Raw genomic sequence first — 72089 nt, 5'->3', positions numbered from 1 at the left:
AGCTATAACGCTTAAATTTGGAAAACTTGAAAGTTTGAATACCAATCCTATAACAAGTGAATTGATAAATTGGAGAATACAATATTGTCAAATTTGGTGACAATGTATGATCTTTGAATTCTTTACGCAATCATGCTTAAATCCAAATTTAACAAGATATACAATCTTGAGTTTGGATTTCTAAGTTTTAATGCTTATAATTCGAAAAGCTATGATTATCCAAAAAAGTGGGGGAAACGATTGAATTTACAAAATAAATTTTCAATTTAAACTACATAAGAAAATAGATAAGATCCCTTATGAATTGTGGAAAGGCCACAAGCCTACCTAAAAATATCTAAAATTGTGGGGGTGATTGGCTAAGGTGAAATCCTAAGCCGCAACAAGTGAAAATTGGACCAAAGACAATCGATTGAATTTTATTGGTTATGCCAATAATAGTACCGTATATCGATTTTTGGTGTAAAATGCAGACATTCCTGATATCCACAAAGGGGCTACTATTGAATCACAGAATGCTGTGTTTTTTGAGAAAATTTTTCCTTACAAAGAAGAAAAAATTGTATCTTGTCCCGACGCATGTCGGGACATGTATCAAGACAAGAATGAGACAGAGTATCGTCGCGACAAATCTGTGGACGAAAATATCAGTGAAACTCATCCTAATGGAAATATGGATGATACTGGACTACTTCTTGTTGAAAATGACAAATCTATTACTACTGAAAAGAATTGTAGCAACAAAAGTGAAAGAGTTGATGCCCCGCTAGCCAAGTTGTGGCTAAGGGCTTTGAGAGTCTCTTATTGTAAATAATCTTTGTTTAATATAATTTACATTCATTAATGACATTTTCTTTATCTTTCTTCATAATGTTATATTGTGATATACTATTGTTATTTTGATAAAGACCTTGAATATACTATAATGTAAGTAAGATGAGATAGTGAATAAAAAGAGATCACTATCATGAAACACATCTTATAGTCACTGTATATTCTAAACAGTTCCTAGTCAAATGAGCCGTCCGCAAATAAGGATAAGGATTGCTCGAGATCGAGACTAGCATTTGCGATGCCAAGTACCAAGTTTCATTGGTATGGAACATAGAGATGTTCAAAGCATGCAAATGGATATTCATATGATGAATGATCGAACTACCCTATTCAGACTTTCCAAGTGGTTATTATTAATTGAGTGGATAAGTCCGCGGTTTTGGTTGTACACCATTAGTCCTTACTACTTGAAACATCATGGAGACACTATATGCTAGTACTATACTTTGACTCGTTTACCGACCCTATAAGGGTCATCAGGTGTCGGGATTGGGTACAGTTACGACACATATAGGAGTCGATGCTTTGTTGTCAAGGATTCACCACACGCTTGCGAGTGTGGATATCCTATGCGATCTGAGGAGATATTAGTGTGACAAATCTTTGGCCAGAGTACTCGATGTGATTTAGGTTACATGGTTTCCTAGTAGCACATGCGATGTCACTATTTGATCTTCAAGATGCATTTTATAGTTATCGAATCTCGATGTACCAACGGTTGTTGATTCGATCGGGATATATGGATGAAGGGACCGTACTATACGCTAACCAAAACCCACTGGTTCTTGCAGGCACTATCAGTGATACCTAGGGAATCATGGGGCGATGTTGCTAGACGCTCTTACCATGATTCGATGGGTAAGTCGGAAATTGTTGTTCCGAGTCACAAGGAGTTGTGAGCCCACGGCTATCTGTATCCCTGAACCATTTAGGGTCACACAAATAATGGATTACTAATCCTCGTTGAGATAGATAAATTTAAAGAGTTAAATTTAGCGAAAGAGAAGTTGGAATTCTTAACTAAAGGGAGTGGAATTTCCTAAAATGACATAGAGATGGACATTTTTGGAAATCACTTAATTCGGATTCAGAAAAATTATCTTGACTTTAAAAGGTGCATAAATGGTTTCTATGCACATTGGTAAAATCAGTTTATCAATCGGAGTCATGATGAATTTTATATTAATTTCTATAATAACAGGCTAGGCTTGTTGAGCTTAAGTCATGGATTATGGGCCCTAAGGAGTTAGTGTCCTAATAGACATATAACTTAATCCAGTCTAGAAAATATATATATATATATATGTGTAATTTTCGAAAAACATGATTATTCCAACCTTGCAATTTTCAAAAATCACAATATATTTTCTAAGGGGATTTTTGAAATTCCCTTCTCTTTTTTGAGAGAATTCAGTCTGTGATTTTTCTGAAAAATTACATTCTGAATTGACAGATCAAATCTGTTTAATCTCTTCGATAAACATCTGATTGATTTCTAGTGCAATCAATCAGAGGGTTTCTGTTTTCTGTTCGTGGACCTAATTCAGGAGTTGATCGAGCGAGTCATCAGTTCCTGGGATTTACAACAAGAGCAAAAAATTCTGTTGGTGTCCATAATCAAGCCATAGCTTGAAGAGGTAAAATTTTAATTGTTATTATTATTTTACATGTTGATTTTAATTTACGATTTTATACCCATGATATGAAATCGTTCCATATAAGAAAATAAAAATTTTTAAACTTTCGCTGCACCGGGTATATCATCTTTGATCCGAGAATGCGTGTTCCAACAGTGGCGTCAGAGACAGGTTGTTCTCAGATCAAACGATTAAAATTAATCGATTTTACAAAATTTTTAGCCTTGGTTTTTTGAAACAAAACAAAATTTTAAATTAAAATTTTTTGAAGGGCAACACGGGCAGCGATTTGATCGCTGCCCAGCTCCACGTGGGCAGCCCTGTCCCACGTGGAGGCGGGGCTGCCCGGGAACGTCCCGGGCAGCCCGAAAAATTAAAATTTTATTTTTTAAAAGAATTTTAGATTTTTGAAATTTTAGTTTTTGGTCCGATCGAAAATTATGAAAGAGTGGGTGCCCGGTGAGCCAACTTGTGGCTAAGGGCTTTGATGACTCTTTGTATAAACAATCTTTTGTTTAATATTATTTACACATTTATTAATGGCAATGACTTTATCTTTCTTCATATTGTTATATTGTGATATACTATTGTTGTTTTGATAAAGACCTTGAATATACTATAGTGTATGTAAGATGTGGTAGAACATGGGGATGTCTATCATGAAACACATCTTATAGTCACTGTATATTCTAAACTGTTCCTAGTCGATTGAGCCGTCCGATAATAAGGATAAGGATCGCTCGAGTTTGAGACTAGCATTTGCGATGCGGAGTACCACGTTTCATTGGTAAGGAACATAGAGATGTTCGAAGCATGCAAATGCATATTCATATGATGAATGATCGAACTACCCTATCCGGACTTTCCAAGTGGTTATCACTTATCGAGTGGATATAGTCCGCGATTTTGGTTGTACACCATTAGTCCTTACTACTTGAAACATCATTGAGACTCTATATGCTAGTACTGTGCTTTGACTCGTTTACCGACTCTATTGGGGTCATCAGGTATCGGGATTGGGTACAGTTACAACACATATAGGAGTCGATGCTTTGTTGTCAAGGATTCACCACATACTTGCGAGTGTGGATATCCTATGCGATCTGAGGAGATATTAGTGTGACGAATCTCTGGCCAGAGTACATGATGTGATTTAAAAAATGGTTTCTTAGTAGCACATGCGATGTCACTATTTGATCTTCAAGATGTATTGCATAGTTATCGAATCTCGAGCGACTCTCGATATACCAATGGTTGTTGATTCGATCGGGATATATGGATGAAGGGACCGTACTGTACGCTAACCAAAATCTATTGGTTCTTGTAGGCACTATCAGTGATACCTAGGGAATCATGGGGCGATGTTGCTAGACGCTCTTACCATGATTCGATGGGCAAGTCGGAAATTGTTGTTCCGAGTCACAAGGAGTTGTGAGCCCACGGCTAGCTGTATCCCTGAACCATTGAGGGTCACACAGTGTAATGGATTTTTAATCCCCGTTGAGATATTTAAATTTAAAGAGTTAAATTTAATGAACGAAGAAGTTGGACTTCTTATTTAAGAGTAGAGGAGTAAGATTTTCTAAAATGACATAGGGATGACCATTTTTGGAAATCACTGAATTCGGATTCAGAAAAATTTATCTTGACTTTAAAAGGTGCAGAAATGGTTTCTGTGCACATTGGTGAAATCGGTTTATCAATCGGAGTCACGATGAATTTTATATTAATTTCTGAACATGCGGGCTTTGCTTGTCGGGCTTGAACTTATGACTAATGGGCCCTAAGCTGTTAGTGGCCTACATTATAAATAAGTTATTGCAGTACAAAAATTACACACAACAGGTCACAATTTTCAAAAACCTAAGTATTTTCTAACAAGAGTGGCCGCCCCCCTCCCTGTCTACTCGCGAAAAATCCAGCCTGTGATTTTGAATTACAGTCTGGTTTAACGGATCAAATTCGTTAATCTCTTCGTAGAAACTTCTGATAGATTTTCTAGTGCAATCTATCAGAGGGATTAAATATCCATTCGTGGACCTGATTGAAGAACAGTTCGTCCATCAGTTCCAGGGATATACAACAAGAGCAGAGAAATCTGTTGGTGTCCAAAATCTCGATTCAAGATTAAAGGTAAAAATTTTATAATTGTTATTTAATTTTTACACACACAATTTAATCGTAAGGTTGATACCTATTATGGAATCGTTCCATACAAAAATTTTTAAACTTCCGCTGCACCGGGTATCAATCCTAATTGATCTGATCGCCGCGTTCTCCAACAGTGGTATCAGAGACAGGTTGCTCAGATCAAGCGATTAAATTAATCGATTGTACAAAAAATTTTTAGGCCTCGGTTTTTGAAACAAAATAAATATTTTGAAATAAAAATATTTTTTCGGGCAAAAACCCGGGCAGCGATTGGATCGCTGCCCGGGGCAGGGGCAGCGATCGTCGCTGCCCTAGGGGCAGCCGGGCTGCCCGGCCTGAGCCCTACGGGGCGCGGGCAGCCCGCGGAAAAATTAATTTTTAATTTTTAAATTAAATTTTAATATGTTAAAATTCTATTTTTGGTCCGATCGAAAATTGTTTTGATTGGTCCACGAGGCGTCGGATCGAATTGTTCGAGTCCGAAAATTTTAAAATTGATTTTTGGATAAATTTGAATTTTTGGAAAATTTTAATATTTTATCCTTTAATTGAATTTTGAAATTAATTATTTTTGGTACAATTGATGATAAGATATGATCTTATGGATATATTGAGTAAAATATGATTTTATGTATAAAATTGGATTTTATAGATAAAATATGATTTTATTTGATAAAAAGATAAAATATGATTTTGTATGTAAAATAAGATTTTATGTATGAAATATGATTTTATCCTTTTAAATTTAAATTGCCATTGCATGTTATCCAATAAATTAATTTTGAATTAAATGTTATTGGATAAGAATGATCGATTGCCATGACCAATTTTGTAGGTGTATGTTAGGAATTTACATTTGTTTTTATTGTTGTTGGTTTTATTAATGGGCCTGGTTTATGGCCTAATATGAATGTCATATGTAATAAAAGTGGGCTTGGTTTATGGCCCGTTCCCACCCCTTAAAAATGTATCCCCTACTTGTCATTGTTATTTATTGTAAATACATTAGATTTAGTGGAAGATCAAGATTTGAAGATGGAGGTGGGCCCAGCAGACAATAAAGACAGAAGAAATGTAAATTGGAAGCAAATGTAATAGGATTGCATTGCATACTGCATATTACCTAGGATTGGACTAAGACTCGTGATTGGCAACCACGGGTCGATTAGAAATGGAATCGATCATCCTATATAATATGTGATATTATAGTTGTATGCATGTTTTAGACATAATTGTGTGAATCCGGCAAGCATACAAAAATTTTAAAAATGATGAGACAAATTTTTATAATTAAAAATCCCTCATTTTAAATATGATTTAAAATTGATATCAAGATAAATAAAGGAAATTTAAATTTGTTTAAATGTTCCTACCTTCCATCAACGATCAATGTATGAGATGCTACCCGCGGATATGGTCCGGCTCATATTATTGGGGGGGCCCGTTCGTCGAAAAGTTGTACATTGGATCGACACATGTTGTAAGTTGGGTGGAACTCCCATGGGATCGGCTCATATTATTGGGGGATCCACATGGCGACCGTCCATCACAACTTAATATTGATGGGTCATCTTGACATGTCACAATAAACGGCGTCATATTATTGGGCCCTTATTGGACATGAGGTAAAAACATGGAGGTTGCTTTGGAAGCAATTGGGCTCTACCTTTTGAAAATTATGGTTGGCTGATATTATTCGGGACCATAAGTTTGTCAATTGGACTCCATGTTCTCACTAAGAAAAATAGTTTCCCGTTTTCACTAGAGGGTAGTGAAATCGTTAAAATAGTGGGAGTGAGATTCATAAAATAAATTTCGCCTATTTTATGTCTTAGTAAATTGCTTAAACAATCACTGATATTTGTCTGTTTCTTTTCAGTATTTCATAAGATGAATTCGCGTAATCCAATTTTCTCGATCCTCGAACAAAATAAGTTGACTGGCGCAAACTATACGGAATGGTTCCGTAAGTTGAAGATTGTCTTGACTTCGGAGAAGATGCTCTACGTGTTAGAAAAATCTCCTCCGAAGGAAGCACCAGCTGACGTAAGTCCGGAGGAGTTAGCCAAACTTGATACATGGTGGGACCATGATATCAAGACCAAATGCTATATGCAAGCCTTGATGTCTGATGAACTCCAGAGGCGATTTGAGGACACCGTGAATGCTACTGACATTCACGTTCAACTCAAGGAACTTTTTGGGGCTCAATCGAGGGCTGAAAGGTTCGCTACTGTAAAGGAGCTAATGACGTGTCGCATGCGTGAAGGGACTTCGGTCCGTGATCATGGGGTACGAGTGATTTGGCTCATACAGAAGTTGGTAACCCTTGATTTGGTGTTGGAGCATGAACTCAACGTGGACTTACTACTTCTGTCTCTTCCTTCTTCGTTTGACGGATTTGTGGTAAATTTCAATATGAACAAGATAGAGGCCTCCCTTGAAGAGATGGTCAATATGCTTGTGACATATGAATCCACATTAAAGAAGGATAAACCGGCTTTCTTGGTGGGCTCCTCTTCTTCTGCTAAGAAGGGGCCAAGTAAAAAGGGTAAGAAACGTTCTGCCCCACCCAAGAAAATCGAACCCGAGAAGAAGTACAAGACAAAGGCTTCAAACATGGAAAAATCCAAGGATGTTTGCCATTACTGTAAGAAGCCCGGTCATTGGAAGCGTAACTGCAAGGAATATCTAGAGCAGTTGCGAACTGCAAAGGGTATGTTCTATATTGAAATAAATGTTTCACTTAATACTACTTCTTGGGTATTGGATACCGGATGTGGATCTCACATTTGCAATGATTTGCAGGTGATGACAAGAAGTCGCAGGCTTAGGATGGGTGAGACCCAGCTGAGGCTCGGAAATGGTTCCAGAGTTGAAGCAAAAGCCGTGGGAGATGTTTATTTAATTTTGCAGAACGGTTTTAAGTTACTTTTAAGAGATGTTTTATTTGTTCCGGATTTGATTAAAAACATTATTTCTGTTTCTATGCTTGATAGAGATGGTTATTCTTGCAATTTTGTGAATGAGATTTGCAATATTTACAAGAATGAATGTTTGATTGGAAATGAACAACTTGAAAACGATCTATACAACTTAAAACTGAAAGACGTTCCAATAAATTATGTTGATAAACCGGCAACAACAAACAAAAGGAAAATCGATAGCCAAAACCCGGCAAACCTTTGGCACGCTAGGCTAGGTCATATTTCCTCAAGGAGGATGAACAAGCTAGTGGGAGAGGGCATGTTTGATATATCTGATATTAACTCTCTACCTACTTGTGAATCCTGCCTAAAAGGAAAAATGACTAAATCTCCTTTTAAGGGGAAACCTGAGCGTAGTCAAAATCTGTTGGATTTGATCCATACAGATGTTTGTGGTCCATTTAGAGTTGGGACTCAATATGGCCACACCTACTTCATTACCTTTACTGATGATTATTCAAGGTATGGGTATTTATATTTAATGAAATATAAGTCTGAAGCATTTGAAAAGTTCAAAGAATTCAAGGCTGAAGTAGAAAACAAGCTAGGTAAAAGTATTAAAGCACTTCGATCGGATCGAGGTGGAGAATACTTGAGTACCGAGTTTTTGGACTATCTAAAAGAGAATGGGATTCTCTCTCAGTGGACTCCTCCTATGACACCACAACTTAATGGTGTATCGGAGCGTCGTAATCGAACTTTGTTGGACATGGTTCGGTCCATGATGAGCTTCACTGAGCTTCCACCTTCGTTTTGGGGCTATGCGCTTGAAACAGCGGTATTGTTGTTGAACAACGTCCACACTAAAGCAGTGGACAAAACACCATACGAGTTATGGAATGGCAAAGCTCCTAAGTATTCGTACTTGAGGATTTGGGGATGTCCTGCTTACGTGAAGCGGACAGTGGGAGATAAGTTGGATAGTCGATCCAGCTTATGTTATTTTGTAGGGTATCCGAAGAATTCAATCGGATATTATTTCTATTATCCTGCTGAAACAAAGGTGTTTGTTTCGAGGAATTCCACCTTCTTGGAGAAGGAGTTCTTATTGGATAAGAAAGGCGAAATGATGGAACTCGAAGAAATTCGAGAAGAACCCAAAATACAAAATAACAATCCTATACCTCAGGAACCATTGCTGGACACGCCTATACCTAGAAGATCCGAGAGGACTTCTAGACCTCCTATTCGATATGGTCTTCTTCTTGAAGGGGATCAAGATGAACCCGATGTTGGATGTGATCCAAGAAACTTCAAGGAAGCAATTTCTGATGCGGATTCAAATTTATGGCTTGAAGCTATGCAGTCGGAAATAGATTCGATGCATACAAACCAAGTTTGGTCTTTAGTAGATCCTCCCGATGGAATTGTTCCAATAGGGTGTAAATGGATCTACAAAAGAAAACTTGGGCCTGATGGTAAGGTATTGACCTACAAGGCGCGATTGGTGGCAAAAGGTTATACTCAAAGACAAGGAGTTGACTATGATGAAACCTTTTCACCAGTTGCAATGTTCAAGTCCATAAGAATCCTTATTGCCATAGCTGCATGGTATGACTATGAGATATGGCAAATGGATGTGAAGACTGCTTTTCTTAATGGAGACATTAAGGAAGAAATCTAAATGAAGCAGCCTGAGGGGTACACATCCATGGGAAGCGAGCATAAGGTATGCAAGCTTCAGAGATCAATTTATGGTCTAAAACAAGCATCAAGAAGTTGGAACCAGAAATTTGATGAAACAATAAAAGATTTTGGTTTCATCAAGAACCCGGAGGAACCATGCATGTACAAGAAAGTAGTTAAGGATGCTGTGACATTCTTAGTACTTTATGTTGATGACATCCTACTCATTGGGAATGATGTAGGGATGTTGCAGTCAACGAAGATATGGTTATCAGGTAGATTCTCGATGAAGGATTTGGGTGAGGCATCCTATATTCTTGGGATACAGATCTATAGAGATAGATCTAAGAGAATGATAGGACTCACTCAATCAACCTACATCGACACCATATTGAAACGGTTTTCAATGGATGGGTCCAAGAGAGGACATCTACCCATGTGTCATGGAGTTTCTCTATCCAAGTCTATGTGTCCCAAGACTGATGAAGAGATAGAGAAAATGACACATGTACCATATGCGTCAGCCATAGGTAGTATCATGTATGGGATGATATCTACCAGACCGGATGTAGCATTTGCTCTGAGTGTCACGAGCAGATATCAAGCTAATCCCGGTCAAATGCATTGGAAAGCCGTGAAGGACATTCTTAAGTACTTACGAAGGACTAAGAATATGTTCATGGTATATGGAGGAAGAGAACTAAAATTGGAAGGCTATACCGACTCTAGCTTCCAAAGTGACGTGGATGACTCGAAGTCAACCTCTGGATTTGTGTTCATGCTCAATGGCGGTGCTGTCTCTTGGAAGAGTTCCAAGCAGGACACCACAGCGGATTCCACCACTGAAGAAGAATACATTGCAGCATCAGCTGCTGCTAAAGAGGCCGTTTGGATGAGGAATTTCGTCCAAGAGTTGGGCGTCATTCCTGAAGTTGTTGGTCCAGTCCCGGTGTACTGTGACAACACGGGTGCCGTTGCTCAGGCAAAGGAACCAAGGTCTCATCAAAGATCCAAACACGTACTGAGGAAATACCACATCATCCGGGAGATTGTGGAAAGAGGAGACATCACTGTCGAAAGAGTGGCCTCTGCAGACAATATCGCTGATCCACTTACTAAGCCCTTGCCAGGACCATTATTTGACAAACATCGCGAAGCAATGGGTCTACGTAGTATGACTAGTTGGCTTTAGGGCAAGTGGGAGATTGAAAGAGTGGGTGCCCGGTGAGCCAACTTGTGGCTAAGGGCTTTGATGACTCTTTGTATAAATAATCTTTTGTTTAATATTATTTACACATTTATTAATGGCAATGACTTTATCTTTCTTCATATTGTTATATTGTGATATACTATTGTTGTTTTGATAAAGACCTTGAATATACTATAGTGTATGTAAGATGTGGTAGAACATGGGGATGTCTATCATGAAACACATCTTATAGTCACTGTATATTCTAAACTGTTCCTAGTCGATTGAGCCGTCCGATAATAAGGATAAGGATCGCTCGAGTTTGAGACTAGCATTTGCGATGCGGAGTACCACGTTTCATTGGTAAGGAACATAGAGATGTTCGAAGCATGCAAATGGATATTCATATGAATGATCGAACTACCCTATCCGGACTTTCCAAGTGGTTATCACTTATCGAGTGGATATAGTTCGCGGTTTTGGTTGTACACCATTAGTCCTTACTACTTGAAACATCATTGAGACTCTATATGCTAGTACTGTGCTTTGACTCGTTTACCGACTCTATTGGGGTCATCAGGTGTCGGGATTGGGTACAGTTACAACACATATAGGATTCGATGCTTTGTTGTCAAGGATTCACCACATACTTGCGAGTGTGGATATCCTATGCGATCTGAGGAGATATTAGTGTGACGAATCTCTGGCCAGAGTACATGATGTGATTTAAGAAATGGTTTCTTAGTAGCACATGCGATGTCACTATTTGATCTTCAAGATGTATTGCATAGTTATCGAATCTCGAGCGACTCTCGATATACCAATGATTGTTGATTCGATCGGGATATATGGATGAAGGGACCGTACTGTACGCTAACCAAAATCTATTGGTTCTTGTAGGCACTATCAGTGATACCTAGGGAATCATGGGGCGATGTTGCTAGACGCTCTTACCATGATTCGATGGGCACGTCGGAAATTGTTGTTCCGAGTCACAAGGAGTTGTGAGCCCACGGCTAGCTGTATCCCTGAACCATTGAGGGTCACACAGTGTAATGGATTTTTAATCCCCGTTGAGATAGTTAAATTTAAAGAGTTAAATTTAATGAACGAAGAAGTTGGACTTCTTATTTAAGAGTAGAGGGGTAAGATTTCCTAAAATGACATAGGGATGACCATTTTTGGAAATCACTGAATTCGGATTCAGAAAAATTTATCTTGACTTTAAAAGGTGCAGAAATGATTTCTGTGCACATTGGTGAAATCGGTTTATCAATCGGAGTCACGATGAATTTTATATTAATTTCTGAACATGCGGGCTTTGCTTGTCGGGCTTGAACTTATGACTAATGGGCCCTAAGCTGTTAGTGGCCTACATTATAAATAAGTTATTGCAGTACAGAAATTACACACAACAGGTCATAATTTTCGAAAACCTAAGTATTTTCTAACAAGAGTGGCCGCCCCCTCCCTGTCTACTCGAGAAAAATCCAGCCTGTGATTTTGAATTACAGTCTGGTTTAACGGATCAAATTCGTTAATCTCTTCGTAGAAACTTCTGATAGATTTTCTAGTGCAATCTATCAGAGGGATTAAATATCCATTCGTGGACCTGATTGAAGAACAGTTCGTCCATCAGTTCCAGGGATATACAACAAGAGCAGAGAAATCTGTTGGTGTCCAAAATCTCGATTCGAGATTAAAGGTAAAAATTTTATAATTGTTATTTAATTTTTACACACACAATTTAATCGTAAGGTTGATACCTATTATGGAATCGTTCCATACAAAAATTTTTAAACTTCCGCTGCACCGGGTATCAATCCTAATTGATCTGATCGCTGCGTTCTCCAACAAATTATTTTTGATTGGTCCACCAGGCATCGGGTCAAATTGTTTGAGTCCGAAATTTTTAAAATTGATTTTTGGATAAATTTGAATTTTTGGAAAATTTATAAATTTTATCCGTTAAATTAGATTTTATACAATTAATTATTTTGGTACAATTGATGATAAGATATGATCTTATGAATATATTAGATAAAATTTGATTTTATCTTTTTAATTAAATTGTCATTGCATGTTATCCAATGATTTAATTATTAAATTAAATATTGGATAAAAGGATGATCGATTGCCATGACCAATTTTATAGGTATATGTTAGGTTGTTTACATTTGGTTTTATTGTTGTTGGGTTTTATTAATGGGCTTGGTTTATGGCCCAATTTGAATTGTCATTTGTAATAAAAAGTGTGTCTGGTTTATTGCCCGTTCCCACCCTTAAATATGTATCCCCTACTTGTCATAGAAATTTATTGTAAATTTATTAGACATAGTGAGAGATAAGGATTTGAAGACAATGGTGGGCCCAACAGACAGTAAAGACCGAAAAATATAAATTGGAAGCTCAATGTAATAGGATTGCATTGCATACTTGCATATTACCTAGGATTGGACATAGACTTGTGATTGACAACCAAGGGTCAATTAGATCTAGGCATTGATCATCCTTAAAATAATATATGATATTATTGTTGTATGCATGTTTAGACTAAATTGCATGAATCCCGCAAGCATACAAATATTGCATGATGAGACAGTTTTCAAAATTAAAATCCCTCATTTTAAATATGATTTAAAATTGATATCAAGATAAACAAAAGGAAATTTAAATATTGTTTAAATGTTCCTACCTTCCATCAACGATCAATGTATGAGATGCTACCCGCGTGCACGGTCCGACTCATATTATTGGGGGGGGCCGTTCATCGAAAAGCTGTACATTAGATCGACACATGTTGTAAGTTGGATGAAACTCCCATGGGATTGGCTCATATTATTGGGGATCCACATGGCGACCGTTCATCACAACTTAATATTGATGGGTCATCTTGACATGTCACAATAAACGACGTCATATTATTGGGCCCTTATTGGACATGAGATAAAAACATGGGGGTTGCTTTGGAAGCAATTGGGCTCTACTTTTTGAAAATTATGGTTGGCTGATATTATTCGGGACTATGATTTGTCAATTGGACTCCATGTTTCTACTAAGAAAACCAGTTTCTCGTTTTCACTAGAGGGTAGTGAAATCGTTAAAATAGTGGGAGTAAAATTCATAAAATAAATCTCGCCATATTTTATGTCTTTGTAAATTAATTAAGCAATCACCAATAATTATCTGCTTTCATCTCAGTATATCATTATGATGAATCTTCGTAATCCACATGTCTCAATTCTCGAACAAAACAAACTGACTGGCGCAAACTATACGGAATGGTTCCGTAAGTTAAAAGATTGTCCTGAGTTCGGAGAAGATTTTCTACGTGCTAGAAAAGGCTCCTCCGAAAACAGCCCCGGCTGATGTAACTTCGGAAAGGTTGTCCGAACTAGAGAAATGGTAGGATCATGATCTCAAGGCCAAATGTTACATGCAAAGATGGACAATTCTAAATACGTTTGCCATCACTGCAAGAAACCCGGTTACTGGAAGCGCAACTGCAAAGAATATATATATCGAGTAGTTACGAACTGCTAAGGATATATTTTATAATGAAATAAATGTTTCACCTAATACTACTTCTTGGGTATTGGATACCAGATGTAGATCTCACATTTGCAATGAGTTTCAGATGATGACCATTAGTAATAAGCTAAGGATGGGTGAGACCCAGTTAAGGCTCGGGAATGATTCCAGAGTTGAATCCAAAGCTATGGGAAACATTTGTTTGATTTTGCAAAACAATTTTAAGCTATATTTTGAGAGAGATGTTTTTTATTTGTGCCAAGATTTCATTAAAACATTATTTCTATTTCTATTCTTGATAGAGAAGATTTTTCTTGCAATTTTGCGAATGGGATTTGCAATATTTACAAGAATGAATGTTTGATTTGAAATGGACAATTTAAAAACGATCTATATAACTTAAAATTAAAAGACGTTCCAATTAATTATGTTGATAAATCGGTAACAACAAATAAAAGGAAAAACGATAGTCAAAACCGGGCAAATCTTTGGCATGCTAGGCTAGGTCATATTTCCTCAAGGAGGATGAACAAGCTAGTGGGAGAGGGCATGTTTGATATGTCTGATATTAACTCTCTACCAACTTGTGAGTCCTGCCTAAAAGGAAAAATGACTAAAACTCCTTTCAAAGGAAAACCTGAGCGTAGTCAAAATCTGTTGGATTTGATCCATACAGATGTTTGCGGCCCATTTAGTATTGGTACTAAATTTGGTCACACCTACTTCATTACCTTTACTGATGATTATTCTAGATATGAGTATTTATATTTAATGAAATATAAGTCTGAATCATTTGAAAAGTTCAAAGAATTCAAGGCTGAAGTAGAAAACAAACTAGGTAAGAGTATTAAAGCACTTCGATCGGATCGAGGTGGATAATACCTAAGTACCGAGTTTTTGAGCTATCTAAAAGAGAATGGGATTCTCTCTCAGTGGACACCTCCTATGAAACCTCAGCTAAATGGTGTTTCGGAGCGTCGCAATCGAACATTGTTGGACATGGTTCGATCTATGATGAGCTTCACTGAGCTTCCACCTTCGTTTTGGGGCTATGCGCTTGAAACGATGATATTGTTGTTGAACAATGTCCACACTAAAGTAGTGAACAAAACTCCATATGAATTCTGGACTGGCAAAACTCCTAAGTATTCGTACTTGAGGATTTGAGGATGTCCTGCTTATGTGAAGCAGACAGTGGGAGATAAGTTGGATAGTCGATCCACCTTATGTTATTTTGTAGGGTATCCGAAGAATTCAATCGGATATTATTTCTATCATCCTACTGAAACAAAAGTGTTTGTTTCGAGGAATACCACCTTCATGGAGAAGGAGTTCTTACTTGATAAGAAAGGCAAGATGATGGAACTTGAAGAAATTCGAGAAGAACCCGAGATACAAAATAACGATCCCACACCTCAGGAACCATTAAACGACACGCCTCTTTCTAGAAGATCCGAGAGGACTTCTAGACCTCCTATTCGATATGGTTTACTTCTTGAAGGGGATCAAAGTGAACCCGACATTGGATGTGATCCAAGAAACTTCAAGGAAGCAATTTTCTGATGCAGATTCGAATTTATGGCTTGAAGCTATGCAGTCGGAAATAGACTCTATGCATACAAACCAAGTTTAGTCTTTAGTAGATCCTCCCGATGGAATTGTTCCAATAGGGTGTAAATGGATATACAAGAGAAAACTTGGGCCTGATGGTAAGGTATTGACCTACAAGACACGATTGGTGGCAAAAGGTTATACTCAAAGACAAGGTGTTGATTATGATGAAACCTTTTCACCAGTCGCAATGTTCAAGTCCACAAGAATCCTTATTGCCATAGCAGCTTGGTATGACTATGATATGACAAATGGATGTGAAGACTGCATTTCTTAATGGAAACATTAAGGAAGAGATCTATATGATGCAGCCCAAAAGATTCACATCCATGGGAAGCGAGCATAAGGTATGCAAGCTTCAGAGATCAATTTATGGTCTCAAACAGACATCAAGAAGTTGGAACCAGAAATTTGATGAAACAATAAAGGATTTTTGGTTTCATCAAGAACCCGGAGGAACCATGCATGTACAAGAAAGTAGTTAAGGATGCTGTGACATTCTTAGTACTTTATGTTGATGACATCCTACTCATTGGGAATGATATAGGGATGTTGCAGTCAACAAAGATTTGGTTATCAGGTAGATTCTCGATGAAGGATTTGGGTGAGGCGTCCTATATTCTAGGAATACAGATCTATAGAGATAGATCTAAGAGAATGATAGGACTCACTCAAGCAACCTACATCGACACCATTGAGGCGGTGCTGTCTTTTGGAAAAGTTCCAAGCAGGACACCACAGCGGATTCCACCACTAAGGCAGAATACATTGCAGCATCAGCTGCTGCTAAAGAGGCCGTTTGGATGAGGAATTTCGTCCAAGAGTTGGGAGTAATTCCTGAAGCTGTTGGTCCAGTCCCGGTGTACTGTGACAACACTGGTGCCATTGCTCAGGCAAAGGAACCAAGGTCTCATCAAAGATCCAAACACATACTGAGGAAATACCACATCATCCGGGAGATCGTGGAAAGAGGAGACATCAATGTCGAGAGAGTGGCCTCTGCAGACAATATCGCTGATCCACTTACTAAGCCCTTGCCAGGACCATTGTTTGACAAACATCACGAAGCAATGGGACTACGTAGTATGACTAGTTGGCTATAGGGCAAGTGGGAGATTGAAAGAGTTGATGCCCCGCTAGCCAAGTTGTGGCTAAGGGCTTTGAGAGTCTCTTATTGTAAACAATCTTTGTTTAATATAATTTACATTCATTAATGACATTTTATTTATCTTTCTTCATAATGTTATATTGTGATATACTATTGTTGTTTTGATAAAGACCTTGAATATACTATAGTGTAAGTAAGATGAGATAGTGAATAAAGAGATATCACTATCATGAAACACATCTTATAGTCACTGTATATTCTAAACAGTTCCTAGTCAATTGAGCCATCCGCAAATAAGGATAAGGATCGCTCGAGATCGAGACTAGCATTTGCGATGCCAAGTACCACGTTTCATTGGTATGGAACATAGAGATGTTCAAAGCATGCAAATGGAATTTTATATGATGAATGATCGAACTACCCTATTCAGACTTTCCAAGTGGTTATTATTAATTGAGTGGATAAGTCCGCGGTTTTGGTTGTACACCATTATTCCTTATTACTTGAAACATCATGGAGACTCTATATGCTAGTACTATACTTTGACTCGTTTACCGACTCTATGAGGGTCATCAGGTATCGGGATTGGGTACAGTTATGACACATATAGGAGTCGATGCTTTGTTGTCAAGGATTCACCACACGCTTGCGAGTGTGGATATCCTATGCGATCTGAGGAGATATTAGTATGACAAATCTCTGGCCAGAGTACTCGATGTGATTTAGGTTACTTGGTTTCCTAGTAGCACATGCGATGTCACTATTTGTTCTTCAAGATGCATTGCATAGTTATCGAATCTCGAACGACTCTCGATGTACCAATGGTTGTTGATTTGATCGGGATATATGGATGAAGGGACCGTACTGTACGCTAACCAAAACCTACTGGTTCTTGCAGGCACTATCAGTGATACCTAGGGAATCATGGGGCGATGTTGCTAGGCGCTCTTACCATGATTCGATGGGTAAGTCGGAAATTGTTGTTCCGAGTCACAAGGAGTTGTGAGCCCACGGCTAGCTGTATCCCTGAACCATTGAGGGTCACACAAGTAATGGATTACTAATCCCCGTTGAGATAGTTAAATTTAAAGAGTTAAATTTAGCGAAAGAGAAGTTGGACTTCTTAACTAAAGGGAGTGGAATTTCCTAAAATAACATAGGGATAGACATTTTTGGAAATCACTGAATTCGGATTCAGAAAAATTATCTTGACTTTAAAAGGTGCAGAAATGGTTTTTATGCACATTGGTAAAATCAGTTTATCAATCGGAGTCATGATGAATTTTATATTAATTTCTATAATAACAGGCTAGGCTTGTTGGGCTTAAGTCATGAATTATGGGCCCTAAGGAGTTAGTGTCCTAATAAACATATAACTTAATCCAGTCTAGAAATTATATATATATATATGTGTAATTTTCGAAAAACATGATTATTCCAACCTTGCAATTTTCAAAAATCACAATATATTTTCTAAGGGGATTTTTGAAATTCCCTTCTCCTTTTTGAGAGAATTCAGTCTGGGATTTTTCTGAAAAATTACATTCTGAATAGACAGATCAAATCTGTTTAATCTCTTCGATAAACATCTGATTGATTTCTAGTGCAATCAATTAGAGGGTTTCTGTTTTCTGTTCGTGGACCTAATTCAGGAGTTGATCGAGCGAGTGATCAGTTCCTGGGATTTACAACAAGAGAAGAAAATTCTGTTGGTGTCCATAATCAAGCCATAGCTTGAAGAGGTAAAATTTTAATTGTTATTATTATTTTACATGTTGATTTTAATCGTTACGATTTGATACCCATGATATGGAATCGTTCCATATAAGAAAATAAAAAATTTTAAACTTCCGCTGCACCGGGTATATCATCTTTGATCCGAGAACGCGTGTTCCAACAAAAAGATGAAATGAAACTGCGAAAAATCATGAAAATGATAACGAATTGAGACGCAGTAAAAGGTCTAGAAAGAAAAAGACTTTTAGTCCCGACTTTCTGACTTATGTATTGGAAAATGAACCTCGAAAACAATAATGGAAGCATTATAGAGTCTCGAGGCTCTATTGTGAAAAGCTATTAATAGCGAAATAGACTCCATCATGTAAATCCATACATGGAAATTGATGGATATTCCATCAGGAACAAAGCCTTTAAGATGCAAGTGAATCCTAAAACGAAAATACGAGGTTGATGGATCTATAGACAATTATAAGACCCGGTTGGTGGCTAAAGACTTCAATTAAAAATAAGGCCTAAAATTCTTTGATATTTATTCACCAGTGACTAGGATTACTTTCATTTGAGTTCTCATCGCCATTGCCATGTTGCAAGACCTTGAGATGCATCTAATTGATGTGAAAAATACGTTCCTAAATGGTGAATTGGATGAAGAAATATACATAGCACAACCTGAAGGGTTTGTGGCTCTCGGACAGGAGCATAAGGTGTGTAAACTCGTTAAGTCATTTTACGAAACGATACTAGCGCCAAAACAGTGGCACGAGAAATTTGACAAAACTATGTTGTCAAATAGTTTCAAGATAAACGAGTATGAAAATGGAGTTAGTTCAAAGACACACCTGAATTGTTCGTCATAATATATTTATACATAGACGATATGCTTATTATGAGAAGTGATCATAATGTGATTATGATCAAAAGTGGTGTTTGACAAATGAAAGGTTTCCATTCAAGAACAAATGGGTGTATACACCAAATTGGTGGATTGTATTCTATTGAATATGTCAATAAATGCAGTGACAATCGAAATTGGTGAACCATTAAAACATTGCAAAGAAATGTCAATGTTGCGAAGCATGTCGCGACAACTGTCAAGACATGACTAAGGAAAAATATTCGTTGTAATAAATGATGATGAAGTTGTAATTGGAACTCGTTCTAAGTGAAATAGAGACGAATTTGAAGTTCATTACAACAGAAAATATGCAACGAATTCTTGACAGAATAAAAGTTGTTGCAAAAGTTGTCGCAACATGAAAAGGAACAAAAGTACAAACAATCATAGAATGGATGATTGAATGAAATGTTCACTGTTTACAGTGATTATGAACATGAAAGTTGTTGACAAATGACTTTGACAAGAGATATATGGGTACAAAGAATGTGATATGTGAAACTAAGATCATTAAGACATGTGAAGGAATTGTCCTCACACATTCTCATTACATTGAGATGGTTCTAACTAGATTCGATGTTTATGATCTTATTTATATCGAAAATCCAGTAGATGCAAATCTACAATTGAATAAGAAAAATGGAGAACTCATATTATGATTGCAATATTCAAGTGTAATTGAAAGTTTGATGTACGTCACAAACTGTACATGTTTGGATATTGGTTAAATGTCAACAAACTTAGAACATGTATATGAAATATATGCAATATCTTTAGAAGGCTATTGTGATGCAAAATACATAATGGACACAAAAGAGCTATGAGTACAATGGTATGTCACGACATGTTGATCGTAGACATAATGCCATTACACAGTTGATCTCTAATGAAGTTATCTTAGTCGACATTGTGGAATTTAAAGATAACTTGATGGATGTGTACACAAAGTTTTGAGTAGAGATCAAAATACTGCTCATCAAGGGGAATGAGACTAAAAATCTACAATCAAAAAGATCTTAGCGGAAACCCAACCTGAAACGTCCTAAAACTTCTACTTAAATTTTTTTTTTACTCTATAACTATAACAGAATGAATATAAATATATATATGCCCATACCTATATATATATCGTACTTAAAAATAACTTTACTTAATTTAAAATACAAATACACAATAGATACAATAAAAGTACACACATGAAATTAAATAATTAAAATTAATTACTAGATAATAATTTATAAAAATTTCATAATAAAATTCCTAAATAATAATTATATACAAAGTTCATGCAAACTTAGAAAATAATTAATTAAATCTAAAATCCAAGCATACTCTCAAAATCTAAAAATAATGAAACATGTGCGGAAATACGTATTTTAAATCTCAACATAAATATCATAATTGAGCGATGGTCACGAGTTCTAGCCGCCTGAAAACTCATACGCCCTCGCCACCAGTCGGGAACACATTATCCTCATTAACCTTCAGCTCACCTGCACCATTTAAATCTAGTGAGCCTAGAGGCTCAACACGTTCTATCCTTACATAACAAAATGAAACCACACATAAGCAGACATCATATAAAATACGTGAATATAAATATACATGCATGATCTTAAAATTATATGCATATAAACATGAAATAAAATAATTATACTGATTTATCATCATGCTAAACATATATCATCATACTAAATAAATTTTATAAAATAACTTATCATGATTTCTTAGTTCTCAACAGGTTGTATTCATGTCGGTGGCCTCATACTAAGCAATTGATCAATCTAAAAACCAACGTACGCGGTGGTGGGGTTTCCACCTCTGTGCTGCCACTTCACCAGCCCTCTCAGCTGGATCCATAAGCTCATCATACATAAACATTATCAGGAAGGTCACCGGACCCAGGTATCTCGGCCTCCAACCATATCACTTTCTACCTTCACTTCAACTTCCATAAAAATGTATTTTTCTTAACATGCACTTAAACTTATCATAAAAATTATTAATGATGCATGAACATAAAAATTCTCTTTATTTCTTTATTTTCATGAAAATTCTCCCGTATATATATATTTAATTTATTTTCTTAAAAATCATACTTATATATCTAATAAAAATGCATGGATGAATTAAATATATATTTACGGATATTTATTTTTCCAAGAACTTGTTCGAGCTGCTGACCACTTAACTTAAACCCAAAAATTCCTGGACTGACTCTAAAACCCAAAAGCCCAATCTGACTTGGCCCATTAAGTTTCATGGGCCCCCAGGCCCATGAAAACTAATGGGCTCACTTAAAACATAATTTAGGCCCATTAACTAATTAACTTAAAATTAAATTAATAAAATTATTAACTACCCGGTAACTTATAAATTAGACAGATAAAATTACTAATCCCAACACAACTTGGTCCAATAATTCTCATGGATCACACGGCCCATGACAAATTAATGTGCTCACTTTCATAATTATTAAAGCCCATTAAATTAGTCTAATTAATTAATTAAACAAGCCCAACCCATTAATTAACTACTTAAACTCTTAATTAATTAAAATAAAATACCCAAGCCTAATTATTAAAAGTCTAGACCCGGACTAAAATTAATTTGACCCATCAAGACGTTACCTGACCCAGACCCGGACCCAAGACCCAAGCCCAAACCACCTAAAAAACCCATAACCCCAAATAATAATAATAAAAAAACCCAATTACCCAACCCAATCACGTACAGACTCCCCCCCATGCTCTTTACTATCGGCCATGTAGCAGCAGGTTTATGGCCTGCTGTCGGCCAGCTCCGGCCGCCAAATGGCCGAAGCTCCACCGCCCAGACCACTAGTAGAATTTTCGCATTTTACTTCGGCATAATTTACTTCGGCAATTATTAATTACGAAGTAGTATGTAATAAACAACTTCGGTCATAACACAAGTGAAGTAAAAACAAATATTTAACTTCAGTATTTTAAAAAACACGGGCTTCACTTAATTTTTAAGAACATATTACTGCGGCATATATTTGTTTGCCGAAGTAAAAAAGGGAAAAATAAATTTTTTATTGATAAGCTGTGAAGTAAATTCCTTATCTTTCCAACCTTCAATCAATTATTGTAGTCGACTTACAGATCGTGAAAAGCCCAAACTGCATCGATCTCCTTCTTCCAAACTCCATCGATCTCCTTCTTCAGCCCTAGCTCCCCGCCGATTCACAACTCCAGCCTTCCACCACCGTCAGGAGCCGCTCGATGTCTTCCAAACTCCATCGTTCCCCTTTTCCCAAACTCCATCGTTCCCCTTTTTCAGCCCGAGCGCCTCGCCGATTTACAACTCCGGCCTTCAACCACCACCAGGAGCGGCTCGTCGATGGAATAATTGTATGAATCCTTTTCTTTTCCTATCGATTCGGGTTTTAAATGTACTTTTTGGATGAGTTTTCTATTTTTTTTCCCTGAAATCGGGTTCTGTTTTTTTTAAAAATCAATTCGAGTTTCCTCTTTTTATTTTGGTTTTCAATGTTTCATTATCGTTGTTCCCTCGAAGAAACTAAAAATATGCTAATGAATCGCACATTAGTGGTATGTGCTTAGGTATGGCCTGTGCTCGAACCACCACTTCCAGCGGAGGAAAACTCCCGATTGAAGTTAAAATTGGGTAGAGCTTGTTCCAAGCTTCATTTTGACATCAAAATTTCCAAGAACTCGTGACTTGAAGCTCGAGCCTGTCGCCCCTGTTTCTGCTATAGCTGTACGAGTTTTTGTTCTTCGATCTTCAGGTGATTTTTCTTTGATTAAAAGTTTGATATTGCGATCAAAAAACATGGCTGGTTTCAGTCACATTCCACAGGTTTTCCGAAGATTTTTTCTTCAATTTCAGGTTGTTTTGTTGTCATTTAGTTTAGATTCAAAATATAAATTATCAGAGCCAAACTCTATTTCTTTCCAGCCCGATTCAGTTATGTTCGATTTCAGGTTGTTTTGTTGTCTTTTAATCTCATGTTTTGTTGTGTTCTGTGTACGTCACTTGCATATGTTTTGGACTCTTGTATAAATTATAAGGGCAAGTCTGCGTTTTGGGTTTTGGGCCTCTGGCTAATCCCATGTGGCTGAGAATATTTAAAGAAATTGTAATTTGATGTGTCTTGGGTTAGCTTGAATGAAATAAATTCAAGCTTTTTATGCATTGAGTGTTGAGCATTTGGGATTTCACCTGGGTACTGCATACTTTTGTATATTAATGCAAGTAAAATATTTAGTTTGTATTTTAGTTTGTTTAGGATATTTAGGATATGATGAAACTGGATGCTAATAATTAGGATATGATGAAACTGGATGTGGATGAAATAAATTTTATTGGCAGCCACAGAATAAGGAAATTTATGGTAAAATATAGAGAGTAACACTCCTAGAATATCATAAAATGAGTATGATTTCTTTCATCGACCCTCAGAGATGGAGGACACAACAGATGATGGTAGGAAAACTCAGTCTCTGTTACTTGCTAATAGAGCTTGATTGATGGTTGTTTTTCATTTGACCCTTACTTTGGCAGGAAATGTTATTTTTGAACAGAGAGCAAAAATGGTGAATTTTTTTATTCAAAATCTATTTTGTTCATAGTTATTGCAATTTTAGCATCATCTGTCGCATTGACAATAAATGCGCTGCTTGCAATGCAATTGCTGTGAGTATTTGGTGCCGATTGAATAATTATTTGTTGCTCTTTGAAGTTAGTTTCTGGTATTCATTTTTGAAAATTTGAACGCGTTTACGGAAATCTTTCTGATTTCTTTGATTGCAGGAGGAGCTGTATCTCGGACTCCTGAAAATAAGAGTTTTTGGAGGTTGTTGAATGTTGATTGGAGGTCAATGCATTGTTTAAGTTTTAGGTACTGGAAAAATGATTGGGTGGATCGTTATTTTGATGTAAGGTACAAGAGTAAAGTTAAATAAAATTGCTGAGAACTAGCTACATGGCAAATCTATGCATGAGTTTGTTTATATTTCTGAGTTGAAAGCCAAGTTCAGAACTAGGATGAAAACAAAATCAAGTGATTTACTAAGCTAAAAGTTTGAGATTTTTCACTGTGAGGGTCCATGGTACGAGAAATTAGGTTGTGAGTTACGGGATGGATAAGCCTAGATTCCAAGAACTAGTCTTATAATGTTTTTGATGACCTGAGCTACACCCTTTGATTTGAGTTCATGCCATCTGTTGGTGGCTATAAGAACCAGGTTTTAGTTAATAATAGTTTTTTGTATTGCACTGTTGTGGACAAAATATTACGCCGAGATACAATGGTGGAACTCTATCAACTAGAAGGTGCAAAATTTTCTTGTTTTACTTATTGAAAAAATGACTTGCACCTTTAGTGATCATACATTTTTAAAAAAACAGGTACCTATATTTATGCTAACCTAGAAGACACAATCATATATTGATTGATACAAACTGAAATTTCACAAGCTAATTTTTGACTATCAAGAATCATACATATTAAATTTTAGGCTCTCATAAATAAAAATTTGAATTCATCTTGATGTGTTAGTATATTTTATATGGTATTAACAATGGATAATTATTATTTTGACAGATGCAAATTGAATTTCTTTCATTAAACATCGGATGAAATTCATTGCAATTCAATGAAGTATTTGAGATGGATGGTCCCCTCGGTGCTGTTTAGTCCTCTTTTTTGCTTTCTTCTTCCTTTTTCCTATTCGTTGCTATATATGATATGGAAATGCACTGCCGAGGCTGTTAAAAGTTAATTCGTTTAGCATTTGACACCAGCGTTACTTTGATTACACAATGATTCAGAATTTTGTGTCATAGAGGGTGCATTTCCATATCAAGCAAATATTATACTTAAAAGACGAAGAGCTGAGGGTCGAAGAAATACTTGTAATTTGTTTTGTAGTTTAATATAGGAATCTACTAGTGGCTCCGAGGCATGATCCTCTCGCATATCTGCGCGGAGTATCCCCAAGAAACGGACATGGACCTAGTTGGTTTAATTTCTTGCACATCATATATTATATATACAGATTTAATTTGGAGCTAGCTAGCTAGAAGAAGCTGGATCGATCAGGAGAAGAGAAGAAGCGTTAGCTGCATATGGATCTATATATATATGGTTTGTTTTGGTATTAATAATTAATCAAGATCATTTTATGTCTAAATACTATCGGTATAACGTTTGATATATTAGCTTGCAGCAGTACTGTCTTTTTTGGGATCGATGATGAACAATGTAGTTGATCGACTTATATATGTACGATCGAGCCAGCCGCCTTTATAATTAATTAATTAAGTACCTAGCTTGTTCCATTTATATTCTTATATATCATATATTTAAGAAGCTAGTGTTTTAATAACCGAGAAATCAAATAATTAATATTTAAATCTTCCAGTTTAATTCCCTAGCCATATTGGCTGTGTTTAGTTTCCTTTTCTTTTCTTTTGGATGCGTGTAATTAATTATTAGCATGCATATATATTCCTGTAATATATTCTTGGCAGAAAGGATTTCACAAACTCTTGGAATATTTAGGATATGATGAAACTGGATGCGGATGAAAGAATACTTTTAAGAGGTTCAAGGGGCCTTCCCAATATCCATCATGTCAATGACACTACCACGGTAAGATTTTGTCTAGTTTTAATGCAAGTAAAATATTTAGTTTGTATTTTAGTTTGTTTCTGCTGCTCTCCAGCCAATCTAAGTTCATGTAGTTGAACTGTAATGTTTCTTGTCATATATTTAAAAGGGTTAAATATGTGCGTCAAGTTCTTTGAATTCTTCCTCTAGTTTCTCTCTATCTGTGATAGTATCCTTTTTGACAGAAATAATCCATAAAAAATGTAACCAACATATGAAAACATATCCTCACCTCTAATTATTATTATTTTTGTTTCTTTTGTCAAATTATGTTAAATATATCATGCGCCACAGATGAGAGTCTCGTTGTGGCTGGACTAGAATATCTATTGTGATTATGTGAACTAGCATATTGGCCTTATGGATATATTAAGGGATAATTTATAGATTACATGGTTATTTTAGCCATGCAATGCTTCGTCAAATTATTGGGATATGATCATTCTGATTTTTTGATTAAAACAGCAGAAAAGGCATAAGAGAGGGAATTTTGTCATTTTATGATATTATTCCTTCTTGATTATGTAATTTTTCACGAATTGGTGTTTGGTTTCCTGAAAAAGTGGGTGCCTTGATTTTCCGTTGAGCAAGCAGCACTACTACAGTCCTATCTTTGGCTTTTCAACTAAACTGTAGTGCATGAGTTTCCAGAATGCAAGTAATCCTTTTTTTCAGAAGTGCGGGTAATCCTTTATATTTTATTGTCACTATAAACTATTTTTTCATGGGTAAAAAACCACATTACAATTAACTATAATTTTACCCTCTTGCATATTGGTGACTTCACATCATTAATTCGAAATGAATGGAGAGAATCTGGAAAAAGAACCTCGCATCATGGAGCTTACGAATCAGGTAAAGTTTTTGTTCTCTGAGAGGGCATACACTTTTTATTTTCTTTAGGTATTAAAAAATTGATTTTTAGCATTAGTTGTATTTTTAGATTTTTGCAGCTCTTACCATCCTTTCAAACAGTCTTTGGTTGATCTCAAGGGTTGCATCCACAATGCACTACTCTTCATTCTAAAACTATTAATTCGAGCCACTTAAACTTCATGATAGGAAACTATTAATTTGAGTTCGTCCAGACTTTCAGTTTATGGAGAAGATCATGGACTTGGAAGTCGCCCTTCAGCAATAGGACATTCTGGCGGGCCTATTGTCACTCAGGTTTGGGCATGTACTTTGAATATTGCTTCTGTTCATTGAATTTAGGAGTTGGATGTTACTGCTTGCACTATTTATTCCTGTAAATATGTCATGTTGATTCCTTGTGGCAGGTTGCACAGACAATGCAAGTACCACTTGCTTATGCAGAGGATATAATTGGAGTTCAGGGAGAAATATTGATTACATTAGACGCACTAGTGGTGACATTCTAACTGTGCAAGAGAGTAGGGGCCTGCCTGATGAAATCACCGTGGAGATAAAAGGCACCTCTTCACAAGTTCAACTTGCATTAGAATTTAATTTCGATTGTTTTATAATACTAAAAAATTGTATATTAAATTTTATTTTTAAAATTTTAAATTTTGGTTTATTTATAATATTGAAAATTTTATATTATTTTTAATTTTTTTTTTGTTTTTTAGAATGTCTTTTACTTCGTCAATTAGTGAAATTGCCGAAGTATAAGCATATCTTTTGCTTTGAATATTTCATTAAAAATCGAAGTAAAAGAATACATTTTACTTCGGCAATTTCTTTAATTGACGAAGTATAAGCATACTTTTTACTTCGTAACTTATGAAATGAGCGAAGTAAAATATATGTTTTTACTTCGGCACCGGTCCAATTTTGCTTTCAAAAAATGACCAAATACTTCGGTAATTTAAGGTATAAGACTTCGGTGATTCAGCGAAGTAAAAAGGTACCCTATTACTTCACGTGACACTACTTCGGTAATTAAGTACCTACGACTTCGGTTATTAACCGAAGTCTTAAGCGATTTTTCTACTAGTGGACGTAGCCCACGTCTGGGCTGTTCAAACGAGCCATGCCTCGCTTTGAACCGATACCTATACAGCCCTAGCGAACCACGTTTCCGGGAATCCCGAAACTACCGTGCAACCTGTGCAACCCGAGTTCTCTTGCCTTTCTCGACCAGGTTCGGCCACCATAGACCGGAGCTCCCACACCTAAACCACCCCATGGTCCAGACGCAACCCTGGGACCATTCCTGAACCGAGCCAAGCCTTTCATGTCTCGGCCAAAGCCCCCCAAACCTCATGCAAAAACCTGCGCGCCCAGCCCTACATGGCTCCTGTTCAGCCTTCAACTAGCCACTTCTAGATGCAAAATACCCCTCAAAACTGACCCTAAGGAACCCTAGATCGACCCTTAAACCGATGGTTAGCTCATCGAACAGCCCATGGATCAAAATCATGCATAAACAAGCCAACATGTAAATAAAACGTGAATGCTTGGCATGAACATGAAGATCTTTATTCTAAAACCACATATATTGAGTATTTTTGAATTGAAGTTGTCAATTTCTGTTAGGATTTCTTTCTGTTTTATAATTCCTATTATTTAGGACATTTGACTATTTTTTTTGTGATTTGTTCCATGTTCTCAGATTGTGAAGAAATTTCTTTCTTTTTCAAGTTTATTTCTGTTTGTAAGCCTTATAAAAAGGCTAGCAGTTTTCTAATAAACTTATGAGATTTTCTGATATTCTTCCAAGTAAATTACTATGAGCCTTAGAATTTACAATATTGTGGTATCAGTTTGAAAATAAGGAACCGCAGATTCCTTAACCAAAAGAAAAAAAGTAGAGGGGTGAGCGTTTGTGAAAAAAAAAGGAAGGAAAAGAGTGATCGAAGTATGACAACTGAAAGCAACTTCGTTCAACCAGCAATTCCGAAGTTTGATGGACATTATGATCATTGGTCCATGCTTATGGAAAATTTTCTTCGTTCAAAAGAATATTGGAGTTTGGTGGAAAGTGGAATTCCTGCAGCAGCAGAAGGTGTTTAGCTTACTGAAGCTCAACAAAAGTCAATTGCAGATCAGAAACTAAAAGATTTGAAGGTCAAGAATTATCTGTTCCAGGCGATTGATCGGAACATCATGGAGACCATTCTCAACAAGGATACTGCCAAGGACATCTGGAACTCTTTGAAGCAGAAGTATCAGGGTTCCACAAGAGTCAAAAAAGCACAGCTCCAAGCACTTCGAAAGGAGTTTGAGATTTTACAAATGAAAGAAAGAGAAAGTGTTGATGAATACTTTGCTCGAACTCTTGCCATAGCAAATAAGATGAAGATTCACGGTGAAAAATAACTCAAGTGATGGTCATTGAAAAGATTCTGCGATCAATGACCGCAAGGTTCGACTATGTTGTGTGTTCGGTTGAAGAGTCTAATAACTTAGACACTTTAACCATTGATGAGTTGCAGAGCAACTTGTTGGTGCATGAGCAGAGGATGAACGGGCATAGAGGAGATGAGCAGGCATTAAAGGTAACTTACGATGATAAATTCCCTGGAAGAGGAAAAGGTCGTGGTCGTGGAGCCCCTCGAGGGAGAGGCAGAGGAAGAGGAAGAGGAAGAGGAAGAGGAAGACAATCATTTAATAAAGCCTTGGTTGAGTGTTACAACTGTCATCGGTTAGGACATTTCCAGTATGAATGTCCTACGTGGGAGAAAGGAGCAAATTATGCTGAGCTTGAGGAAAATGAAGAGATGTTACTAATGTCACATGTGGAGCTTAATGAATCAAAGCAAGAAAATGTTTGGTTCCTTGATTCAGGGTGCAGCAATCATATGTGTGGCAATAGAGAGTGGTTCTCAGAGTTTGATGAAGAATTCCGACAATCTGTGAAACTCGGGAATAATTCTAAAATGACTGTGTTGGGAAAAGGTAACATTAGACTACAAGTTGCTGGAGTTACTCAGGTAATCACTAACGTTTTCTATATACCTGAGTTGAAGAATAATTTGCTGAGTATTGGCCAATTGCAAGAAAGAGGTGTATCAATTTTAATTGAAAAAGGAGAATGCCGAGTCTACCATCCCGAGAAAGGACTCATTATGCAAACAACCATGTCTGCAAACAGGATGTTCATTTTGAATACAAAAATTCTGCCAAGCACTCCCATTTGTTTCCAAGTAACGCTTGAAGATACCAATCATCTTTGGCACCGCAGATATGGGCATCTAAGCTTCAGTGGCTTGAGAACTTTGCAGAAAAAAAACATGGTGAAGGGGTTACCACAATTGAAGGAACAATCCAAAGTATGCATAGCCTGTATGGTGGGAAAGCAACATAGAGATGCAATCCCAAAGAAAATTTTGTGGAGAGCGTCGCAAAGGCTACAATTGGTGCATGCTGATATCTGTGGACCCATTACTCCTATCTCCAACAGTAAGAAGAGGTATCTTATAAGCTTTATTGATGACTATAGTCGCAAGGTGTGAATATTTTTTCTTGCTGAAAAGTTTGAAGCCTTTACTATCTTCAAAAATTATAAAAATCTTGTTGAGAAAGAAACAGGGTCTTCTATTCATTGTTTGCGCACTGATAGGGGTGGAGAGTTCACATCTATCATCTTCAATGATTTTTGCAAATCTAATGGCATTAGCAGGCAGTTTACTGCTGCTTACATGCCCCAACAAAATGGGGGAGGCTGAGCGAAAGAACAGGACAATAATGAACTTGGTTCGAAGTATGTTATCTGATAAGCAAGTTCCAAAAAGTTTCTGGCCTGAAGCTGTAAACTGGACAGCGCATGTGCTCAATAGAAGTCCTACACTGGCAGTAAAAGACATGACTCCTGAAGAGGCTTGGAGTGGAATTAAACCCAATGTCGACTAATTTCGGGTTTTTGGATGCCTTGCCCATGTTCATGTAACAGAAAATAAGAGAAAGAAGCTGGATGATAAAAGTATTCAATGTGTTTTGCTAGGAATGAGTGAAGAGTCTAAAGCATATAGACTTTATGATCCAGTTTCAAAGAGGATAGTTGTCAGCAGAGATGTGGTGTTTGAAGAAAATGAGATTTGGAACTGGGGGAGGAAAAATTGTGAAGAAAGCAGATTTGATATGCTCGAATGGGGAGGAAGTGATGATGAAGAAAGTGAGCATGATCAAAGTGAAGAAGCTGAAGTTGCATTAGGAGGAGGAAACACTCAAACACTTGGAGAAAGCACGCCAAACTCACCAAGAATAAGGAATAGAAGAGCACCATTCTGGATGGAAGACTATGTAAGTGGGGGAGAATGGTCAAAAGAAGAATTTGAGCATAATCTAGTCCTATTTACATCCACTCCAGATCCAACTACTTTCGAAGAAGCTGTTGAAAGTTCCAAGTGGAGGGCTGCAATGGACTTAGAAATAAAAGCAATCGAAATGAATGGGACTTGGGAGTTGACAGAATTGCCTAAAGGAGCAAAGAAAATTGGAGTAAAGTGGGTTTTTAAAACTAAACTCAATGAACATGGCGAGGTTGACAAATGTAAGGCTCGGTTGGTGGAAAAAGGGTATGCACAACAACATGGCATAGATTATAATGAGGTGTTTGCACCTGTGGCTAGATGGGATACAATTCGAATGATAATAGCTTTGGCAGCTCGAAATGGATGGAGTTTATATCAACTTGACATCAAAAGTGCTTTCTTACATGGTGTGTTGAATGAAACAGTGTTTGTCAAGCAACCACAAGGTTATGAAAAGAAAGGTGAAGAACATAAGGTGTACAGATTAAATAAGGCATTGTATGGCCTTAAACAGGCCCCCCGTGCGTGGTACAGCAGAATCGAAACATACTTTGTCAAGGAAGGATTTGAAAGGTGCAACTGTGAACACACTTTGTTCATAAAAACAGGAGATGAAGGTAAAATTTTATTTGTTAGCTTATATTTTGATGATCTGATTTTTACTGGCGATGATGAGAATATGTTTATTAAATTCAAGAATTCTATGCATTCTGAATTTGATATGACTGATTTGGAAAAGATGAAATATTTTCTCGGTGTGGAGGTTTTACAAAGTTTTGAAGGCATTTATATCAGTCAAAGGAAATATGCAAAAGAAGTGTTGGAAAGGTTCCATAGGGAAAATTGTAATAGTGTGAAGAATCCCATTGTTCCTGGTGTTAGACTAACAAAAGATGAAAATGGAGTCAAGGTGGATGCCACTATGTATAAACAATTAGTTGGAAGTCTTATGTATCTAACTGCAACAAGGCCAGATTTGATGTATGTGGTGTGTCTCATTAGCAGATTCATGGCAAATCCAACCGAGTTGCATCTGCAATCTGCAAAAAGGGTATTAAGATATTTGCAGGGTACTGTGGAATTGGGAATTTTTTATCAAAAGAAAGGTAGTGAATAATTAATAGCATATACAGATAGTGATTATGCAGGAGATATGGATGACAGGAAAAACACTTCAGATTATGTGTTCTTATTCAATGAAGGAGCTGTGTCATGGTCCTCAAAGAAACAGCCTGTAGTTACTTTGTCTACTACTGAAGCAGAGTTTGTGGCTGCTGCTTCCTGTGCATGTCAAGCGGTATGGATGAGGAGAGTATTAGAGAAACTTGGTCATTCTAAAGGCAAGTGTACCACTGTGTGGTGCGACAATACTTCTACCATTAAGCTATCCAAGAATCCAGTCATGCACGGACGCTGCAAACACATTGATGTAAGGTTTCATTTCTTGCGTGATTTAACCAAAGATGAAATTGTTGAGCTGAAGCACTGTGGCACAGAAGAACAAGTTGCAGACATTATGACAAAATCACTTAAGCTGGATGCGTTTTTGAAGTTGCGTGCTCTGCTCGGCATGCGTGAGGTACCAGGAATAAACTGAATGCAAGACCGCAATCAGTTTAGGGGAGGAATTGTTGAGTATTTTTGAATTGAAGTTGTCAATTTCTGTTAGGATTTCTTTCTGTTTAATAATTCCAATTATTTAAGACATTTGACTATTTCTTTTGTGATTTGTTCCATGTTCTCAGATTGTGTAGAACGTTTTTTTCTTTTTCAAGTTTATTTATGTTTGTAAGCCTTATAAAAAGGCTAGCAGTTTTCTAATAAACTTATGAGATTTTCTGATATTCTTCCAAGTAAATTACTACGAGCCTTAGAATTTACAACAATATACACATGCAACATTCAATCTTTTATGCATAAATCAGTGTATAATGATTTAAATGGTGTTCAAAAAGGGATTCGAAACGTGCCTTGATAAATATTTGCAAGAAACGACGCAAACGACGCGTATCAGGCTCGCCGGGACGAACGAACCTTCAAACTAATTTAAAAACCTTGAAGAATCGGATATGGAGGCTAGTGATTTTGCTGTAAAAACGTGAGAGAGGATAAGGAAGAAGGTGGAGGCGGCTAGGTAGGAAGAAACGTGAATAGAGTAGGGTTTTAGGAGATAATTTAACATAATTTAACTAATAATTAATTAGGATAAATATATACTCTAAACATATATAATTTTAAAACTCTTAAATACAATATAAATCTGATATTTAACCTTAAATCCCGAAATTATAATTAATGGGATTTTTAAAGCTTAATAAAAGTCATTAAAATGACTTATTTTAGATAAAAACGGACCTATAAATATACATATATATAAATACCATAATTTTCTTCAAATTATACCTTAAAATAATATTTTAAGGCTCTTAAAAATCTCATAAAGTATTTTGGGTGAAAACAACATCTCGTCCGTCCACGGTCCCGTCTACGCGATCATAAAATAAACTTTCTCAACTAAATTCATAAATCACATCATACAGATTTAAATGTCGAAGAAAAATATTTAAAACATGCAAATAAATAACATAATTCACATAATAACTCATAAAACAATTTAACTCATTTTCACATTATTTTAAAATTATAAAATCCCCTAGTTATGCATGCGAATTTACGTGACGAATTTCTTGGCGTTACAATTTTCTCCCCCTTCAATGGAATTTCGTCCTCGAAATTGAAACAAACTCGGGGCAAGAACACGTTTCCTCATGTAGTTCCGAATCGAGCAATCCGAATATGAAAAATTTAATGCGTTAAGTAAAATTACCCGTGATGCGCAAAGTATCCGGTACTGCTTCCTCCGCCTACATCACATAGACTCATCCGACAGCATTCTTCTTGGGACAGTGCAGCATATGTGTCCCGGTTCCTTGCAATGGTAGCACATGTCTGATCCCTTCATGCATGGTCCTGGATGGGGCTTCTGGCACTTCTGGCAGAGAGGTAGTGTTTATGTACTAGGAACGATAGTTCCTTGCTGTCTCAGTGGATTTGGGCCCTTCGACGGCCCAGTGGACTGCTTCTTTGCATCCTACTATGGATACGACTCGTGGTACGATGGTTGGAACGGCCTCTTCCTCAGCTGCTCCCTCAAAATCTCCTTCCTACCATCCTCGGATCGTACTCACCGCTGCCTCATAAGTGGTGACATCCATCATGCGTACATCATGCTTGATGTCCGCCCTAAGCCCATCGACGAACTGTCTCATCTTCTCCTGCGCACTATAAGCAATCAGGGGCACAAAATGACACCCCCTCTCGAACTGCTTGATATACTCAACCACCGTCTTGTCCCCCTGCCGGAGACTCATGAACTCCCGAATTATTCGGCTGCGCACATCCTCAGTTAAATATTTGGCGAAGAACATCCGCTTGAACTCCTCCCACGTCAAAGTCTATGGGTTCACACCTCGAACTGCGCCCTCCCACCAAAGGGCTGCATCGTCTTTCATCATGTACACCGCACACTTTAATTTATCGGCATCAGTGAGTCCCATATAAGCAAATATGATCTCCAAGGAACGGATCCACCCCTCAGCCACGAGTAGATCAGTGACACCAGAAAACTCCTTTGGTCCCTTCTTCTGGAACCGTTCCGCAACGTCTTCGTCGTGTGAAAGTCGGGGTCGTGTTGCCTGTTGCTCCAGCAATGCAGTGATTCCTGTCATCATATTAGCATTGGCCTGCTCCAGTGCTGTGAGCGGATTTTGCTAAGGAGGAGTTGGAAGATTCCCGCATCTGTTCATCTGTCTAGGAGACATACTGCACCACCACATATTTCCCCACGTAAATCGCCATGCATAACTAATATTTTTTTGACTTTAAGACTGTCGTAAGTTTAAATTCTTATTTTCATAAATCAATAAAACATAACTCCTGTGTCCCATGCATAAATCATAATTTAAAACACTTAAAACTTACAGACTGGCAGTGCGGTTTCTGAGCTTCGAACAGCAGGCTATTCACCCTCCAAGGACTATGGTTCTGATACCAAATGAAACGTCCTAAAATTTTTACTGAATTTTTTTTTTAAATAAAAACTATACATATATGCCCATACATATATGTATCAACATTAAAATACTGCTAATAAATAAAACTCTTAAAACAAAAGCTTAAATAAATAATAAACATTAAACCACTAAAAATCTCACGTCATGCTAAATAAAAATAATAATAATATCTAAGTAAAAATCCATAAATCTGAAATGCGAAAACATAATAAAATTATTTCTCTCAACCACTGGAAACTGAAAATACGAAACATGTTTTATAAATTCTCAAAAGTACTCAAACATGCTAAGACTCAATGCGACGGTCACGGGGCCACTGCCATGCTCACTCATACGTCCTCGCCACCGGTAGGAGCTACATAATAATCCTAATGCTCACCTGCACCATATAAGCGTAGTGAGCCTAAAGGCTCAACATGTCTAAACCTTTGTAACAAGGGTTAAAATAATGCATCACATAATCATACTAATACATATACATAATCCATGACCATGCGTGCATGCTCTTAAAATAATGTATCTAAATTCTTTCATGTCATAACTTTCATCATAAAATAACATCCACGTGTTATATCATATTATACATAACATAACTGGAGCATGTCTTAATCAAAAAGAAATGTTTAGGTTATATCCATGAATGTGGCTTGTAATCATGAGCGACTGATCAGTCTAAGAACCATCGTACATGGCGGTGGATAAATCCACATCTATGCTGGTAGTAAAACTACTCTGTGCTCGGTGGTAAAACCACCTCTATGACGGTAGTAAACTACCTCTGTGCTCGGTGGTAAACCACCTCTATGCTGCCACATAACTTTAATTTCCATAAAATATTTTTCATGCTCAACATTTATAATAATTATAACATGTAAAATTTCATTAATGCATACACTGAAAAGGTGTCCGTAATATATATTTAATTAATTTTTTCTTAATAAAAATACTAATACTTGAAAATAACTTTCATGCATAAAAATAAATTAAATATATATTCCGGACTTAGTAAATTTTCATGGGTTGGTCCAGACTGCTGATCACTCATTCTAAACCCATTAAACTTAAATAAAAGCCCAAAAGAAATAAATTTTTAATTAAAAGCAATTAATCATAAATGAGCCTAAATAAAAACATTTAAGCCCATTAACTTAAACTAAGCCCAAAAATCATATTTTAGCCCAAATAACTTAAATAAACTTAACTGGAATATTTAGGCCCATTAACTTAATTAAACCCAATAAATCTCTAGACTAGCCCAAAATCCACGGATTGGCCCAAAAATTTCCATGGGCTCCCAAACCCATAAAAATCATTGGGCTAACTTAAATAAATTATTTAAGTCCCAAATAAAATTATTTGGAGGCCCAAATAATTTTATAAGTAATTAATTTGGCCCATAAACTCAATAAATCAATAAGTACTTAAAAATAAAATTACCCGAGCCTAATTATTAAAAATCTAGACCCGGACTAAAATTAATTTGACCCATCAAGGTGTGACCTGACCCGGACCCGAACCCAAGACCCAAGCCCGGCCCACCTAAAAAACCCATAACCCGAAATAATAATATGAAAAAAACCCAATTACCCAACCCAATCACGTACAGACTCCCCCCCCCCCCCCTGCTCTTTACTATCGGCCATGTAGCAGCAGGCTTTATGGCCTGCTGTCGGCCAGCTCCGGCCGCCGAATGGCCGGAGCTCCACCCCCCAGACGTAGCCCACGTCTGGGCGGTTCCAACGAGCCATGCCTCGCTTTGAACCGTTATCTATACAGCCCTAGCGAACCACATTTTCGGGAATCCCGAAACTGCCACGCAACCTGTGCAGCCCGAGTTCTCTTGAATTTCCCGACTAGGTTCGGCCACCACAGATCGGAGCTCCCACACCTAAACCATCCCATGGTCCAGACGCAACCCTAGGACCATGCCTGAACCGATCCAAGCCTTTCATGGCTCGGCCAAAGCCCCCCAAACCTGATGCAAAAACCTGCGCGCCCAGCCCTACATGGCTCCTGTTCAGCCTTCAACCAGCCACTTCTAGATGCAAAATACCCCTCAAAACTGACCCTAAGGGACCCTAGATTGACCCTTAAATCGATGGTTAGCTCCTCGAACAGCCCAATGATCAAAATCATGCATAAACAAGCCAACATGTAAATAAAACGTGAATGCTTGGCATGAACATGAAGATCTTTATTCTAAAACCACATACACATGCAACATTCAATATTTTATGCATAAATCAGTGTATAATGATTTAAATGGTGTTCAAGAATGGATTCGAAACGTGCCTTGATGAATATTTGCAAGAAACGACGCAAACGATGCGTATCGGGCTCGCCGGGACGAACGGACCTTCAAACTAATTTAAAAACCTTGAAGAATCGGATATGGAGGCTAGTGATTCTGCTGTAAAAATGTGAGAGAGGAGAAGGAAGAAGGTGGAGGCGGCTAGGTAGGAAGAAACGTGAATAGAGTAGGGTTTTAGGAGATAATTAGCATAATTTAACTAATAATTAATTAGGGTAAATATATACTCTAAACATATAGAATTTTAAAACTCTTAAATACAATATAAATCTGATATTTAACCTTAAATCCCGAAATTATAATTAATGGGATTTTTAAAGCTTAATAAAAGTCATTAAAATGACTTATTTTGGGTAAAAACGGACCTATAAATATACATATATATAAATACCATAATTTTCTTCAAATTACACTTTAAAATAATATTTAAGGCTCCTAAAAATCTAATAAAGTATTTTGGGTGAAAACAACATCTCGTCCGTCAACGTTCCCGTCTACGCGATCATAAAATAAACTTTCTCAACTAAATTCATAAATCACATCATACAGATTTAAATGCCGAAGAAAAATATTTAAAACATGCAAATAAATAACATAATTCACATAATAACTCGTACAATAATTTAACCCATTTTCACATTATTTTAAAATTATAAAAGTTTTGCATGCCAATTTACGTGACGAATTTCTGGGCGTTACAATTCTCTCCCCCTTAAATGGAATTTCGTCCTCGAAATCGAAACGAACTCTGGGCAAGAACAAGTTTCCTCATGTAGTTCCGAATACGACAAATTTAATGCGTTAAGTAAAATTACCCGTGATGCGCAAAGTATCCGGTACTGCTTCATCCGCCTGCATCACATAGACTCGTCCGACAGCATTCTTCTTGGGACAGTGCAGCATAATGTGTCCCGGTTCCTTGCAATGGTAACACATGCCTGATCCCTTCATGCATGGTCCTGGATTGGGGCTTCTGGCACTTCTGGCAGAGAGGTAGTGCTTCTGTACTAGGAACGATAGTTCCTTGCTGTCTCAGTGGATTTGGGCCCTTCGACGGCCCAGTGGACTGCTTCTTTGCATCCTGCTGTGGATATGACTTGTGGTACGATGGTTGGAACTGCCTCTTCCTCTGCTGCTCCCTCAAGATCTCCTTCCTACCATCCTCGGATCGTAGTGCCCTACTCACCGCTGCCTCATAAGTGGTGACGTCCATCATGCGTACATCATGCTTGATGTCCGCCCTAAGCCCATCGACGAACTGTCTCATCTTCTCCTGCGCACTATCAACAATCAGGGGCACAAAATGACACCCCCTCTCGAACTGCTTGATATACTCAACCACCGTCTTTTCCCCCTGCCGGAGACTCATGAACTCCCGAATTATTCGGCTGCGCACATCCTCAGTTAAATATTTGACGAAGAACATCCGCTTGAACTCCTCCCACGTCAAAGTCTATGGGTTCACACCTCGAACTGCGCCCTCCCACCAAAGGGCTGGATCGTCTTTCATCATGTATACCGCGCACTTTACTTTATCAGCATCAGTGAGTCCCATATAAGCAAATATGATCTCAAGGAACTGATCCACCCCTCAGCCACGAGTAGATCAGTGACACCAGAAAACTTCTTCGGTCCCTTCTTCTGGAACCGTTCCGCAACGTCTTCGTCGTGTGAAAGTCGGGGTCGTGTTGCCTGTTTCTCCAGCAATGAAGTGATTCCTGTCATCATATTAGCATTGGCCTCCTCCAGTGCTGTGAGCGGATTTTGCTGAGGAGGAGTTGGAGGATTCCCGCGTCGGTTCATCTGTCTAGGAGGCATACTCCACCACCACGTATTTTCCCACGTAAATCGCCATGCATAACTAATATTTTTTTGACTTTAAGACTGTCATAAGTTTAAATTCTCTTTTTCATAAATCAATAAACCATAACTCCTGTGTCCCATGCATAAATCATAATTTAAAACACTTAAAACTTACAGACTGACAGTGCGGTTTCTGAGCTCCGAGCAGCAGGCTAGTCACCATATAAGGACCATGGCTCTGATACCAAATGAAACGTCCTAAAACTTTTACTGAAATTTTTTTTAAATAAAAACTATACATATATGCCCATACATATATGTATCAACATTAAAATACTACTAATAAATAAAATTCTTAAAACAAAAGCTTAAATAAATAATAAACATTAAACCACTGAAATCTCACGTCATGCTAAATAAAAATAATAATAACATCTAAGTAAAAATCCATAAATCTCGAATGCGGAAACATAATAAAATTATTTCTCTCAACCACTGGAAACTGAAAATACGAAACATGTTTTATAAATTCTCAAAAGTACTCAAACATGCTAAGACTCAATGCGACGGTCACGGGGCCACTGCCATGCTCACTCATACGTCCTCGCCACCGGTAGGAGCTACATAATAATCCTCATGCTCATCTGCACCATATAAGCGTAGTGAGCCTAAAGGCTCAACATGTCTAAACCTTTGTAACAAGGGTTAAAATAATGCATCACATAATCATACTAATACATATACATAATCCATGACCATGCGTGCATGCTCTTAAAATAATGCATCAAAATTCTTTCATGTCATAACTTTCATCATAAAATAACATCCATGTGTTATATCATATTATACATAACATAACTGGAGCATGTCTTAATCATAAAAAAATGTGTAGGTTATATCAATGAATGTGGCTTGTAATCATGATCGACTGATCAGTCTAAGAACCATCGTACGTGGCGGTGGATAAATCCACCTCTATGCTGGTAGTAAAACTACTCTGTGCTCGGTGGTAAAACTACCTCTATGACGATAGTAAACTTCCTCTGTGCTCGGTGGTAAACCACCTCTATACTGCCACATCACTTCAATTTCCATAAAATATTTTTCATGCTCAACATTTATCATAATCATAACATGTAACATTTCATGAATGCATGCACTGAAAAGGTGTCCGTAATATATATTTAATTAATTTTTTCTTAATAAAAATACTAATACTTGAAAATAACTTTCATGCATAAAAATAAATTAAATATATATTCCGAACTTAGTAAATTTTCATGGGTTGGTCCAGACTGCTGATCACTCACTCTAAGCCCATTAAACTTAAATAAAAGTCCAATAGAAATAAATTTTTAATTAAAAACCATTAATCATAAATGAGCCTAAATAAAATCTTTTAAGCCCATTAACTTAAACTAAGCCCAAAAATCATATTTTAGCCCAAATAACTTAATTAAACTTAACTGAGCCTAAATAGAATATTTAAGCCCATCAACTTAATTAAATCTAATAAATCTCTAGACAGGCCCAAAAATCCACGGATTGACCCAAAAATTTCCATGGGCTCCCAAACCCATAAAAATCATTGGGCTAACTTAAATAAATTATTTAAGGCACAAATAAAATTATTTGAAGGCCCAAATAATTTTATAACTAATTTATTTGGCCCATAAACTCAATAAATCAATAAGTACTTAAAAATAAAAATGCCCGAGTTTAATTATTAAAAATCTAGACCCGGACTAAAATTAATTTGACCCATCAAGACGTGACCTGACCCGGACCCGGACCCAAGACCCAAGCCCGTCCCACCTAAAAAACCCATAACCCGAAATAATAATAAAAAAAGAAACCCAATTACCCAACCCAATCACATACAAACTCCCCCCCTGCTCTTTATTATCGGCCATGTAGCAGCAGGCTTTATGGCCTGCTGCCGGCGAGCTCCGGCCGCCGAATGGCCGGAGCTCCATCGCCCAGACGTAGCCCACGTTTGGGCGGTTCCAGCGAGCCATGCCTCGCTTTGAACCGATACCTATACAGCCCTAGCGAACCACGTTTCCGGGAATCCCGAAACTGCCGCGCAACCTGTGCAGCCCGAGTTCTCTTGTCTTCCCCGACCAGGTTCGGCCACCACAGACCAGAGCTCCCACACCTAAACCACCACATGGTCCAGAGGCAACCCTGGGACCATGCTTGAACCGAGCCAAGCCTTTCATGGCTCGGCCAAAGCCCCCAAACCTCATGCAAAAACCTGCGCGCACAGCCCTACATGGCTCTTGTTCATCCTTCAACTAGCCACTTCTAGATGCAAAATACCCCTCAAAACTGACCCTAAGGAACCCTAGATCGACCCTTAAACCGATGGTTAGCTCCTCGAACAGCCCATGGATCAAAATCATGCATAAACATGCCAACATGTAAATAAAACGTGAATGCTTGGCATGAACATGAAGATCTTTATTCTAAAACCACATACACTTGCAACATTCAATCTTTTATGCATAAATCAGTGTATAATGATTTAAATGGTGTTCAAGAATGGATTCGAAACATGCCTTGATGAATATTTGCAAGGAACGACGCAAATGACGCGTATCGGGCTCGCCGGGACGAACGAACATTCAAACTAATTTAAAAACCTTGAAAAATCGGATATGGAGGCTAGTGATTCTGCTGTAAAAACGTGAGAGATGAGAAGGAAGAAGGTGGAGGCGGCTATGTAGGAAGAAACGTGAATAGAGTAGGGTTTTATGAGATAATTTAGCATAATTTAACTAATAATTAATTAGGATAAATATATACTCTAAACATATAGAATTTTAAAACTCTTAAATACAATATAAATATGATATTTAACCTTAAATCTCGAAATTATAATCAATGGGATTTTTAAAGCTTAATAAAAGTCATTAAAATGACTTATTTTGGGTAAAAACGGACCTATAAATATACATATATATAAATACCATAATTTTCTTTAAATTATACCTTAAAATAATATTTTAAAACTTCTAAAAATCTCATAAAATATTTTGGGTGAAAATAACATCTCGTCCATCCACGGTCCCGTCTACGCGATCATAAAATAAGCTTTCTCAACTAAATTCATAAATCACATCATACAGATTTAAATGTCAAAGAAAAATATTTAAAAAATGCAAATAAATAACATAATAACTCATAAAACAATATAACCCATTTTCACATTATTTTAAAATTATAAAATCCCCTAGTTATGAATGCGAATTTACGTGACGAATTTCTGGGCGTTACACAACTTTGCTGAATGGAGATCCCAAGATCTTGGTTCAATGGAAAAACGAAGTTTTGAGAGTTGTTGCAACAACACTTGAGACAAGCTTTATAAAAAGTTGTCTTCTCATTTCTAGAGTGAAAACGTGCAGCCTACCATATGTAGTAAGGTTAAGTCTATGCTTTTAATGATTCCTATACTTGAAAAAGTCGAGTTTGGTAGGATACTCGTTATAGGAGATCACTTATGTAAGTGTGAAGACGAGCCGCTTCAATGAAACACTTATCAATCCAAAAGCGTGTTCATGGCTAAAACGGATACAACCATGAGAACTAGTAAGATGTGAGAAAGGTTATTGTGTTGATACTATTGTCTTGATTTACACAAACGGCTGGGTAGTTCAAGACATCGCGTTCACTAACTAGCTAGTAAATCCGATGGTATTCTACTACGGAAGGTTCAAAGCCAAAAGTTTGAATAAATTCATATCAACCATTTTCAAGCATATGAAGATGTAACAAAATCAATTGGAATAAATTCATAGCTAACCATTTCCAAAATATATAAAGATGTAACAAACTTTAACTATTCTTTGGTGTCAAGGTAACAGCTATAACAAACTTTAACTATTCTTTGGTGTCAAGCTAACAGCTATGGCCTGGCCTGCTAAAAAAATATAAGCACCTTATGGACTTCATTGAATAATTAGATTGAGATATAAGGGTTTCAAAACTTTCAATCTCCAACAGATACCCTATCTTCACATAATATTGACCTTTATCACCCCATCTCCAAAATCGTAAAGCTTCCGACTCCTGAGTACTTAAAGGTTGTGCTTGGATTGAAGGATTTGAAATCAATGGATTTCGATTACAATTTTAATGTTAACAATGAAACATAAAAAAATCTCAAATTCATAGCTTAATTATTTACAAATTACTTAGATGGAGTAAAAAAGATTTTAAATCACCACTTTATTGGATGAACTTGAAATCCATCACAACTACCATAAATTAATATATAAACATAAAAAAAGTGGATTTGATATTTGCGGTGCTACTTCTCTAAACAACAAAAATGCATTTGAAATCCATGTATTTGAAATACTTCGAACGCGCACGCGCAGCCAAAGGATATTGAGAATATATTCTGCTTCAAAAGTTGGGAATTGATTTCTGAAAGCTTCTTCATTCCAGGTTCTATCTTGTGAATTAACTTTCTTCCGTAATCTTTCTGTCTTCTGGATTCACCTCTCTGTAACGCAGGGCTGAAATGGAATTCTAGGAAAAATCTAAAGAAATGGAGGATGAATCCGATGATGATGGATCGGAGCTGATTCACGAAGCATTTATTTGCTGTGTTTGCCGGTAATTTCGATTGCATTTCATTGTTTGTTTTTTCCTGCATTCGTTTGGCAATTTGTTTGCACGAAGCGCCAGTTTGTTTTTCTCGTCATACGGCGGTGTCGTGTCAATTTGAGGTTAATTTTGGTTTGCCATTTATCTGAATTTGAGAGGAAAAAGGTCCAAAATTGATGCGCAATATGCGTGTTCTTGGAAGACGGTTGTTTGTGTTTCTATGCTTTTAGTAATGCACGGATGTACTTTTTCATGGCACGGAATCAGGAGAGAACTACGATGGTTTTTTTGTTGGCTTTGTTTGTCGATTTGCGTTTTTTTTTTTTTTTTTTTTTGCTATAAGTTGATTTCCAGATTTTTTGCTTGTCGGGGTGGTTTGAACTTATTTCCAGTTTGTGCTTTATAGTTGTTACTGCTATGAATGGGTAGAAACCAGCTTGGTAAAGGAGGAGAAGCTAAGAAGTGATTCCTAGAAGCTCTCCCAAACACTACCTAAGTCATCATGTAGTCTTTGAAGTTTCCAAACATGGTCAAATTGCTTTTGTAGTGCATGTTCGTGCCTTCCGCCTGTATGATCCCCTGTTTTCTTTAGAAATATCTCAAGTGTGTTTTGGAAATTAAACTTTTTTTTTTAATGTTCTTCTGCAGAGATGTTCTATACAAGCCTGTTGTATTAGGTAAACTTTTGTTCCATGATACATATACACAACCCCCTGTTATATTAGCTTGTGACTAATTCTTTCCTCGCATATGTCACAGCTTGTGGACATATCTCCTGTTTCTGGTGTATTCCTAAGTCCATGAGTGGTCTGCACAAGTCCCGTTGTCCGATATGTAGGAACCGGTATTATCATTTTCCTTCAATTTGTCAGACTCTTCATTTGATGATCTTGAAAATGTATCCTGTTGCCTATGAGAAAAGAGGAAACCAAATTTTAGGTCAGCTTTACCGTATTATAGTTCTTTACTTCTTTTGTTACTTGGTTGATGATAATTGATGCAAGCTCAGCCAGTGGTTTAAGCAATTTGATGATTTTTCATGCTGCAGAAGATGAGAAATTGATGGGCTATTTCTCGCCGCAACTCATTGTTTCTGCAGACAAAGTACAACCGGAAGACCCGGTCATTCTGTCCCCTGATTCTTTACAACATGCTTATCTCGAGCTGATTCATCACTCAATCCGTGTTCTATAGGCAAAGAGGAGATTCTGGGGAGGATGGAGCTGGTTGGACCTGATCCAGTTCATCTGGAGACTGACATCCCAAACCTACAAGCTCACAAAGAAGATACTTTGACAACTAATGCTATCAGTGTCAAAGTTAAAAATATGAATCCTAGAAATAGTAATCTTAGAACTTGGAAGCCAGTTTCGGCCGATGAAGTATTGTGTGGCTCCTGTAAGCGTGTGCTCTTCCGACCTGCAGTTCTTAATTGTCGTCACGGTATGATTGTTGACACCATTCATCCTGATCTTTTATGGGAAAAATAAAAAAAACTTTATGTTCAACCTTAGAATTGATATGGTTCCTCTAAAGGCTAAACCACATCACCTGTAATGTTTTCAGTATTTTGTAAATGCTGCATTATCCCGCCAACAAATGAGATGCTCATGTGTGAAGTTTGTCAACATCCACATCCGAATGACATTCCAAAAGTATGCTTGGAGTTTGATCATTTTCTGGAGGAACAATTCCCTAAAGAATATGGGTTGCGGAAAGGTATACAGATGAAAGAAGAGCAATTTCCTTGCGAAACTCCAAGCGCTTGTATGATTTCATTGCTTTTTTTATTTAGTACTTTTGATTGTGTTCCTGGGGTATCTTATGGTAGAAATGTTTTGTTTAATTTGCACTTTACTTTTGCATGTGTTCGATTAACATACTGTATGCATTTAAAAAAAAATCAATAGAATGAAAGTGGATAAATAATCATTAGTAACAGAATTTTCCTATTTCTATGGAAGACTATTTAGGGGAAAGATTCCGGTTTATATTTTTGCTTCACAAGCAAGTTGGACAAAAAATTCTGAAATCTTCTTTTCTTACTGCCATTGAAAAGTATTTCATTGTTTGTGGACATACTGTACCATCCTGTTGCCATTGCTGCGCATCTAAGTACCAATATTTTTGATATGAACATGTGGTTTTCAGGCTCATGGGAAGCTGACAAAAACAAAGTCCATTTTCCGTTTTCATCAGGAGAGGATCATTTGCCATTGTGGGATGCTAGCTCAAATGTCCATATTGGGCTTGGTTGTGATGCTTGCGGGGTATGTTGATTTGCTAACTCAATTCAGTTAAAAAATTTTCCTGTTCGAGTAATTGCACTTTGTTAATTTGTGAATCTTTTTCTTCAGTTAGTTAGATTTTTTTAATTATATTTTCCATTAACCTGCTAAAAATTGTACTAGCAGTAAGGTAGGATCTAACAAAACCACCAATCAACAGCGGTTAAGGCAGACCCCAATCTAAAAATATATTCAAAGCTGAAACTGAGGTACGTAGAGGAGGATAGGGTCTAACTTCTAAGATGGTAAAAATCTTGTCGAACCAAGAGAAGCCATTAAGGAGAGATACAATCAGAAAACAAAGGAGCCAAGGTGATTGAGAGCTTTCACCTTGAGCCCTTTTCTTACTTTTTGACTATAAAACGCTACAAGATTTATGATTCATCGAGTCTTCTTTTCTTTCTCAAAATAAGCTCCATTAGCACTCTTTCTATTGTCATGTTATTCAGACTTGTATGTATTCTATCATCCTCCAAAACTGTACCTGAATGCAGATGTATCCAATAATCGGTGATAGATACAAATGCAAGGACTGGAAATAGGCTACGACCTCTGTAATCCAAAAATTTTATGAAAATAGCTCATAAAGATTTAATTGTTTTCTTAATTTTAGAAATGTATTTATCAAAGTAGATTTTTTTAAATCAAAATTAGTTTCTAAGAAAATCCAAAAATTTTATGTTGAATTTGTTAAATAAAAATTTTATTGTATTTTTAAAAATATTTATTCAACATATTTTTCTCATAAATTTATTTTTATAAAAAATTAAAAAATAAATCTAATATTATTGGAATCAAAATAATAATAAAACTTATCAAAAAAATTCAAATTATTAAAAAATCATTTAATTTTATACGCATTGAACATGATTATTATTAATTTCAAATCATATTATTTATTTAAAATAATGTTAAAAATGAATAGATTTAATTTTTTTAGTAGTTTATATATATACATATTCATATTATTTTATTAAAAATTACATTTTAAAAAACATAAAATTTAAGTGGAATATGTTACGTTATTTTTTTTTAAAAATATTATCTTTTGATATACAAATTGATTTGATATACAAATTGATTGATAACGACAAAATTCGACATGTGTTCAAATTTATTTCGTATAATAGGGAATATAGTATGTTTGCGTCGTAGAAGAATTGACGTCATCAACGGAAACAACAATGATGATATTCCCGACATTGGTATTTATAATATAATATAATATAAAAGGAAAAGTATGTAGCGTAGACAAATTCAAATGTCTTAGTTTTGAATCTCGAATACAAATAATAACTAAAAAGGGTATTTTTTTTTTTAAAAAATAGATAATAAATAATACGATCCAATCCAATCTAATCTAATCTAATCCAAGATTCAAAATCAGTCGTGAAAATGACGCCAAATAAAATATAATAAAAAATAGATAATAAATAATACGATCCAATCCAATCTAATCCAAGATTCAAAATCAGTCGTGAAAATGACGCCAAATAAAATATAATAACTTATATTGTCGATCGAGAAACAAAACAAACAAATTTGTGAAAAAAAAAGAAGAAAGAATGGGTCGTCCTGCTTGGCTTCCCCCATTGAACTCGCACGCCGACTATTCCATTAACATAGGAATTCATCAGTTCGACTCATCTGAATGTCTGCCGCCGTCAACCCAACCTCGCAACCTCAAATCAATCCACATATTCTTCTATGTTGACTTGAAATTCTTCGATTTCAACAACCCAAATCGATGTCCAATCGATGGTCTTGCGCTATGCCATGGAATCAGTATTCAAAATTTTTCACCGCAGCCCTCGCAAGCCACGGTCAGAAACTGGGTGGTCAGAATTCTTCAGAACAGGCGGGTTGTGCCGTTTCGAGTAGACAAAGTTCACTGTTACAGAGAGACCGATCAACTGGAACCGATGCTCGACGAATCTCGCGACGACCAGTTGCATACTGAGGAGGACTTGGCCTGCTGTATGGCCGATTTCTTGATTCGGGCCATGAACAAATACAGCCAGGCAGGCGGGGAGCAACTGGAGATATCTCTGCTGATGGAAAAGTTGGTCACGATACCCAATCAGGAGTTCGAGGCGTGGATGAGTTGGTTCCAGGAACAGAAGAGACTGAATCCTAATGATTTTCAAAATGAATACATGGCCGCCATCCGTGTTCCGCGCACTCTACATGAACTGTGGTATGAGGCCTCGTTGAGGAATTGCAAATCAGCCACCGACTCCTGCATTGAATCACTTGAAAAGTTGGCCTTGGAGGAGGAATGTGCTGATTCCCTCGGAATCTCCTGCGCCATATGTATAGAAGATCTGGACCAGGTAGAGGAGGTGACCAAGCTGCCATGCTTGCACTTATTTCACAGAGAGTGCATTGTCCAGTGGTTGAAGAGGAGCCATTTTTGCCCCATTTGTCGCTTCAACATGCCTACATCATGATCAGGTCAACTTCCACCTTGTTCTACTTTTGCAGTTTTTTTTTTTTTTTTTTTTCGTTTTTAGTTAGATGCATGGCTTGTCAATTCTATTTCCTAAAATTTTTTTAAAAATAATTGATGACAGAAAATTTGAAAAAAAATTTGATGACAGCAATAAGATTGGTTGAGAATATGTTAGAATTTTGATGACAGAAAATTTGTAAAATCGATGACAGCAATAAGATTGGTTGATCATATGTTAGAATTTTAATAACAGAAAATTTGAAAAAAATAAAAAAAAAAGATGACAGCAATAAGGATCGGTTGAGAATTTGTTAGAATATTAACACTGTGAAGTTTGAAATGATCTTTACAAAGCCTTAGGTTTATATGTGTCAGTGTATAAATGTTTGAGATCATATACTTGTTGTTTGGTGTGTGATTCACGATGATGACAGCAATAAGATTGGTTGAGAATTTGTTAGAATATAAACGCTGTGAAGTTTGAAATGATCCTTACAATGCCTTAGGTTTATATGTGTCAGTGTAAAAATGTTTGATATCATATACTTGTTGCTCGGTGTGGGATTCATGATCTGTTGTGCTCGAACTTGAATTCGGAAGTTTGAGTTTTTGAATTGACTTAGGTTTTAGTATGGATCAACTATTTTGCACAAATTACACATTTGTTGGATCGAGACGGTTGATCTGGATGCTCTAAAAAAAATTAGAAATTGAATTTCATTGTGACTGTCTTCTATTCTATTCACTTGCGAAAAAAAAAACACGAAAAACAGAACTGTGTAGCAGGTATAAAAAAAGAATGATAGTTGGAAAAAGCTACCTAAAAAAACACAAGAATGTTTGTTTAGAGTGTGAGCTACCAAATTAAAAAATCTTGGAAAAAGCTACCTATAAAGACCCAAGGGAATGTCTTCTTAATGTGTGAGCTTCCAATCTGAAAATTCATGGAAAAAGCTACCTAAAAAACACAAAGAATGTTTTTTTAGTGTGTGAGCTACCAAATTAATAAATCTTTGAAAAAGCTACTTAAAAAGACCCAATGGAATGTCTTATTAGTGTGTGAGCTACCAATCTAAAAATTCCTGGAAAAAGCTACCTAAAAAACACATAGAATGTTTCTATAGAGTGTGAGCTACCAACTTAAAAATTCTTGGAAAAAGCTACCTAAATGACCCAATGAAAGGTTTCTTAGTGTGTGAGCTACCAAATCTAGTACCTGCGAAGTGATTAGATGGCGAGGTAAAGTTTGAACAAAACTTTCAAATTCTTGTTTTTTTTAGAGTTGAATTTGAAAATTTTCATAGAAAAGACATCTGTGTAGTTCAAACACACACACACGGTCCATACTTAGACTTGGGTAGATTCGGGGACTCGATGAGTACGAATTTTGGTTTTTGAGTATATTTTTGATTGGACACACATTATGTGCATATATGTATGTGATACGATTTTTTTTATTATTAAAACTCATTCTTTGTGACGCGTATATACTTGAGGAATTGTAGGGATCAAAAGCCTAGTAAATTGCATCTGTTTTTAAGTATCAAAAAGGTTGAGTACTAACATTGTTCGCATGCTTAAATTTGAATTGTTCCTGCTGTCAACTCAGGATCATGAGTCAAATTTGTGGTGCTTTCACCAAAGTTTGTAGAATTTCAAGTTCTGTTTGGACACAATTCAAGCTATATATTACGTTGAGTTCCCAGAGACAGAAAATTCTTCCTCCCAAGCCTGTTTTGCAGCTGACAGACATACAAACTCATGAAATGAGATGGAAGCTTGCTCAGTAGCAGGAAGGCAGATGATGATATGCATGGAGGAGCCCAAAGAGTGCAATGTGCTCAGTGGTACGGTTCAATGAGGACTCAGAGTTCGTAGTCCAGAGTTAATGGTGTTGCAAGTGTAATTGAGTTAAAAATTGGCATCGTGGATTTATTTGAGATTTGAATATACATGCAATTGCTGGACTTGATTATCGGCTGATTTTTAATGCCTCTATTTGACAAGTCTTTTTGCGTTGATGGCTTTAGATCTTAAATATAGTAGTTTACTAGTTTGGCAGTTGAAGTTTCATGCATATTAGAACTTGTAATTGTTTGTGAATAATGATGGATATTGACGAAATTTTACATCGCAAATGTAACGTACAGTACATCTTCCTATCTTGTTTTTTAGCTCACTTGTTAATTTTCAAATTCTGCAGTAATGGATCAAAATCAGGAAGCTTCAATAAAGTGCACATGGTGTCAAGGATCACAATTGGGCAGACTTGGGCCTGGAATGATTCAGCAAATGCAGCATCCTTGTTTTCCAGCAGCAAGACGAGGCTGGCAGCGCATCATCGGTTTCAACAGAACCTAGAAAGCCAGCATCAGAAATCGATGGGTAGGGCTCACCCTTTCTTTGTATTTGAGTGTGTTGCGGTGGATTTTTCGTTGGTTGCAGAGTTTACTTCTTCTTATCTTGTTTTTTTAGCTCACTTGCTAATTTTCAAATTCTGCAGTAAAGGATCAAAATCAGTAAGCTTCAATGAAGTCCACGTGGTGTCAAGGGTCACATTAAGCAGCTTGGGCCTGGAATGATTCAGCAAATGCAGCATCCTTGTTTTCCAGCAACAAGAGGAGGTTGGCAGATCATCATCAGTTTCAGCAGAACCTAGAAAGCCAGCATCAGAAATCAATGGGTAGGGTTGCGGTGGATTTTTCGTTGGTTGCAGTGTTTGCTTCTTCCTATCTTGTTTTTTAGCTCACTTTTTTATTTTCAAATTCTGCGGTAAAGGATCAAAATCAGGAAGCTTCAATGAAATGCAAAAGGTGTCAATGGTCACAATTAGGCAGACTTGGGCCTGGAATGATTCAGCAAATGCAGCATCCTTGTTTTCCAGCAGCAAGACGAGGTTGGCTGCGCATCATTGGTTTCAGCAGAACCTAGAAAGCCAGCATAAGAAATCAATGAGTAGGGCTCACCCTTTCTTTGCATTTGAGTGTGTTGCGATTTTTAGTTGGTTGCAGAGTTTACTTCTACCTATCTTTTTTTTTAGCTCGCTTGTTAATTTTCAAATTCTGCAGTAAAGGATCAAAATCAGGAAGCATCAATGAAGTGCACATGGTGTCAAGGGTCACAATTGGGCAGACTTAAGCCTGGAATGATTCAGCAAATGCAGCATCCTTGTTTTCCAGCAGCAAGACGAGGTTGGCTGCGCATCATTGGTTTCAGCAGAACCTAGAAAGCCAGCATAAGAAATCAATGAGTAGGGCTCACCCTTTCTTTGCATTTGAGTGTGTTGCGATTTTTAGTTGGTTGCAGAGTTTACTTCTACCTATCTTTTTTTTTAGCTCGCTTGTTAATTTTCAAATTCTGCAGTAAAGGATCAAAATCAGGAAGCATCAATGAAGTGCACATGGTGTCAAGGGTCACAATTGGGCAGACTTAAGCCTGGAATGATTCAGCAAATGCAGCATCCTTGTTTTCCAGCAGCAAGACGAGGTTGGCTGCGCATCATTGGTTTCAGCAGAACCTAGAAAGCCAGCATAAGAAATCAATGAGTAGGGCTCACCCTTTCTTTGCATTTGAGTGTGTTGTGGTGGATTTTTATTGGTTGCAGAGTTTACTTCTTCCTATCTTGTTTTTTTAGCTCATTTGTTAATTTTCTAATTCTGCGGTAAATGATCAAAACCAGGAAGCTTCAATGAAATCCACATGGTGTCAAGGGTCACAATTAAGCTGCTTGGGCCTGGAATGATTCAGCAAATGCAGCATACTTGTTTTCCATCAGCAAGACGAGGTTGGCAGCGCATCATCGGTATCAGCAGAACCTAGAAAGCCAGCATCAGAAATCAATGGGTAGGGCTCACCCTTTCTTTGCATTTGAGTGTGTTGCGGTGGATTTTTCATTGGTTGCAGAGTTTACTTCTTCTTATCTTGTTTTTTTAACTCACTTGTTAATTTTCAAATTCTGCCGTAAAAGATCAAAACCAGGAAGCTTCAATTAAGTGCACATGGTGTCAAGGGTGACAATTAGGCAGACTTGGGCCTGGAATGATTCAGCAAATGCAGCATCCTTGTTTTCCAGCAGCAAGACGAGGTTGGCAGCGCATCATCGGTTTCAGCAGAACCTAGAAAGCCAGCATCAGAAATCAATGGGTAGGGCTCACCCTTTCTTTTCATTTGAGCGTGTTGCGGTGGATTTTTCGTTGGTTGCAGAGTTTAATTCTTTCCATCTTGTCCTTTTCAAATTATTGCAGTAAAGGATCAAAATCAGGAAGCTTCAATGAAGTGCACATGGTGTCAAGGGTCACAATTAGGCAGACTGGGGCCTGGAATGTTTCAGCAAATGCAGCATCCTTTTTTTCCAGCAGCAAGACGAGGTTGGCAGCACATCATCGTTTTCAGCAGAACCTAGAAAGCTAGCATCAGAAATCTGTATTGAGGAAATGTATTGGGTCAGTTTGTTGCGGTGCTTGAATAAATGTGAGGTGAAACTGATTTAAGTTGTACTTGTTAGATATGGCAGAATGTTCTATAATGAAAATATATTGGAAGTATTGGAAGTTTGTACACATCTGATTATAATGAATGAGTGAATGGATTTGTTTGAATAAAAAGGTACATAAAATTGAAAAGGTTTAACAAATTTCAGTTCACCCTAGCTTATATGAACATTTTTAAAGGTGAATTTATTCATTTTTATTCCTTGTTGACTTTCCAAAATCAACATCAAAGAGATTTTAAGTGAACTTTTGTTGTGTTACTCTCATTGTAAGCACATATATCTCATTGTGTTACTTTTGTTGTTTGTTTGGATCGACAAGTTTCGCATGCTTTGAAAGGATGGGTGGGACTTTAAGCTCTTTTCAGGGGTCACGCCTAGAGAAAGTAAGCTGATAGTGTTCTCCCTTGTATGCAAGATTTAGGAAGAAGGAACTTCAAGGAAGCAACCACGCAGATTAATCTTCTTTGGCATTAGAGAATCAAATTGCACAACAGAAACTTCTGCAACTTGAACATTAGGTTCGTGATAAAGCAGTTAAAGTAAGCTAGCTACATTTGAAAAAAAAAAATGCGTTGCAGTGAAAAATGAAGTCTCATTCTTTGTACTATTGCCAAGTATTGTGTCTAAACTACGAGTATGAATAATGACAGATTCGGGGCTAAGTTTTGAGGTTTCCCCGTCCACAGCCTGTCTATGATTATGTCATGTGAAAATGTACACGAGTGCATAAGACCTACTCATAAAAATGGCTCAAAAAAGTATGTACAATCATTTACTGATTTAGCTTTGTACACTGCATAATCTTACTCTAATCTTTAAAAGTTGCCCTCATTGCAAGCTTTGGACTAACTTGGATTCTTGCTTATCTTCAAGCTTTGGAACAATTTCTCGTTAATACAAGAAATAAATTTGCATGTGTCCCCACAAGGTTAGAGTATGAACTTATTGTTGCCCCCATAATAATTTCTGATGACCAACATCATGCCCGGTCGGAACGAGAAGAAGTTCGTTACCAATTTATATTGGTTGAGACCACAAGCTTTATCATACAAATATGGTATATTGAGCTATTGTTGATCGGAAGAAACCTGCACAAACCTCTTTTTCTTTATACCGTGTGAGGAATGCTTTATATAACCTGTCTTGAAATCATGTATGAGTCAACTCAATAAACCATTAGGACGATGCACACGAAAGTAAAGATACATATCCAATGGTCCTAATATATTTGAGTCGTGAATCGTGAATTCGTGATCTATGTCTGAATATGTAGACCTTGCGGTCAGGGGCGGATGATAGTTGGGGCAAAGCAAGGCTATTGCCCGCAGTTTTGCCCCAACATTTCTCAATATTTTATATTTGATTGACTAATTGCATTTTAAAAAGGTAAATTCTTGATGACATTATTCGTTGATATTTTAACATATAAATAATTAAAGTTGCTAATATTTTTTTTTCTAACTTTCGTTTAAAAATCACGAGCTATTTTTCACAACTTAATTCGAAATTTTCATAGTCTTCTGATAATGATTTTGCCTATCTATAAAACATCAAAAAAAAAAAAAACAAAACAAAACAAATTTTGATTCAAACCACCATATTAACGGATGAAAAAACTCGTGTACCCCTAGCTACGATAATTAGGGGAAAAGAATTTGAATGATAAAGTTGCATGAGTCATCTTAAATTCCCCTTATTTTTATAGGAATCTAATTTTCTGTGACATGCACTAATCACATTTCAATTATAATTGACAATTTGATTCGTTTTTTTAAAAAAAACTATGTTACGTTAATCTATGATTTTGTTGTTATGCAAAATACTAATTGGATATGATGGAGTTTCATTTCATAAGAAAGTCATGAGAATACGTACACTTATTTTTTTATCTTTATAAGTATAATTCGAAATAAATTTCGTCCATTATATTAAAATTTTCTGGTTACGCCCTGTTTGCGGTTCCAAATGTATCAGACGACTTGATTTATTTATCCAGGTCACGTTAGTGATAAGAGTTATTCTGGAGAACTGGTGGAAAATGTATGAATGGTACTACCAAAAGGACTCGATTGTTCCTGAAACGAGGAAACGTGTGTTAATCATTTATGTCAAAACCTTCAAAATCATCCGTACGTTTTTGACTAATTGTTGGTTTCGTAAATCGAATTACAAAAAATTTCGTAACGAAAGCATGATATAGATCGAATCGTATAAAAACAATTTTCTTGTTAAAATTATTTAACGATCAATATCTATATTAATTTAACACTGTATCAACTAAGGATGGAAAAATATACCTATGTTGAATGAGATTGAAAAAACTAGAATGTTGACATCACAGTCCTTCCAAGCCTATTCAAACTTGAATGTTGAAACCGCAGTCCTTCCAAATCTATTCTCCAGATCAACCGAGGGCGTCACCAAATTTTCTTAATATTTGTATTATAAATGCACTGTGAAGTACGTTCTCTCTCTCGTTACATCTCCTATCACCACATATATATAGATATCTTACTATTTTCTTTTCAAACTTTTTCGAAAAGAAAATACATATCTTTACATATATATTATCACAATTGGTTGAGATATATTCTCAACAATCTGATATCTACCATATCATCTTTTAAACAAAACTATTTTGTTTAAATCTTTAAATAAGATAGAAGTGATTGACGGTGAGGAGGCATTATCTTATACTCAATCTTGATTATATCTATATATAATCATTTACTTATATTCATAAATATATATATATATATATAAATATATATATATAAATATATATATATATATATATATATATATATATATATTATATCATCTACTTCTCAATTCAAAATCTATTTCTCATATATTTATCTAATAAATAAATAAAGAAAATTATAAGCATTATTAATTCAAAATTAATTGACTGAGATAAAATATCATTTTGTAATTTAAAATTACAAAGAAAACATTTTTCTTATAATTTTATCCATAAAAATGAGAGTGTGCAAATAACTTAAAATTCAGTAATTTCAAGTTAACAAATTTAATACTTATATCATAAGTGTTCTTAAATCGGAGATGACATGGGGAACTATGAACCTATAATTTCAAGCTCCAATAAAATTGATAATAAATTAAACTCTTTAATTTATATATTAATTTTATTAATTCCAAAATTATTCCACTATAAACTTGGAATTGCACTCTTGAAGAAATATATATAAAATTATTCAACAAAATAAATAGTCCATTGATATAGTCACTACATATAAATTAATCCTCCATAAATGGTTCATAGTTAAAGTTAGGTAATTTCCACTTAACCTCTTTAATTATATTTTTTTTCTTAAGTCCCATTGATTCTCTAATGAATAATATATTTATGATCTAATCATAAATTTGAGCGCTCTTATTATTCAAGTCCTGAATCAACACTTAAGGGAACCACTTATCTGACTTCTTTAAGAAGGAATGGATTTCGTCTTGCATATTAATATTTCCAGCTATTATTTTATTGTATTTCCAATGTATCAAGAATTTTGACACCATGTAATTTGTGTCATTACTTGATATGTCAAAAAATAAAAAATCATAAATAGGAGTGTATTAATCACTCAGAATTAAGATTGACTCATATATGATCATCATCGATTAATATTGACTTCTCAACATGATATGAAAATTTATAGAGATTCAAAATTAATCATGTTCCGGTCTTATATAATCAAATTATATAAAGTGTTTTCATTCCAATAATCTCATTATCAACAATCCGGATAAGATTGTTTTATTCAAAATATAATGAACCACACTAGCAATTTTAAATTAAAGATCCCAACTTTAATTTTTAATTGCGGACATATTTAGATTATTATAATTTAAATATTATCCTCATATATATACCACTTATATACAAATATTTAAATTCACATAACAATAATCTTAGAATTTTTGATATTTATAAAACATCAAAATTATGCATGCAAAAATAATATTAAAATATTTCTCACATAAAACAAAACATTTATTTATGGGCATAAATCCCAACAATTTCCCACTTGCCCTTAAAGCAAATGAGACATGTTTTTCAGTCTCATCCCTTCGAAATGTTGCTCAAAACTTCGAGCAGGTAATGTTTTAGTAAATGGATCAGCTACATTATTCGCCGAAGCGATCTTTTGAACTGATACATCTCCTATACTGACAATTTCTCTTATCAAGTGGAACTTTCGCTCTATATGTTTTCCTTTGCGGTGATTTTTAGGTTCTTTGGCATTGGCCACCGCTCCACTATTATCACAATAGAGCTTGATTGGTTCGTTCAAGTTTGGAACAACTTCCAGATCTTTCAAGAACTCACGAAGCCAAACAACTAGCCTCTTTTGACGCTTCACAAGCTGCCACATACTCAGCCTCCATAGTTGAATCAGCAACACAAATTTGCTTTACACTCCTCCATATGATGGCTCCATTCTCCAAAGTAAACATCGCACCAGAAGTAAACTTTTTAGAGTCTCTATCTGATTGGAAATCAGAATCTATATATCCAATAGGAATCAAATCCCCACCAGAATATACTAGCATATAGTTTCTTGTTCTTATCAGATATTTGAGTATATGCTTCACTGCTACCCAATGATCTAATCCTGGATTTGACTGATATCGACTAACCACTCCCACTGAAAAGCATATGTTGGGTCTTGTACACAACATTGCATACATGAGACTACCAACTGCTGATGCATAGGGAATTCGTCTCATTGTCTCTTCTTCTTGTGGTGTTTTAGGACACTGCTCTTTTGAGAGATGAACTCCATGTCTAGAAGGTAAATTACCTTACTTGGAGTGCTGCATCAAAAATTTGACAAGCACTTTATCAATGTAGGATGCTTGAGAGAATGCCAGAAGCTTATTTTTGCGATCTCGAAAAATCTTGATCCCAAGAATGTAGCTTGCTTCTCCCAAATCTTTCATTTGGAATTTGCTGGCTAGCCAATTCTTTACGCTAGATAAAGATTCCACATCATTTCCAATGAGAAGAATGTCATCTACATAAAGAACTAAGAAGACCACTTTATCATTTTTTATTTCTTGTATACACAAGGTTCACCCACATTTTGATGAAAACCATAAGACTTTATAGCTTAATCAAATTTGATGTTCCATGATCTAGAAGCCTGCTTAAGTCCATAAATGGATCTTTGCAGTTTGCAGACATTCTGCTCTTGACCTTTGACTATGAAACCCTCTGGTTGTGCCATATAAATGGTTTCCTCAAGATGGTCGTTCAAGAATGTCGTCTTAACATCCATCTGCCATATCTCATAATTATAAATAAGAGAATCCAAATAGATTTCAGCATGGCAACTGGAGAGAAAGTATCCTCATAGTCTACTCCTTCCTTTTGGGTAAAACCATTTGCCACTAACTTAGCTTTGAAAGTTTCAGCTTTCCCATCGGGTCCTCTCTTTTTCTTGTAGATCCATTTGCAACCAATCGGCTTAACACCTTCAGGTTGATCTACAAGTGTCCAGACTAAATTTGAGCACGTAGACTCCATTTCGAGTTTCATGGCTTTTTGCCATTTTTCTTGATCAACATCAATCATTGCCATCTTATATGTCAATGGATCATCATCACCTCCATCAGTGACTGCAACTTGTGCTTCTCCTTCTTCACGATAGCGAATAGGCAATCTTATTTCCCTTTCACTACGTCGTGGTGGAGGTGGAGGTGTTGGATCTTGAGTATTGGTGTCCACTCTTTCTTGTTCAACAACTCTTGTTGGAATGAGGCTAATCTCATCAATCATCAACTCTTCCAGAATTACTTTACTTCTGGGTTTGAAGTCTTTTATATAGTTATGCTCAATAAATGTAGCATTTGTCGATACAAATACTTTATTTTCGACAACACTATAAAATATACCTCCTCTTGTTCCCTTGGGATAGCCCACAAAAATACACATTTCTGAACGAGGATCCAATTTTCCAGTCTTACCTTTCAGCACATGTGCCGGACACCCCCATATGCGGATGTGTCTCAAACTAGGTTTGTGACCATTCCACAACTCTAGAGGAGTTTTAGGAATTGACTTAGATGGTACAATATTCAAAATGTATACAGCTGTTTGCAATGCATAACCCCAAATGAGTTAGGCAAAGAAGAATAACTCAACATTGATCTCATCATGTCAAGCAATGTTTGATTTCTTCTTTCGGCCATACCATTTTGTTGTGGTGTCCCAGGTGCAGTGAGCTGTGATAGTATTCCATTTTCAATCAAGTGGTCTTTGAATTCATAATCCATATACTCTCCTCCTCGATCTGATCGAAGAATTTTGATTGATTTGCTTAGTTGATTTTCTACTTCAGCACGGAATTGTTTGAACTTTTCAAAAGATTCGAACTTTCTTTGCATTAGAAATGCATATCCATATCTAGAATAATCATCAATGAATGTGATGAAATATTCATAGCCTCCTCTTGCTTTGACATTCAAAGGTCCACATACATCAGAATGTATAATTTCTAAAGGTACTTTAGCTCATTCACCTTTTGCCAAAAATTATCTTTTGGTCATTTTTCCTTTAAGACATGATTCACAGACTGGTAGAGAGCCAACTTTTAGCTCCTTCAAAGGACCATCCTTTACTAGTCTTTCTATCCTCTCTACGTTAATATGACCAAGCCTTAAATCCCACAAAAATGTATCATTATTTTCATCAGAAATCTTTCTTCTTTTAGGGGTTAAAAGGTTCAGCGACTTTGAACATTTCAATTTGAAGTAAATTATGTGAAGTTGGCTTAATGAAAAATAAACCATTCTCAACATAACCAGAACAAATATTCATACCATTCTTATTAATTGAAACATAATCAATCTAAAAAAATAGAAATAAATTGTTCATGCAACTTGGAAACTGAAATCAAATTGTGTTGGAAACCAGGAATAAAGTAAACATTTTTCAAAAGAAAAAAATTATTATTCTTGAATGATAGTCGCACTGTCCCAACTGTCGTTGCTGACAATCTTTTCCCACTGCCTACTCTCATCATGAAAGCTCTCTCTTCAAGATCCTTGGATGACTCCAACATCTGTAAAGAAACACAAACATGGTTAGACGCCCCCGAATCAATTATCCAGCTTGAAAAATCATTCTCAACAAAGCATGTTTCCATGACTAGTAAATCTAATTTACCTTGTTTCTTCTTTTGTTTCAGCTCATCAAGGTACTTCTTACAGTTCCTTTTCCAATTTTCATCCATATTGCAATGGAAACATTTTCCTTTTGGTTTAGGTTCAACACCCTTCCCTTTCTTCTTTTGGATCTTTTTCTTGCCCTTGAACTTTCCCACATTTTTCTTCTTTGTATTCTTAGAAGAAGAAGCCTTTCCCACTGCCACATTGGCTTCGACAACATTTTCCTTTCCATTTTTGTCATCAATCAGAGATTCATAACTTTGTAGCTCATTCAAGAGTTGTGTCATGTTATAGATCCTATGATTCATCACATAGTTCGTCCTGAATTGGAGAAAAACAGGAGAAAGTGTCTCCAAGATCATGCCAACTTGAGTCTTTTCATCAATGTTTGCACCATTGATTTCAACATCATTGAAATGATTAATCATTTTCAACACATGCTTACGGACTGAAGAACCATTCTTTATCTTGCAGTTCATAACCGCTTTCACAGCTTCATGGAGTGCATGTTCAGATGGACGTCCAAACATTTGATGTAGAGATTCCATAATCCCTTTAGCAGTCTCTAAGGCTTCATTCTTAGCTCTAAGCACTTCATTCATTGCTGCTAACAGATAGAAACGTGTCTTATTGTTTGCAACAATCCAATTGTTGTAAAATTGTGAGACAGTCCTTGAAGCATTGGCTGGAGGCACTGGAGGACAATCCTCCTCGAGGACAAAGTGGTAACTCTCATTGATCAAGAGGATATTCATGTTGTTTTTCCATTTAGCAAAATTTTCACCTGTCAAAATTTCAGATGAAAGAAGAAGAAGGATAGGATTTGTCATACTTTCTAGAAAAATGAGAAATATTTTTGTTGGGGATCGAACGTGTGTGTAAGAGGGGGGGGGGGTGTGAATACACACTTTAAAAATATTTTGAGCTACAATAGCTCGTTCTTATAATGTTCGAATACGAACCGAGCACCGATAAATTATATCGAGTTTGGTTACAAAACCAAGAGAAAAATACTCGAAATAATCCATCTAAAAACTGATTAAGCATTTGAGAAATCGTTTGAAAAGATTACAAGTTGAGATAGTGAAAACATTTTGGTTGAAGCATTTTATCAAACACTTTGTATGCAATATTTTGGTACTTTAAAGAACATATAAAATGTTTCAACAAATCATCCAAAAACAACAACAATAAGTAAATGCAATAAAGAAAAGATGCAACGATTTGTTTTTGGATGTTCGGAGCTCAATATCCTACGTCACCCCTACTTTCTCAAGGAAATGATCCACTAGAAGAATTTGAGCATTACAACGTCTTGTAATCACCCCACTCCAACCTTAGGACTTAACCACTTCCTAAATCGGAACTCCTAGATTCACTCTCGATTGTAGGCCGCAACCTCACAATCCACATAATGTTTAACGTCTTTATGCCAAGACTACAAACACAATTTTTAATGTCTTTGTGTGAAGACTCTCACTCAACTAATCTTTACAAATCATCTATAATATGTGTGTGAGTGAGTTGGGTTTGGGTTGTGAAGAAATTGACTGGTAAAGCTCAAACAATCTGTTGATGTGTTCCTCACAGCTTGGGCTTGCTCTTGATATAGCTAATAATATGTTTTGATATCCTTTCTTGATGTGGAAAAGCTCTAGAAAGCTGGATGTTCTTTTGGGTGTTCACTCTTTCTCTTCTTCAATCTCTAGATCTTGTATTTATATCCTCCAATAATGATATATACGTTAGACACAATATTATGACTATTGGAAAAGGTTGTGTACTGTTTCTGACAACACAACAGTCATATTTAAGATTCTGGACAGCTGCTGGTCGGTTGATATCTTCAAGTCGGTTGACATGCTCAGATCGGTTGATATCTTCAAGTTGGTCGGTTGAGAAGAGTTCCAACAGCTAATAGCATCAGGTGACATGTTGAGAGATCAGGTGACAGTACCTCGGCTGATAGAGAAGCCATGTGACATCGTCTCGACCGGTTGAGAGGCAAAGTGAGGGCATCTCAACTGATTGTGTAAATTCTGTATGTTCAGATGCCTGTAACTCTTTTTGTGTTGACATCTAGGCAAAGTGATAAACATGAAAGTTGTAGCCCTTCATCCTGGCTTTCCAACGCATCAGGAATCACTTCTTTTGGATTTCTTATGAGAGCGATATGATCAATAAACCAGACCATGTACATTATCGAGTTTTGCTATCAATCTGTGCAGAACCAGCAACTTCATGTGATTTATCATCTTCTTAGACTCTGATTCAGACTTTGATTCAGACTTTGACCTGTGAAGATGATTTGTATATCATCTTCATATATTTCCAATGCATACTGAATCATTCCATTTGCATTACGGAGCTGAGAGATATAGTCATTAAACCAGAGCTGGTCTGTCATTCCATCTGTTGTCATCTTGTTTGTCTTATTCACTCTTGAGGCAGCAGTTTGACATAGCTAACTTTTGAATTGGTCCGACTGATCTACATATGACTTGTAGACTTTTGTGTTGGCTGTGCAACGGTCTTAACGGCTGATCATTTGGATCATCGAGCTATGAGATATGCTTGAAATAATAAGCTGCGCCATAAGCTAAGTTGAACAAATATTGTATCCCAACAACTTAGCACTTCCAATTTGTCTTCCATTAGCTGCACACTTAGTAAATATGTTATAAACATAATAACAAGTTTTGTTATCATCAAAATCAAGATTGCTTGCATTTTCGAACACAACAATTTTCAATATATATGATTGCATAAATATCATTAACAATTAAAGACAGAGTAAATATGATGCATAAGAGCATATGATAATACACAAAACATGTTTACTCAAAGTCTAAGGAATTATAATCATCACAATTAAATGTCGTCGTAGGGTAGGTCAAAAATTTCTAATTATAATGAGACTTTCTCAATTAATAAATGCTATCTAAAATATCTCATATTTTTAGCATCTTTTAATTTCCTATAACATTTAGTCAAGAAAATAATTAACAAATTTAATTATTTCTTTATGAGTGTAGCCCACCGTATCAAATTTTAAAACTTCATTTAGAAATTGCCTCCGTAGGGTAGGTCAATACTAAAATACATTTTAAAATCTTATCTCATGAAAACAACCTTGTTATTGTAATTAATAGACACCCTTCGTACGAAGAACATAATCAAAGCGTCTTAAGGCGCTACTAAAAACTTACGTTGTTGTTCAAACAGTGGATACCGAAGGTTAATATTGTCATATTACCCGTTCCCACTCACTATTTTAAAAAAAATGTACTTTATTTATAAAATAACTCTTATTTTATAATATGTAGTGAATTTAAACATTTTAAACCACTTAAAATAAAATAAATATTATTTAATAGACTTCTTAAGCACGTATAATTTTAAACAATCATCGAAAAAACAAATCCAATGCACCATGCCTATAATCAATCAAATCAATCAACATGGATATTCAATAGGGCTACATACGAGAAATAATGGTTAATTTACAGATGTAAAAACCACCATAGATAGCAAAATATAATATCATTCAATTTGCATCAAGTCATACTTTTACGAACATACACTAAAAAAAATGCATCATTACACTGCAAAAGGATAAATGCATTTATAACATTTTTATAAATGATATAAACAAGAAACAGAGAGCACAAAGCCTTACTTTATAAAATAACTCTTGTTTTATAAATTCAGTCAATTTAACCAGATTCAGTAATATAAACAATATTAAATAAAAACTAAATCATTCTGGAATATTAAAATTTAACAATTAAATTTAATATTCATATTTTTGACTGATTTGTTATACGCAAATCTAATTCACACATATAACCAAAAATTGTGCAACCGATCTAGTCTCGTTGTTTATACGAGAATAACTAAAAGAAACGGATTCCTCAAAACAGAGCAAATAGCGTCAACCTTCTAATTTTCTCAATCTCGTTCAACATAGGTATATTTTTCTATCTTTTGTTGATAGAATGTTAAATTAATATAGATATTGATCGTTAAACAATTTTAACAAGAAAATTGTTTTTATACGATTCGATCTATACCATTCTCCCGCTACGAAATTTTTTGTAATTCGGTTTACGAAACCAATAATTAGTATCAGAGCGGTCAATTATCTATACTAATTTAATCACATTCTATATTCATGTGATAAATATGTGTAAGACTATGTTTTATTGTGTAGTTTCATATATACGATTGAAGCATGTTGATGTTCATGTTTTATTTCGATCTACTGTACATAGCATGGTATTTTGAAATTCTAGTATATAATTAGCTTATTATTGTGTATATTTTTTATGGAGTAATGATTATTCATAAAAGTAAAATCTTACACCCTATTTGCTCCGCTACCAATTGTTAGTTTCGTAAACCGAATTACAAAAATTTTTGTAGCGAAAGCATGGTATAGATCGAATCGTATAAAAATAATTTTGTTAAAATTGTTTAACGATAAATATCTATATTAATTTAACACTGTATCAACTAAGGATAAAAAAATATACCTATGTTGAACGAGATTGAGAAAACTAGAATGTTGACACCACAGTCCTTCCAAGCCTGTTCAAAATTGAATGTTGAAACCACAGTCCTTCCAAACCTATTCTCCAGATCAACCGAACATTGACGTGTGAGCGTCACCAAATTTTCTTAATATTTGTATTATAAATGCACTGTGAAATACGTTCTCTCTCGTTATATTTCCTATCACCACATATATATAGATATCTTACTATTTCCTTTTCAAACCTTTTCGAAAAGAAAATACATATCTTTACATATATATTATCACAATTGGTTGAGATATATTATCAACAATCTAATCTCTACCATATCATATTTTAAACAAAACGTTTTTTTAAATCTTTAAATAAGATAGAAGTGATTGACGGTGGGGAGGCATTATCTTATACTCAATCTTGATTATATCTATATATAATCATTTACTTATATTCATAAATAAATATATATATATATATATATATATACACGATTGTAAATAGATGACAAAATCTCATCTACTTCTCAATTCAAAATCCATTTCTCATATATTTATCTAATAAATAAATAGAGAAAATTATAAGTATTATTAATTCAAAATTAATTGACTGAGACAAAATATAATTTTGTAATTTAAAATTACAAAAAAAAACATTTTTTCTTATAATTTTATCCATACAAAATGAGAGTGTGCAAATAACTTAAAATTCAGTAATTTCAAGTTAACAAATTTAATACTTATATCATAAGTGTTCTTAAACCGGAGATGACATGGGGAACTATGGACCTATAATTTCAAGCTCCAATAAAATTGATAATAAATTAAACTCTTTAATTTATATATTAATTTTATTAATTCCAAAGTTATTTCACTATAAACTTGGAATTGCACTCTTGAAGAAATAGATATAAAATTATGCAAACAAAATAAATAGTCCATTGATATAGTCACTACATATATATTAATCTTTCATAAATGGTTCATAATTAAAGTTAGGTAATTTCCACTTAACCTCTTTAATTATATCTTTTTTCTTAAGTCCCATTGATTCTCTAATGAATAATATATTTATGATCTAATCATAAATTTGAGCGCTCTTATTATTCAAGTCCTGAATCAACACTTAAGGGAACTACTTATCTGACTTCTTTACGAAGGAATGGATTTTGTCTTGCATATTAATATTATCAGCTATTTATTTTATTGTATTTCCAATGTATCAAGAATTTTGACACCATGTAATTTGTGTCATTACTTGATATGTCAAAAAATACACTCTTATATGACCATCATCCATTAATATTGAATTCTCAACATGATATGAAAATTTATAGAAATTCAAAATTAATCATGTTCCAGTCCTATATAATCAAATTATATAAAGTGGTTTCATTCCAATAATCTCATTATCAACAATTCGAATAAGATTGTTTTATTCAAAATATAATGAACCACACTAGCAATTTTAAATTAAAGATCCCAACTTTAATTTTTAATTGCGGACATATTTAGATTATTATAATTTAAATATTATCCTCATATATATAACACTTATATACAAATATTTAAATTCACATAACAATAATCTTGATATTTTTTATATTTTTAAAACATCAAAATTATGCATGCAAAAATAATATTGAAATATTTCTCACATAAAACAAAACATTTGTTTATGGGCATAAATTCCAACACTAATTGCACAGATTGTTCCATCATGCACAACCTCAATTTTGTTCATACATGGTGGAGTTGATAAATGAAGCTGGGTCTCGGTATAATTCAAAAAATTGAGAAATTGTTGTGTTTCGTGTTCATTTGTATCATCTATTTTCTTTGGTGCAATAGAAGATGATAATTTTTTTTAAAAAAATTGATTAACCAAGTACATTTTTAAAATTTTCTCGTAATATTTTTACTAAGCAATACGTAGAGCAACTATTATAAAGTTGTGGTGTGATTTTTAAATCCTCAAGATTACCGTCTCAAATTACAGTGTAATGTTATATATATATATATATATATATATATATATATATTTTTTGGTACAAGTAAATCGGATATTAAATTACATCGAATTATAACTCTAACATTGTAATGATTTATGGGCTAATATATATTTAATAAAAAAAATATCAGTAAATAGACTAAATTCATAGGTGGCATCCATGACATGATGTACCACCATATTTCATATATTTTTTCTAATATTTTTTTTTTCAAAAGTTACCATATTTAAGTTATATACGTGATGTTTTATTTAAAAAAAATGAGAGAAATAAATTTTTGGTTCTATCATTTGCTTTTTTTCATTTTTGTCTTGTTAATGATAAATTATATTTTCAATCATGTACCTTGCATGTTTGTTTCAGTTGGAAAATGCACGTGCATCAGCACGCGTGTGACTAATGGGTAAAAACATGATCACGAAATATATTCATACAAATGTAAAATAAAACCAATAAAATGACGTTATTAAGTTCATATAACTTATATTATGCTAAATTTAAAAACTCTTATGGATTCTTTTTTTTTTTTTTGAACTATATATTATAGGTAGTTAATTTTGTATCAGAATTTTTTTTTTGAAATTAATATTGAAATGTGAAGTGGGTCTTGTCTATGCTACCTCATTCGGGCAGTGCCCGAATGAAGATCCAAGGCCCAAATTTTATTTTTTTTTTTGCAATTGAGATGTTCACGTGAACATCTCAAATGCAAAAAATTTGGGCCCTTGGATGCAGCACATATGTTAGCATAGATAGACCCAGAATCAGATAAAAATATAATATTTTTAAATTAAAATATCATATGTAAAAGTTAATCTCTAATAAATTTTAATAAATTATCCTTATAATTAATATTTATTAATTAAACTATCTCATACATTGAATACAAAAGTAGATAGTAATTAATTTTCATATTATTAAATGCCTCGTTAATTTTTTTCTATGAATAAAATAGAAAGTAAATTAAACTAATCAAATTATACTACAAATAATTAAACATTAGATATATTTACAAAAGATCACTTAAAATCATGATCAGCTCGGTGCTCAGTTACATTGTACAAGTACTGTAAAAAAAAATTTAATTATTTTTTTGTTCTTATATGTTCGTATTTTTGCTATTTTACTCTTCTATATTATCAAATTTTTTTGTAGTCCACTATCTTACTTTTTTTTTCATTTTAATTTTTTTTTCTAATTTGACGCTGACATGAGACAAATGCAGTGACGATGTCAGTGTGTCACATCAGCACTGTTGGGATACAATAATTATCCTTGCTGGCCGGTAAAGAGATCGAACCATGATGCTTGGGCTGCTGTACGCAGTTTAAAAGATTTGAGTTGCACCATTACTACCAAATATAACTTTTGGTAAAACATCAAACACTCGGTCCTACAATTGATATCAGAGCCAAGGTCATGGTTCAATTATCATTGATTGCAATAAGTGAAATTATTGTGAGGGAGATTGTTGGGGTACAATAATTGTTCCTGCTAGGTAGAGCGATCGAATCATGGCGCTTGGGCTGCTGTACGGTTTAAAAGATTTGAATTGCACTATTACCATTAGTTATAGCTTTTGGTAAAGCGGCAAGCGCTCGATCCTACAAGCACTCCTAATGAAAATGACTAAAATGATAAAACATAAAAATTACATAAATAAAAGAAGTATTTTGGCACCTAATAGCTTTGTGAAATATTAAAAATACACATTTCTCTTCTATGAAAATTTAATGGGAATTTTTTTCCTTAATCTTTCATAAAATTTTCACGTTTTACCCGTTGCCACGAAAATTTTGTTATAAATGCGTTGTTTTTCTGCCAATGTCACATTGTTTTTGACAATATTAGGTCTATGCTATAAAATTCTTTAATATTATTATATTAATTTTCAGATCTACTCAAATACATTACTCACATCACAATATTTCATCAAAAAAATTTGTGTATTATGATGTGGGTGATATATCTGAGAAGATCTGAAAAGTATTACAAAAATATAAGATAATAATTGCGTCATAGACCTAATATTGTCAAAAAAAATAGTAGCTTAGACGCAAAAAAAAAAAACATGTACAACCAGTTGTCGTGACAAGGGGTAAAGCCCAAAAATTTTATAAAAGGTTAAGGTTTGAGATGACTAATAAAATTTTCATATGCAAGAAGAGTGTATTTTTAGTATTTCACAAGGAGTTTGATGAAAAAAAATCAAAATAAAAGTGAAATTTGATAACACGGATGACAAAAAAAACACAGTGATAAAATTACATGACAAAAATACTATTTTTTAAAAAAATATTAAGGACATTTACTGAAATTTTTTGAAGTTAACTAATTGTGAAAAAGTATTGTAAGCTTTGCATACTTATTGGAGAATTAATTTTAAAAATTTTAAAAATAAAAAATTAAATTAGTCCCATATTATGGTATTTTAACATGTTTAGTTAATTTAATCAAATAATTAATTAAACACGGTGCTTCTGATTTTCGATTTCAATCCTTAAAATAATATTAATTCTACCTAAAAATTAATTAAACACTATGCTTCTGTTTTCCAATCTCAATCCTTAAAATAATATTTTCACTGAGTCTAACCCAATTGTCATCACTACGACCTAGGTCAATAATTTTTTTCTTTATAAAAAATTAAATAGAGTAATAGATAGACAATAATAGATATAAATTGTATATGACAAATTATTTGTTTAACCGACATTATAAATAAAAATAAAAGGAGTTTTTTTTGCACTAATTTTCATGTAAAATATTGAAAATACAAATTCTCTTATATAAAAATTTAATAGGAATCCTTTCCCTTAACCTTTCATAAAATTTTCGCGCTTTACTTGTTGTCACGTCAAGTTTGTTGCAACTGAGTAGTAACCGTTGTCATGACAAGTTTGTTGCAAATGTGTAGTAGACTAGTAGCCTTTTTTTTTTTTTTTTTTTTTACAATATTAGGTCAATATAATGCTATAAAAAATTCTATATATATTTGTTATAATTTTTAGATCTACTCAAATACTTTACTCACATACAATACTTCGCTAGAAAAATTTGTGAATTCTGATGTGAGTGATATATTTGAGAAGATATGAAAAGTATTACAAAAATATAGATAATTATTGTGTCATAGACCTAATATTAATATAAAAAAAATTAGCTTAGACACCAAAAAAACGCATGTGCAATAATTCGCCGTGACAAGGGGTAAAACCTAAAAGTTTTTAAAGAAGGTTAAAGGTTTGAGATGTCTATTAAATTTTCATATGTAAGAAATGTGTATTTTTAGTATTTCACAAGGATTTTGATTAAAAAAAATATTATTTTCCAATCTCAATCTTTGAAATAATATTAATTCAACCTAAAAATTAATTAAACAATGTGCTTCTTATTTCCAATCTCAATCCCTAAAATAATATTTTTCCTGAGTCAAACCCAACTACAATCACCACGACCTAGGTCAATAAATTATTTTATTTCAGAAAAAATTGAATAGAGTAATAGATATATAGATAAGAATAGATATATATTTTATATTACGAATTATTTGTTTAACCCACATTATAAATTAAAATAAAAGGAGTTTTTTGCATCTAAATCCCTTGTGAAATACCGAAAATACACAATTCTCTTATATGAAAATTTAATAGGAATCCTTTCCCTTAACCTTTCATAAAATTTTCACGTTTTACCTGTTGTCACGACAAGTTTGTTGCAAATGGATTGTTTTTCTGCCTAAGTAGCCATTTTTTTGACAATATTAAGTCAGTGATATAAAAATTTCTTTATATTATTACAATACTTTTTAGATATACTCAAATACATTACTCACATTAGAATACTTCGTTGAGAAAAATTGTTTATTCTGATGTAGCTAGGTGATATATTTGAAAAGATTTGAAAAGTATTACAAAAATATAAGATAATTATTTTATCATATACCTAGCTAATATTGTGAAAACAAATAGTAGCTTCGACGCCAAAAAAACACATGTGAAACAATTCATCGTGAGACGAGGTAAAACCTAATATTTGCCTATTAAATTTTCATATGCGAGAAGTGTGTATTTTTAATATTTCACAAAGAGTTTGATGAAAAAAAAATCAAAATAAAAGTGAAATTAGATAACACAAATGACAAAAAACACAGTGAAAAAATTAAATGACAAACTTTTCCTAAAAAAATAAAGTACATTTACTGAAGTTTTTTGAAGTTAACTTGTGGAAAAATATTGTAAGATTTGCATACTTATTGAAGCATTAATTACAAAACACAATTTTAAAAATAAAAAAATTAATTAAAATCTTATATGAGGGTTTTTTTTTAACATTTTTAGTGAATTTAACCAAATAATTAAATAAACACGGTGCTTCTGATGTCCAATCTCAATCCCTAGAATAATATTTTTCCCGAGTCCAACCCAACTAAAAATATTGTTTTTTTCCTAAAAAAAATAAAGAACATTTACTGAAGATTTTTGAAGTTAACTTGTGGAAAATTACTGTAATATTTGCATACTTATTGAAACATTAATTATAAAACACAATTTTAAAAACAAAAAAGTTATATTAGGGTAATTCTTTTAAATAAGTTTAGTAAATTCAACCAAATAATTAATTAAACACGGTGTTTCAGATTTTTAATATCAATCCCTAAAATAATATTTTCCCTTAGTCCAACCCAGCTACCATCACCACAAACTAGGTCAATATTTTTTCCGCCCACATTGGCATAGACAAGTTGGTAGTGTCTGAGTTGACGTGGGAAGAAATTCACTAGTGTTACATGTTCGATCCTCGTGTGGAACATATTCTTCATTGAAATATTATGGGACTAAGCTCTTGGAATTAGGGCCATGTTTTCCTCTCCCTCGGGTCCCTGCATACTCATGTACATCCCTCGATCTAAATTTTGTATGGGCCTGTAGTAACCCAGATTCTATTTTAAAATAATAATATGTTAAACATGATCAAGGGTTAGTAATTAACCAATTTCGGAGTATAATTGGACTTCAGAAGGAAATTTGGGCTTTTGACTTTGGGCCGGATCGGAAGCTCCGATCCCAGCCACTTCGAAAGCCGATCGGAAGCACAGAGATCGAAAGCTCCAATCCAGGAACGGAAGTTCCG

At 35.2% G+C, this 72089-nt stretch overlaps 4 protein-coding genes and 1 pseudogene across 7 annotated transcripts; 4 read left to right on the top strand and 1 right to left on the bottom strand.

Moving 5' to 3' along the window:
* Positions 1–24109: 24109 nt before the first annotated feature.
* Positions 24110–27499, top strand: LOC140884108 (RNA-binding KH domain-containing protein PEPPER-like). Of its 4 annotated transcripts, none has more exons than XM_073290777.1 (4): positions 24110–24234; positions 25863–25952; positions 27033–27140; positions 27251–27499. In XM_073290777.1, the coding sequence occupies exons 1-4, from the start codon at positions 24178–24180 to the stop codon at positions 27350–27352; spliced, it is 357 nt and encodes a 118-aa protein (XP_073146878.1). In that variant the 5' UTR covers positions 24110–24177; the 3' UTR covers positions 27353–27499. The 4 variants fall into 4 exon arrangements, 3 of the variants coding, with proteins under 3 accessions (XP_073146878.1, XP_073146880.1, XP_073146879.1); XR_012150551.1 differs by having other exon boundaries at positions 24203–24239; positions 24903–25952; positions 27251–27497; XM_073290779.1 differs by lacking the exons at positions 24110–24234; positions 25863–25952 and adding an exon at positions 26728–26825 and having other exon boundaries at positions 27059–27140; positions 27251–27497.
* A 1297-nt stretch (positions 27500–28796) lies between these two features.
* LOC140878582 (uncharacterized) lies at positions 28797–29255 on the top strand. Its single transcript, XM_073282194.1, has 2 exons — positions 28797–28941; positions 28981–29255. Exons 1-2 carry the CDS (start codon positions 28797–28799, stop codon positions 29253–29255), a joined length of 420 nt encoding a protein of 139 aa, XP_073138295.1.
* A 5098-nt stretch (positions 29256–34353) lies between these two features.
* LOC140878580 (uncharacterized) lies at positions 34354–34917 on the bottom strand. The gene is made up of 2 exons (XM_073282192.1): positions 34679–34917; positions 34354–34579 (listed from the first exon to the last, which is right to left on the bottom strand). The coding sequence occupies exons 1-2, from the start codon at positions 34915–34917 to the stop codon at positions 34354–34356; spliced, it is 465 nt and encodes a 154-aa protein (XP_073138293.1).
* An 8828-nt stretch (positions 34918–43745) lies between these two features.
* On the top strand, positions 43746–46948 carry LOC140879646 (E3 ubiquitin-protein ligase PRT1-like; annotated as a pseudogene).
* A 387-nt stretch (positions 46949–47335) lies between these two features.
* LOC140879647 (uncharacterized) lies at positions 47336–54954 on the top strand. Its single transcript, XM_073283455.1, has 10 exons — positions 47336–48735; positions 50343–50580; positions 50937–51118; positions 51237–51416; positions 51512–51688; positions 51802–51983; positions 52097–52278; positions 52413–52576; positions 52701–52876; positions 52978–54954. The coding sequence occupies exon 1, from the start codon at positions 47847–47849 to the stop codon at positions 48729–48731; it is 885 nt and encodes a 294-aa protein (XP_073139556.1). The 5' UTR covers positions 47336–47846; the 3' UTR covers positions 48732–48735; positions 50343–50580; positions 50937–51118; positions 51237–51416; positions 51512–51688; positions 51802–51983; positions 52097–52278; positions 52413–52576; positions 52701–52876; positions 52978–54954.
* Positions 54955–72089: the final 17135 nt, after the last annotated feature.

The sequence above is a fragment of the Henckelia pumila genome, chromosome 2 (assembly GCF_033568475.1).
Source record: "Henckelia pumila isolate YLH828 chromosome 2, ASM3356847v2, whole genome shotgun sequence".
NCBI lineage: Eukaryota > Viridiplantae > Streptophyta > Magnoliopsida > Lamiales > Gesneriaceae > Henckelia > Henckelia pumila.
Note: the sequence above shows the minus strand (reverse complement) of the source record. Positions and strands in the feature narration are given on the sequence as shown.

Bases quoted from the DNA above. Each gene is read 5' to 3' on its own strand.
- LOC140878582 (XM_073282194.1), top strand. From the start codon at position 28,797: ATGACAACTGAAAGCAACTTCGTTCAACCAGCAATTCCGAAGTTTGAT. The intron at 28,942-28,980 runs GTGTTTAGCTTA...AGTCAATTGCAG, and splicing joins AATTCCTGCAGCAGCAGAAG to ATCAGAAACTAAAAGATTTG.
- LOC140878580 (XM_073282192.1), bottom strand. From the start codon at position 34,917: ATGACAGGAATCACTGCATTGCTGGAGCAACAGGCAACACGACCCCGA. The intron at 34,580-34,678 runs GTGGGAGGGCGC...GGATGTGCGCAG, and splicing joins AAAGACGATGCAGCCCTTTG to CCGAATAATTCGGGAGTTCA.
- LOC140879647 (XM_073283455.1), top strand. From the start codon at position 47,847: ATGGGTCGTCCTGCTTGGCTTCCCCCATTGAACTCGCACGCCGACTAT.
- LOC140884108 (XM_073290777.1), top strand. From the start codon at position 24,178: ATGCATTGTTTAAGTTTTAGGTACTGGAAAAATGATTGGGTGGATCGT. The intron at 25,953-27,032 runs GTAAGATTTTGT...ACTTCATGATAG, and splicing joins ATGTCAATGACACTACCACG to GAAACTATTAATTTGAGTTC. The intron at 27,141-27,250 runs GTTTGGGCATGT...TCCTTGTGGCAG, and splicing joins GCGGGCCTATTGTCACTCAG to GTTGCACAGACAATGCAAGT.